Below are 72,089 nucleotides of genomic sequence, written 5' to 3' on the forward strand. Positions count from 1 at the left end.
GGATCATGTAATCACTTAGATGACTAGAGGGATGTCTATCTGAGTGGGAGTTCATAAGATGAACTTAATTATCCTGAACATAGTCAAAAAGGTCTTCGCAAATTATGTCGTGGCTCGCGCTTCAGTTCTACTATTTAGATATGTTCCTCGAGAAAATTTAGTTGAAACTTGATAGTAGCAATTATGCGGACTAGGTCCGTAAACTGAGGATTGTCCTCATTGCTTCATAGAAGGCTTGTGTCCTTAATGCACCGCTCAGTGTGCTGAACCTCGAACGTCGTCTGTGGATGTTGCGAACATCTGACATACACATTTTGATAACTACGTGATAGTTCAGTTAAATGGTTTAGAGTTGAGGCACCGAAGACGTTTTGAAACATCGCGAAACATATGAGATGTTTCGAGGGCTGAAATTGGGATTTCAGGCTCGTGCCCACGTCAAGAGGTATAAGACCTCCGACGATTTTCTTAGCCTGCAAACTAAGGGAGAAAAGCTCAATTGTTGAGCTTGTGCTCAGATTGTCTGAGTACAACAATCATTTGAATCGAGTGGGAGTTGATCTTCCAGATGAGATAGTGATGTTTCTCCGAACGCATTACCACCAAGCTGCCAGAGCTTCGTGATGAACTATAATATATCAGGGACATATATGATGATCCTTGAGATATTCGCGATGTTTGACACCACAAAAGTAGAAATCAAGAAGGAGCATCAATTGTTGATGGTTGGTGAAACCACTAGTTTCAAGAAGGGCAAGGGCAAGAAGGGATACTTCATGAAATGGCAAATCAGCTGCTGCTCTAGTGAAGAAACCCAAGGTTGAACCCAAACCCGAGACTAAGTGCTTCTGTAATAAGGGGAACAGCCACTGGAGCAGAATTACCCTAGATACTTGGTAGATGAGAAGGCTGGCAAGGTCGATAGAAGTATATTGGATATACATTGTGTTAATGTGTACTTTACTAGTAATCCTAGTAGCACCATGGTATTAGATACCGGTTCGGTTGCTAAGTGTTAGTAAACTCGAAATAAAAGGCTGCGGAGTAAACGGAGACTAGCTAAAGGTGAGCTGGCGATATGTGTTGGAAGTTTTTCCCAAGCTTGATGTGATCAAGCATCGCACGCTCCCTCTACCATCGAGATTGGTGTTTGCATTGAGCATAGACATGATTGGATTATGTCTATCGCAATACGGTTATTCATTTAAGGAGAATAATGGTTACTCTGTTTATTTGAATAATACCTTCAATGGTCTTGCACCTAAAACGAATGGTTTATTGAATCTCGATCGTAGTGATACACATGTTCATGCCAAAAGATATAAGATAGTAATGATAGTACCACCTACTTGTGGCACTGCCACGTAAGTCATATCGGTATAAAACGCATGAAGAAGCTCCATGTTGATGGATCTTTGGGCTCACTCATTTTTGAAAAGTTTGAGACATGCGAACCATGTCTATTGATGTATATGCATGAAGAAACTCCATGCAAATGGACCGTTTGGACTCACTTGATTTTGAATCACTTGAGACATGCAAATCATACCACATGGGCAAGATGACTGAAAGCCTCGTTTTCAGTAAAATGGAACTAGAAAGCAACTTGTTGGAAGTAATACATTTTGATGTGTGCAGTCCAATGAGTGCTGAGGCGTGTAGTGGATATCGTTATGTTCTTACTTCACAGATGATTTGAGTAGATGTTGAGTATATTTACTTGATGAATCACGAGTCTGAATTATTGAAAGGTTCAAGTAATTTCAGGGTGAAGGCGAGAGATCATCGTGACAAGAGGATAAAATATCTATGATATGATCATAGAGATGAATATCTGAATTACGAGTTTGGCACAGAATTAAGACATTGTGGAAATTGTTTCACAACTAATACAGCCTGAAACACCATAGTATGATGGTGTGTCCGAACATCATAACTGCACCCTATTGGATATGATGCATACCATGATGTCTCTTATCGAATTACCACGATAGTTTATGGGTTAGGCATTAGAGACAACCACATTCACTTTAAATAGGGCACCACGTAATTCCGATGAGATGACACCGTATGAACCATGGTTTAGAGAAACCTAAGCTGTCATTTGTTAAAAGGTTTGGGGCTGCGATGCTTATGTGAAAAGTTTCAGGCTGACAAGCTCGAACCCAAAGCGGATAAATGCATCTTCATAGGACACCCAAAAACAGTTGGGTGTACCTCCTGTCTCAGATCCGAAAGCAATAAGGGATTGTTTCTAGAATTGGGTCCTTTCCCGAGGAAAAGTTTCTCTCGAAAGAATTGAGTGGGAAGATGGTGGAGACTTGATGAGGTTATTGAACCGTCTCTTCAACTAGTGTGTGGCAGGGCACAGGGAGTTGTTCCTGCGGCACCTACACCAATTGAAGTGGAAGCTTATGATAGTGATCATGAAACTTCAGATCAAGTCACTACCAAACCTCGTGGGATGACAAGGATGCGTACTACTTCAGAATGGTACGTAATCCTGTCTTGGAAGTCATGTTGCTAGACAACAATGAACCTACGAGCTATGGAGAAGCGATGGTGGGCCTGGATTCCAAAATGGCTCGAGGCCATATAATCCGAGAGAGGATCCATATATGAAAACAAAGTGTAGACTTTGGAAGAACTACTTGATGGTCATAAGGCTGTTAGGTACATATGGATTTTAAAAGGAAGACGGACAATGATGGTATGTATCACCATTAAGAAAGCTCGACTTTTCGTTAAGATGTTTTCCGACAAGTTCAAGGAGTTGACTACGATGAGACTTTCTCACTCGTAGCGATGCTAAGAGTCTGTTGGAATTATATTAGCGATTACTGCATTATTTATGAAATCTTGCAGGTAGGATGTCAAAATATTGTTTCCTCGATGATTTTCTTGAGGAAAGGTTGTATGTGATACAACTGGAAGGTTTTGTTAATCATGAAAGATGCTAACAAGTATGCAAAGCTCCAGCAATCCTTCTAAGGACTGGAGTAAGCATCTCGGAGTTGGAATGTATGCTTTGATGAGATGATCAAAGTTTTTGGGTGTATACAAAGTTTATGAGAAACTTGTATTTCCAAAGAAGTGAGTGGGAGCACTATAGAATTTCTGATGAGTATATGTTGTTGACATATTGTTGATCAGAAGTGACGTAGAATTTCTGGAAAGCATATAGGGTTATTTGGAAAGTGTTTTTCAATGGAAAGCCTGGATTAAGCTACTTGAACATTGAGCATCAAGATCTATAAGGATAGATCAAAATGCTTAATGGTACTTTCAAATGAGCACATACCTTGACATGATCTTGAAGGTGTTCAAGATGGATCAGTCAAAGAAGGAGTTCTTGCCTGAGTTGTAAGGTATGAAGTTAAGACTTAAAGCTCAACCACGGCAGAAGAAAGAGGAAGGACGAAGGTCGTCCCCTATGCTTTTGTCATAGGCTCCATACGGTATGCCATGCTGAGTACCACACCTGATGTGTGCCTTGCCACATATTTGGCAAGAGGGTACAAAGGTGATCTAGGAGTAGATCACCAGATAGCAGTCTAAATTATCCTTAGAGGAATAAGGATATGTTTCTCGGTTATGGAGGTGATAAAGAGTTCGACGTAAAGAGTTACGCCGATGCAAGCTTAACACCTATCCGGATAGCTCTGAGTAGAGATACCGGATACGTATAATGGAGCAACAATTTAGAAAAGCTCCAAGTAGAGCAGTTATTTGAAATGGCTCCAAATGTAGCATAGTAGTTGCATCTACAAGATGACATAGAAATTTGCAAAGTACATACGGATCTGAATGCTGCAGACCCGTTGACTGAAACCTCTCTCACAAGCATAACATGATCAAACCCGGAACTCTTGGGTGTTAGTCACATGGGGATGTGACCTTGAGTGTTAATCACATATCGATGTGAACTGGATTATTGACTCTAGTGCAAGTGGGAGACTGTTGGAAATATGCCCTAGAGGCAATAATAAATTGGTTATTATTATATTTCCTTGTTCATGATAATCGTTTATTATCCATACTAGAATTGTATTGATAGGAAACTCAGATACATGTGTGGATACATAGACAACACAATGTCCCTAGTAAGCCTCTAGTTGACTAGCTCGTTGATCAATAGATGGTTATGGTTTCCTGACCATGGACATTGGATGTCGTTGATAACGGGATCACATCATTAGGAGAATGATGTGATGGACAAGACCCAATCCTAAGCCTAGCACAAGATCGTATAGTTCGTATGCTAAAGCTTTTCTAATGTCAAGTATCATTTCCTTAGACCATGAGATTGTGCAACTCCCGGATACCGTAGGAGTGCTTTGGGTGTGCCAAACGTCACAACGTAACTAGGTGGCTATAAAGGTACACTACAGGTATCTCCGAAAGTGTCTGTTGGGTTGGCACGAATCGAGACTGGGATTTGTCACTCCGTGTAAACGGAGAGGTATCTCTGGGCCCACTCGGTAGGACATCATCATAATGTGCACAATGTGATCAAGGAGTTGATCACGGGATGATGTGTTACGGAACGAGTAAAGAGACTTGCCGGTAACGAGATTGAACAAGGTATCGGGATACCGACGATCGAATCTCGGGCAAGTATCGTACCGCTAGACAAAGGGAATTGCATACGGGATTGATTGAATCCTCGACATCGTGGTTCATCCGATGAGATCATCGTGGAACATGTGGGAGCCAACATGGGTATCCAGATCCCGTTGTTGGTTATTGACCAGAGAGTTATCTCAGTCATGTCTGCATGGTTCCCGAACCCGTAGGGTCTACACACTTAAGGTTCGACGACGCTAGGGTTATAGGGAATAGATATACGTGGTTACCAATGTTGTTCGGAGTCCCGGATGAGATCCCGGACGTCACGAGGAGTTCCGGAATGGTCCGGAGGTAAAGATTTATATATGGGAAGTCCTGTTTTGGTCGCCGGAAAAGTTTCGGGTTTATCGGTAATGTACCGGGACCACCGGGCCCGGTGGTCCACCAAGTGGGGCCACCAGCCCCGGAGGGCTGCATGGGCCAAGTGTGGGAGGGGACCAGCCCCTGGTGGGCTGGTGCGCCCCCCCACCAAGGCCCAAGGCGCAAGGGAGAGTGGAAGGGGGCAAACCCTAGGCTCAGATGGGCCTAAGGCCCACCTAGTGGTGCGCCCCCCTCTCTCCCCCCTTGGCCACCCCCCTAGATGGGATCTAGGCTGGCCGCCACCCCTAGGGGTGGAAACCTAGGTGGGGGCGCAGCCCCTCCCCTCCCCCTATATATACTTGAGGTTTTGGGCTGCCATAGACACGATTCAATCTCCTTCTTGGCGCAGCCCTACCCCTCTCCCTCCTCGTCTCTTGCGGTGCTTGGCGAAGCCCTGCTGGAGTACCACGCTCCTCCACCACCATCACGCCATCGTGCTGCTACTGGATGGAGTCTTCCCCAACCTCTCCTTCTCCCCTTGCTGGATCAAGGCGTAGGAGACGTCACCGGGCTGTACGTGTGTTGAACACGGAGGTGCCGTCCGTTCGGCACTAGGATCATCGGTGATTTGGATCACGACGAGTACGAATCCATCAACCCCGTTCACTTGAACGCTTCCGCTTAGCGATCTACAAGGGTATGTAGATGCACTCTCCTTCCCCTCGTTGCTAGATTACTCCATAGATTGATCTTGGTGATGCGTAGAAAATTTTGAATTTCTGATACGTTCCCCAACACCAGTTACGTTGTGACGTTTGGTAGCACACAAAGTGTTCCTCCAGTAAACGGGAGTTGCATAATCTCATAGTCATAGGAACATGTATAAGTCATGAAAAAATGCAATAGCAACAAACTAAACGATCAAGTGCTATGCTAACGGAATGGGTCAAGTCAATCACATCATTCTCCTAATGATGTGATCCTGTTAATCAAATGACAACTCATGTCTATGGTTAGAAAACATAACCATCTTTGATCAACGAGCTAGTCAAGTAGAGGCATACCAGTGACACTCTGTTTGTCTATGTATTCACACATGTATTATGTTTCCGGTTAATACAATTCTAGCATGAATAATAAACATTTATCATGATATAAGGAAATAATAATAACTTTATTATTGCCTCTAGGGCATATTTCCTTCAAAGAGATGATGGCCTGCTGCTCCGCCTACAGATCCCCGTCGCCAGCATCCCTCACATCATCCTTCTCTGGCTCATCCTCATCCTCCTCCTCCTCGTCCTCGTCCTCCTCCACCTCCTTCGCCTCCTTCGCGGCCTCTTGCGCCTCCATCTCCCGCCGGCGACGGTGTCTTGCTTCCGTAGCCGACTCCGATCGGAGGGAATCGTGGATGGTCTGCTGCTCCGCCTGCAGATCCTCGTCGCCAGCGTCCCCCACATCCTCGTCCTTCTCCTTCGGCTCATCCTCGTCGTCGTCCTCCTCCTCCGGATCCTCGCGCTATCCTAGATCTGTTCAACGAGTTCGAGCCGGCGCTCTGGCGTCAGAAAGGGCTCACTCCTCACCCGACGTGGGGGACGGCTACTAGGCGGACGGGTGGAGTGGAAAGTGGCGGCGGCGGCGGACATGAGAAGGAAAATGTGGATGGATGATAGGGTTTCGGTGCCGCTGATCGACTTAAATAGACGGGCAATGCACTACGCGGTCCGCCGAAGCTACGCCACGCGGCGCCACCGGTGCGACGGAGGAGACGAGTTTCGGACCGCCGGGTTTGAGGGCGTTTCCGACCGAGACCCCTTCATCAGTCCGATGTGGTGGGCGTGCCCAGACGCCCTCATATCCATCCCATATTTGAGCTAGATATGGGGGTGCCGGCCAGCCCGGGCGTTTGAGGGGGCGTCTAGGTAAAAAAATCGTGACCGGCGCGGCCCACCCGAGTGTATGAGGCAGGTTTAAGGGGTCTAGTTGTAGATACTCTTATATTCCTTGAATTACCAAAATGTAAGATGCATCTTGTGCCGGTTAGAAAAACTTTTTTCAATACTGATGCTTTGTGTAAGTAGATAACACCCTGCGCGTTGCCGTGAAAATTTATGGCAACAAAATTGGCAAAAACAAACATAAAAATACGATAATAATGCTGCACCACATACTCGTCCTGTGAACGGTAACAACCTTTCAGGTAAGTGACGGGTGACATTGAAGTTCAATTATTTATTGCTAAAGAAATAAAAAAAAGTAAAAGATGATGATGTGGCATGTGCTTAATGATGTGGAATACTTGCAAAATGAAAGGTTACATGTACTTGATGATGTAGATGGATCCGGCTTGCCTGCTCCCATCCATGCTCCCACTTCATTCTACGGTTGTCCTTTTCCTTTTTTTCTTTCTAATCTAATCATATTCTTCCTGATTTTAAGGGGCTGGGGTCGGACCTTATTTTGTTCCAATCAAATCAAGCCATGTATGCGGGAGCATGAATGGGCACACACGTGAAAAACAGGCAAGTCTCGTCCGATGTAGATGGGTTACACATGCTTGCCCATTCTTTTTTGACAGAGTAAACTCGGGAGAGTTATGTCTCGCCCGTACGTTTTCTGTTATACAGTAATTTTTTTTAGTCTTATTATACAGTAATTGCTTACCGGCGGGCGACTATCGGGCCGGCCCATTAACGCAGGTCGCTCGCTGCAGCTTGTGTCAATGTAGGTTCGCTCTTCTTCAATTTTCTTCACTTTTTATCTTTATCTTTGTTGTTTTCTTTGGTTTTTCTTTATTATACTTTGGTTTTCTTTGTTGTTTCACTGGTTTTCTATGTTTTTTTTGTTATACTTTGATTTTTTTGGTTTTCTTTGTCTTCTTCGGTTTTCTTTGCTTTCTTTTGTTTATTTGTCCTTTTTTATCTTTAACACATGTCATTTTTTTCTCAGTACATAATGTACTTGACAGTGAATTGGAGCATGCAGAAAGTGGGGTGCCAAGGTTGACTTGACAGTGATTCAAAGCATGAAGGTTACCTGCCACCAAAGTAATAAGGTTTTCTTTTCTTTCTTGTTTAGGCGAGATGTGCGCGTAGAATACTTGCGATGTGGAATGTTTGGACACTAACTAGACTACTACGTACTATATCAAGTTTACACCCTCAAAAAAAAAATCAAGTTTACTAGTCAAGTTTGTTATGTGAGAGCAAGGACTATGGATCTTAATATGGACTTTAATACACATCCGACGTTAGACTTTTAGGTTAAGAATCTGACCCTCATGTACTTATTGTGTACTAGTACATGATTGGAGAAGGAAAAAAGGAAACATTGTGCATTGCATGGGCATCTTGGTGATAACGGAACAGGTCTGGCTTTGCTTCCATTTGGAGGGAGCAATTGGCTTGAGCTCCTGTTGCTTACCTCAGGGGTCAGTTTATCTGCCAAACCTACCACCTGCTCTCTCGTTTTTTTGCGAATTAACAACTTGCTTCTCTGACCTCACTCGTGTCTCTGTTCCACGCGTGTTCGTTCACTTCATCTCTTTTCTTTCTCCCTCTCCTCTTCTAAATTGCCTGCCTGCGACGACACGTCCGTGGATTGATTTCTTGACGTGACAAGATCAAGATCTGGAACGCCAAAAGGTCCTAGCCAGCCAAACACGCAAGAAAATGCATGGAAGAACCTCAGATTTGCCTGCGTGGCAGTATAAGTCCATGTCCTTATGGTTTTTTTTTTGGCTACACTACACTTGGATAGCTTGGCAAGTCAAGTAGTGATGACCACGAGGATGACCACCAAGGTTGGTCAGCAATCGCTAGAACATTGAAAATTGACAACATTCCTATGAACTCACGAGCATGCACTCACCCCTATAAACGCATGCACACACATCCAGCTCCTATGAGCACCTTCAAGATACTGAGTTGACACCAATTAATGTTTTGTTGAGTAGATAAACACCTTGTGTGTTCATGCGAAAATTTATAGCAATGAAATTAGCAAAAAATGGAATAGAGAATACGATAATAATACCGCACCACGTCCTGTCGTGTGAAAACAAGCTCTGAGGTAAGTGAAGGTGGACGCACATTATATTGAGGTATTACATAAATATATTTTTACATTGTATAAACATTTTTTAAAAAATTATGGAGATTTTTGGAAACACGTCAATATTTCTTCAAAATGGCTACATTTTAATGGAAATAAATCTTTTCTATTCCGCGTGCACATTTTCTTACATTGTATAAACATTTCTTTAAGTTACATCGACATTTTTTGAAACACGTTAACATTTCTTTACATTTTCACCTAATTTTTTAATGGAAATAAACATTTTTTTACATTGTATACACATTGCTAAAAGTTTTTGCATGCATTGTTTTTAAGTGCGGAAACCCTTTTTCCATTATCACGAACATATTTTTGAAAGTTATCAACATTTTCTAAAACTGCGCTAACAAATGTTCTATACTACATTAACATTTTTTCAAATTCACGAATCTAATTTTCTTAAGTAAATTTATGTTCATGAATTATATGTAAAAAAGGGGGGAAACGTAATTTGTGTGACGTCAGTTTGATGACCCACGTCTCTACTAGTTTGGCCCACCACCGGCTCCCGTAATATCCTCGCGATGATGCAAACATAGGTGCACCGAGTAAACTGTCAGTCATTTTTAAACTTATCTTTTGAGAAAAAAGGCAATAAAAAAAAGATCGACCGAGTGGCGAGTCGTCTGATCATGCAACAAGAGCTTTGTTCAGAAACATCAAGCATCACAACATAGACTATGTCGAAACACTAATGATGTTACAATCACGTGAGCTCGCAGACTCGCGCCTCTATAACATTAGTGATGTTTTAGAAAAATGCAACACCGGGATGGCTGCGACGACAGAGGTGGCCGGTGATGGTCAGGGACGGCGCGGAGGAGGTTGGCAGTGGGCATGCCGAGCTTGGGCGCTCCACGACGACACCATGGCAGTGGAGGCGACATAGGACCAAGGAGAGGGAGGAAGGGAGAAGGTAGGCCGGTGACCGAGGGAGGAGGGAGGAGGAGATGGGGGAGAACCGACGACCAAGGTGAGGGAGAAGGAGAGCTTGCTCACTAGCGGCGGCGACAGCGCATTTGGTGCCGGCGTCTCTCAGTCGCCCCTGTGGGATCTCAGATCTTGTAACAAAGCAGTTGTTGCGGTAGAAGAAGATTGCAACAACACACCAGTTGCAGACCTGGACTCTGGAGATCCGACAGTCACGAAGACGATCGGCGCATGCGGAGAGATCCGTCAGGTGAATGAAAGCGTTTTCCTTTTACTTTTTTTTTGAGAAACAAGCGTTTCCATTTACAAAAGCAGAGTAAATGGCGCAGCCACCGTGGATTTTATTGGGCTAAGACTGACTAACCACAAGTTTAAAAAAAAAGTCCGACTAACCAAAATCACTAATTAAGAAGTACTCGTTGTAAAGAATACTTCATTTTTTCAGGTCGTGACAAGTGGCGCATATGCAACACACCACTTGTCGCAACCTGGGAGTTTTCCCTTTTTTATAAATCCGTTTATACAAAACGTTTTATCTTCTAAACCGTGCATCCAAATCTCGAAGCGTTTTCACTATTGGATTCCTCGCGTCGAGATCTTTAAAACTAGATCCCATATTGATAGGTTTTGACGAACTTTTTTTTCACGAAAAAACCGGTCAAAAAAACCGGACGAAAAAACCGAGACAAGAAGAATGGTTTTTTCCTCTTTTCAAAAGAGGCACGCCCGTGCCTCTCGCAAAATCACACCTGTGCCTCTCGTGAAAGCAAACCCGTGACTTCCGTGGAAGGGAAAAAACAAAAAACACGTTTTTTTTTCGTTTCCGAGAGGCACGGACGTGACTCTCGCGAAAGCACGATCGTGCCTCCCGCGGAAGCAAAACCGTGACTCTCGTGGAAGGGAAAAAACAGAAAACACGTTTTTTTTCGTTTCCGAGAGACACGGACGTGACTCTCGCGAAAGCACGATCGTGCCTCTCGCGGAAGCAAAACCGTGACTCTCGCGAAAGAAACAAAAAATAGAAAACGCGTATTTTTTCTCTTTCTGAGAGGCACGGCCGTGACTCTCGTGAAAGCACAACCGCCCTCTCGCAAAAGCAAAACCGTGACTCTCGCGAAAGAACAAAACACAGAAAACGCGTTTTGTTTTTTCTTTTCCGAGAGGCACTTCCGTGCCTCTCGCGAAAGCACAACCGTGCCTCTCGCGGAAGCAAAACCGTGACTCTCGCGAAAGAAAAAAAACAGAAAACGCGTTTTTTTTTCGTTTCCGAAAGGCACGGCCGTGACTCTCGCTAAAGCACAACCGTGCCTCTCGCGGAAAAAACCATGACTTTCGCGAAAGAAAAAAAAGAAAAAATGTTTTTTTTGCCCAATTTTTTTTTCAAATTCCTTTTTGTTTGAAAAACTAAGAAAGGCCGGGGGAAAACCAAAACGTAAAAAAAACCCCGAAAAAAACCATTTAAAAAGCCAAAAATGTGTACAGAATTTTTTTTTGAAAAAAACGTCCAGAGCACGACACGTGGCGAATGGTTGAGAGTGCGTCAAGTGAAGCTGATTGTTACAAGGCTCCCGAAAGAGCGCTTGTTAACTAGTTGCTCCCCTAAGGGCATGTACAATGGTTGACAAGACAGTCTTATCTTAAGTCTTGCATGTAATTTAGAGATGACAAAAAAATATGTCTACAATGAATTATATCTTAGCCTTATCTTCAATAATTAGCAATTTCTTAAAACATGGTGAGACAAATTATGCTAAGAGATCATCTCTTGTCTTATCTTAAATAAAAGAAGACAAGCCTTTTCTTATAAGTTCTCTTCTCCACCTCATTATTTATTCTATATAGCACTTCTAAGATGGCACCATTGTACATACCTTGACTAACCACCAAACCCCATCAGTTTGAGCCCATGGGCTTGACGGGCACCAAGCGGAGACTTCCTTTCGGCCCTAGCGTTCCTCCTCCGACCCCACCTCCCGCACTCACAGGCCGGCAGTGGAGGCTCCCCTCCCCTCCCATGGCGCCACCGCCCCAACCCCTCCACGCCTCATTCCTCTGCTCCCTCGCGCTCGCGCTCCTCCGCGCCGGCCGCCTCTCCGCGGCCTCCCACGTCGCCTCCACCCTTCCGGCCGCATCCCCTCCCGCGGCGCTCCTCCGCCGCCTCATCCCGGCCCTCGCCTCCGCGGGCCTCGCCGCCGCCGCCGTCCGCTTCCGCCCCGTCCCCGGCGACCCGCTCTCCCTCAACTCCACCCTCCTCTCCCACTGCGCCCTCCGCTCGTTCCGCCCCGCGCTGGCCCTCCTCCGCTCCTCCGAGTCCGTGGACACCGTCAGCTATAACGTCCTCATCTCGGGCCTCGCCGAGCAGGGCCGCCACGGGGGCCTCGCCCCGGCCCTGCTCGCCGAGATGTGCAAGCGCGGCGTCCCGTTCGACGCCGTCACCGTCAACACGGCGCTCGTGGCGCTCTGCAGGGATGGCCAGGTGGAGGGAGCGGCGGCGTTGGCTGAGATGATGGTGAGGGGCGGGGGAATCCACAGGCTGGATGTGGTGGGTTGGAATGCCCTCATTGATGGGTACTGTAAGGCGGGAGACATGGAGGCGGCGCTGGCAGCGGCCCAGAGGATGAAGACACAGGGGGTGGGAGTTGATGTGGTGGGGTACAATACCTTGGTTGCTGGGCTCTGCCGTGCCGGCGAGTCTGATGCTGCAAGGAACATGCTGGAGACAATGAAGGGGGACGGCGTGGAGCCGAACGTGGTGACATACACGACATTCATCGCTGAGTGTTGTAGGACGAATGCGGTTGATGATGCCTTCAGTCTGTATGAAGAAATGGTGAGGATGGGTGTCCTGCCGGATGTGGTCACACTCAGCGCTCTTGTTGATGGGCTTTGCAGGGCCGGGCGGTTCTCAGAAGCGTATGCACTTTTCAGGGAGATGGAGAAGATTGGGGCTGCGCCGAACCATGTCACCTATTGTACACTGATTGATTCACTGTGGAAGGCACGGAGGGGCAATGAGTCGCACGGTCTATTGGCGGAGGTGGTCTCCAGAGGCGTGGTCATGGATTTGGTCATGTATACATCTTTAATGGACTGGTTGGGCAAGCAAGGGAAGATCGATGAAGTGAAGGACACGTTTCGTTGTGCTCTGTCGGATAATCATACTCCCAATGGTGTCACTTATACCGTACTAATCGATGCATTCTGCAGAGCTGGTAATGTTGATGAGGCAGAGCAGATGTTGATGGAAATGGAGGATAAATCTGTTCGTCCAAATGTAGTTACATTCTCATCAATCATCAATGGTCTTAGTAAACAAGGATTGCTTGATAAGGCAACTGATTACATGAGGAAGATGAAGGAAAGGGGCATTGATCCAAATGTTGTGACCTATGGAACAGTTATCGATGGCTTCTTCAAGTGCCAGGAGCAAGAATCAGCTCTTGACTTGTACCATGAAATGCTGTGTGAGGGTGTGGAAGTTAATAAATTTATTGTTGATTTGCTGGTGAATGGTCTGAGGAAAAATGGGAAAATGGAGGAAGCTGAAGCGCTGTTTAGAGATATGAATAAACGTGGTATGCTACTAGACCATGTAAACTACACCACTTTGATAGACGGGCTCTTTAAAATGGGTAACATGCCGGCTGCTTTCAAAGTTGGTCAGGAGTTGACGGAGAGAAACTTGTTGCCTGATGCTGTTGTCTATAATGTGTTTGTCAATTGCCTTTGTATGCTTGGGAAATCTAAGGAAGCAGAATCAATTTTGAAAGAGATGCAAACTACAGGTTTGAAACCTGACCAAGTGACATATAATACTATGATCACTGCACAGTGCAGGGAAGGGAAGACTGCCAAAGCTCTAAAACTCCTCCATGAAATGAAGAGGAGTTCCATAAACCCGAACCTCATCACATACAGTACACTTATTGCGGGTCTTTTTGAGGCTGGGTCTGTCGAGAAGGCGAAGTTTTTGTTAAATGAGATGGCTTCGTTTGGATTCTCTCCGACCTCTCTGACTCATCGAAAGGTGCTGCAAGCATGCTCTCAAAGCGGGAGACCAAACATGATTTTGGAAATTCATGAATGGATGGTGAATGCTGGGCTTTCTGCTGATATCACTGTCTATAATACACTTCTGCGTGTTTTGTGTTATCATGGAATGACAAGGAAAGCTACAGTTGTCTTGCAAGAGATGTCAGGAAGAGGAATTGCCCCAGACACCATCACATTCAATGCTCTAATTCTTGGTCATTTCAAGAGCACCCATGTAGACAATGCCTTTGGTACTTATGATGAGATGCTTCGCCATGGGGTCTCACCGAACATAGCTACATTCAACACGCTCTTGGGTGGGCTTGAGTCAGCTGGAAGAATTGGAGAAGCAGATAAGGTGCTGAATGAGATGAAGAGAAGGGGCATTGAGCCCAGCAATCTGACTTATGACATACTGGTCACAGGATATGGAAAACAAAGCAACAAAGTTGAAGCAATGCGGTTGTATTGTGAAATGGTGGCTAAAGGCTTTCTTCCAAAAGTAAGCACATACAATGCACTCATAAGCGACTTTGTTAAAGTTGGAATGATGAGTCAAGCTAAAGAGTTGCTCAACGAAATGAACAAGAGGGGTGTTCCACCCACATCCTGCACTTACGATATTCTTGTGTGTGGATGGGCAAAGCTTAGAAATGGTACAGAGGTGAGAAAATTGCTCAAAGATATGAAGGACAAAGGATTTAGTCCATCGAAGGGCACTCTTAATTCTATATGCAGAGCATTTTCAAAACCAGGGATGACCTGGGAAGCTCAGCGTTTACTTAAAAAGCTTTACAAGGTTTAGGAGTGTCAAGCATTGATTTCTCATCTACCAAGCAAACATCGATGATGGTCTGATTGAGACTGTTCTTAGTATGACCGCGTCTTGCGGCACGCCGTCAAACGTGACAAGAAGCTACTGGCAGAGATGATCGCCGAGTCACGTGTAAGTGTGTCTGGTTCTCTGTTCAGTTGGTGTGGTGTATCAAATTTAATCAGTTCAATGTAATGTTGTTGTGGTGGTGTTTTTGATCTATAAGTAGTTAACAGCTTTCTTAACACGCTCTGTGTGATGGTGCTGCTTCAGTAGCAAGTGTGGTGATGCTTATCTCGCAGAATTTACTTTTGCAGGATGACCCTTTGAATGAGCGGAAGATCATGAATTATGTGAAAAGATCCCCCACAAGCTCCAAAGGCATGTGATGTTGCCATTTTGTTTCCTTTTATTTGTATTGCTAGTTGCTAACATATTCCTTTGTGGTATGTGATTAATCGTTCCATGTTTCCCTGCTCTGCTTTCTTTCTAGATGGAGCTGCAATCTGTTCATGTGAACCTTGTCAAGATTATTATCAGCCTATCAGTGAAGAGCTACCCTTCATTCGTAAGGAGCAGATGTGAGTTTCTGAAATTATTGGCTACCGCTCGTGTTATCCTTGTGTCATGTTACGTTGTGAATCTGACAGCACAAGGCATGTTTTGCCAGCAGCCTGGTTCTGAAAAGCAAGCAGCAGATATCATTTACAACCAGGTGATTATTATGAAGTTAGATACACTTTGCTTTCTGAAAACTCATGTTCGTGGTTGTTTTGTGTTTTACTCTGTTCTGTCATCAAACTACTACTCTTGGAATTGCCGCCTGATCGATAGGATCATGGAACTGGATAAATCTCTTATGTGAAACTTTCATCCTCTCTGTTTGTGTAGGATCTAATGCAGCGAGGTTTCTGACGGAGAAAATCAGGAGGCTTCTTCTCATATACTCTGCCCAGCCGGAGCAAATGAGGAAAGCAGCCAGACGTGGCGGCGCACTGCTCTTGGGTTCTTCTACAGCGATTGTTCTTGTGGATGCCTCGGCTGGCGACCGGCTGCTGCAGTGCTGCTACTACACCTCCTGGTGCGTTTATATATGCTGTGTAGGTTTGCATTGGGCAGAAGTTCTTTGTCTGTAATTGTGGTTTGATTTGATACTAAATCGTTTGTAAGTGTGTCTGCAAGAGAAATCATCTTAAGCATGATAGAGATAAATAGTTTACATAAATCTAATGGTACTCCTCCGTTTAAAGCAGACATATATATATATATATAGTCAGGACTTGACATCAGGATCGATCACACCCGTATCCGTATCAAAAATTCCAAGATGGGATGTGATTTGATACGCTCTTGGTTTTTTTTGAGACACTGATACGCTCTCTGGTGGTGCCACCAATTAAAGCCCATGTGGCAGACCAGATCCATGAAATTCAAAATGTTTTGTGCAATGAGTTATTACTAAGGAGGATCGAAACTGTTTGGTGTGCGGCTGTTATATGATCCGGATCCATTATCCCGCATTGATGGTAAATGCCAAAGTTATCAAGTGGTTGTTGATTTTATTTAATAGTCGGTCAACTTTGCGAAGGCATGCTTGTGGACGTGGGTGATCAATCAATGTGAAAATTTTGAATTCGAAATACTAGTATCCACCTTAGGTAGGAGCACGGTTTTCACCGAGCATGAATTCCGTGGCCCCGAACAGATAATTGTACTGCCGAGAGGACTGTTTTTTCCCGTCACAAACATGTAATAACTGGTGGTAATTTTGTACTACACGTAGTGCTTCAGGAGGGCCTGTCTCAGTCTCTTCCTGTAGTAAAATAATGGTGGAAATCCGGCCTAGAACGTGCGTAGCCGTTGGGTTCGCACCATCCGAATTTTCAAACAGCAGCAGCAGGCAGCAGCCCCTGCCCTACCCTGTCGTACATACTACGGCCTTCTTTGATTCATAGGGTATTTTTTTTATAGGAATAGGAAAATCATAGAAAGTGAGATGACATACAAGTTAATTTCTATAAAGAAAGAGATGTCATTTGGTGTATAGGATATGATTTTTTTCATTGAATCTAGGCTAATGTTTTTTTTCCCTCCAAAACGTGAAAGATTGATTCCTATCCTACATAGGAATAGAAATCCATTCCTATAAACCAAAGGGCTTCAAAGAAACTTTTCCTTTGCAAATCCTATTCTATAGAATTTCTACAAAAATCCTACAAACCAAAACAAAGGAGGCCTACATGTTCCACGGAATCCCTGCATTAACAAAGATCCCCGCCCGGCCGCGCACATGGTGGTTTTAGCCACAAGCTCGAGCTGAAACGAGATTTAGCAAATTGTACATGTGCAATGCCGTAACGGGATCGAAGGACCGAACCGCGACTAAACCGAGTGTATGTAAAATACGCACATGACATGACCACACATAATTTGTACTCCCTTCGTTCTATAATTCTTGTCGTGATTTTAATTTTAAAATAAATATTTTTAGTAAAAAATATAAAATTTACCAACTGTAGTTCCTTTTTATCCTAGTTATTTTAGTGACATTTTTTAGAATTGGTAACATTTTTAATGAAAATATATGCGGGTATGGGCATGCACATTTAGGCAGGAAGATCGAGAAAATGAAAACCAAAAGGGAAAGTTGGATTATTAAGGGGTTTAGCTGCCTAATTATGTAAGACTCGTTGGGGGCCGGGGGGGGGGGGGGGGGGGGTTCATGAATCAGTGTTTCTTGGCTCCATCCTTGTCTTGGCATGTTCGACCTACTCCATTGAGCCGATATTCACCATCTCTTGCTTTCTGTCTCTTTTCTCGTTGATTCAGGAACTAATCATACCTTGTAAGAGCAACTCTAGCAGTCGGTTTGATCATCATAATAGCCGCTATCAGAGCAACTACACCGAATCGCCATATCGGTCTGATCGCCATAATAATTGCTATTATGGTGATTTTGACAAAAAATGACACTCTAGCAATTGTCATACTTGACAAGACAACCAAAGTATATGGAGTAGCCTCCCTATATGGCGACTCGGAGTTGCCTTTTGGAGGGCACTCCTTATGTCAGTTGCATGTAAATTCGTGTGGCGGGAGGAAAGTTCAGGTGCCCCCACCTCACGCAGGATGACGTACTAGGAGTTTGGGAAAAAGGAGATGTCTCATTGACTAATGGGTCCCACAATTATTGCGGCAACAAATAGGGGAACTCTCAATTTGCATGTCGGCTACCCAACATCCATATCCATATGAAGCGCGTGCTCCATATGGCTGATGGCGATCGCTGATACGGTGAATCTGCCATTGTTGCTCTAAGCCTACCATGTGTCAATAGCTTGTGAGAAACTACCACCTTTTCCGGAGTTGAGGAGTGTATGTCTACCAAGAAGAATGATTTAGAATATGTTCAAAAGTGGCTATGCCTTTATATTTGCGCAATTGCCGTGCACACGATCTTTCATGCAGGATCCGTGCCCAACACTTTTCTTAAGCCACACAGATTCAAAAAGGAGGAAATCCAGTGGTGTGCATGACTAGTAGTCTGTGGATAGTGTGTTGTTTCATCGTCTGCATAGCAGTGCTCATATGTGAAACATGCCGAAACCCATTAGATGACAAACTACACACATGTGTATTAATCTTGATTTTGTTTCAGGTTCGCTCGATAGCCATTGCCTCAATGTGATATCTCCAAAGACAAAGCGAGTCACCTTGATGTATGCTCTTCTCATGCCCCTCACGTCTCACGGTGCGGAGGTTTGTTTCTTTCCACGCATTCCGCACGATTTGCACTTCTTTGATGTGTGCTGTCAATGTTCCTCAATAGGCCACTTTGAATTTTTTTTTTCACAAGTACTATTATATGGACGAGGATGTTCGCGCGCATGGTCACCTGGAAAAAAAAGTTTGATACTACCAAGCCGGCAAGCCCACGTCAACATTTTCACCATTTTACCTGTTGATTGATGCGGATCCACGATCACGTATGACGGATGCCCTAATTAAGACCCCCTCGCGCATCAGCACTGTGGTAGGACCACTGAGAAAAAAGAACACGATCGCCATTTCGAGCCTCAAACGCGGCGGTCGCCCTCCACCGAAAAACGGTCTCCAAATTTCGAACCCTTCCAAGCGGGGGGAGGGGTCAGCCTCGCCCGTGATCCCATCGCAGCCGTCCATTTCGAAAGGATTCTCCCCGACCCGCATCCCGTTACCCTACCCTACCCCACCCCACCCACACTTCCTCGGCCACCTCGCAGTCGCACAAACCCAAATCCTTCCTCCCCCTCCCCCCCGCCTCGAGTTTGTGTTTGTGAGAGAGGGGGTCTAGAACCTTCTAGAACGGAGAGCACTAGGCCCAGCTCGCCGGTCCGGCGGCTCGCCGCGCAACCCTAGGTAGGTCCGGTCCTCGCGCTCCCCCGCCAGGCGATTCGGAGGGGGCGGCGACGCGATCTGCGACCTGCGCCGGAGCGACGTCGACTGTTTCGATTCTTGTTTTTCTCCCCCCAATTTTCGAAATCTCCCGCCCGCCGCGGGCGACCCTGGATCTCCCCCGCGGAAGAGGGCTCTAGAGGCTGCGGCGGCGGCACTGCATTACACCATTCGCCGCCTCGCGCTGCTCCTCGCCACCGCCGCCGCCACATCCGCGTCCGCCTCCTCCGGGCTCAGGTGCGTCCAGCTTCTTCTCCGGGAAGGCTTCGGCCCGTTCGGGCTTTGTGTTTTCTGGTCCGGGGGTTTGAGCCAGGCCCGTGGCATCCGTGCAGAATGGTGCGGGATCTCGGCGCCGCCCGCCGCACCCCGGCGAGGGCCTCCGCCTCGGAGGCCGGCAACGACGAGAACGCGCAGGGCGACGGCTCGGCCCCAGCGCTCGTCGGTGGCTCTGCGGAGTCCGACGCGGGGGCGTCCCGACCCCCTCTCCTCGCCATCCAGCCGCAGGCGTCGGGGCTGAAGCGGAAGCCGGAGTCGCCGGCGCCCACGCCCTCCAAGCTCCCGTTCCGGACCCCCGAGAAGGCCGCCGCGCGGAGCCGGTTCGGGTGGGCCCCGCCCCGCGCCGAGGAGCTGCCGCCGCGGATGGGCGCGACCACGATGACCACTCCCCGTGCGCATCGCGGTAAGGCCGTGCCGGCGGCCTCCTCCGAGGGCGGGTCCACGCACAGCACGCCCACGAAGAGCGTGTCAAAGCCGGCTTACAGTGTGGGGCTGAGCGGGCCGAGGCCGGTGACGAGCGGTGGTGCCCGGGGCCCAGGATCGGGGTTGGGGTGCTCAATGGCAGCCAGGGGTGCGCCCGTGTCGTCTGGGCCAGCCACGGTGGTGAGTTCTGTGGAGGTGCCCCAGTTCGAACTACGGGAAGATCCCTCCTTCTGGATGGACAATAACGTGCAGGTATGCACTCTGATTTTTGTTGGTGCCTAGTGAAACCATTGATTAATTGCTTGGAAATAACATTGTGTCTACTCATCATTTAGCTCAAGTAGTACACTGTGGCTAGTGATTGATAATTACAGAATTTCATTTGGTAGTCTGAATCTCAACGTATGAACTGGGGAAAAAGGAGCTACTCTTTTGCTAATTTTCTTCCGACTTAGGTAATCGTAAAACTAGAAATGTTCCTCAGTTAATAATTATGTAGATTGCCGTAAGATTCTTTCTCTTTTCACTTTTGGGAGGAATTATCCGTTTGCATTTAAGACAAGGAATGATGCATGTGAGCTTTAAATTGTGAATCAGTACATGTGTTGGAGAGTCAGCTTCACCATCCACATGATTCCAAATACAGAAAAAACCCACCCTACACCTTATTTACATTTGTGGTTTATTCTCCAGGTTGTTATCCGTGTCCGCCCTCTAAATAACTCGGAGAAAACTGTGCATGGTTATAATCGGTGTTTGAAACAAGAAAGTGCCCAGACTATCACATGGATTGGTCAGCCAGAAACCCGTTTTACATTTGACCATGTTGCCTGTGAAGGAGTGAACCAGGTCAGCTTGAAAACGATTTGATTTCATGCTTTGATTCTACTTCTCAGATTGTGGTTAACGGATGAATTTGAAATTGCCAGGAAGTACTTTTCCGTGTTGCTGGCTTACCAATGGTTGAGAACTGTATGGCTGGATACAACAGCTGTGTCTTTGCATATGGGCAGGTAGTTCGTAATGTCGTTGTTTTATTTGTTGACCATGAGGATTGCGTTCATGCTCTTAAACCTTTTAACTGTTTGCAGACTGGAAGTGGAAAGACATACACGATGCTTGGCGAAATTAGTGATCTGGAAGTGAGGCCTAGTCCAGAACGTGGAATGACACCACGCATTTTCGAGTTCCTGTTTGCGAGAATTAGAGCGGTAACAGACTCCCCATGCATAACATATTCGTTAGTGTCTACTGCATGAGCAAGTATCTCATCATGCTGCTAATCTTGAACCCGTTATGTGTGCAACCGAAAACTGTAGGAGGAAGAGAGCAGGAGGGACGAAAAGCTCAAGTACAACTGCAAGTGTTCTTTTCTTGAGATTTACAATGAACAAATTACAGATCTTCTTGACCCTTCGTCCACAAATCTTGCAGTATGCTTTCACGCTATTGTTGAAGTGAATACGACATATTAGTGCAACACCATTTTTTGTGATTTTACTAAGCATGAAACCTAATGTGCAGCTCCGAGAAGATATAAGGAATGGAGTATACGTAGAAAATCTGACTGAACTTGAAGTTGGCTGTGTCAATGATATCATTAAACTTTTGATGCAGGTAATATAGTTATTCTTGATTTATTTTTTCTTGTGAATATCTCATGGCAATACTGCCCATGAATTTGAAGTAATCAGGCTTTCCTGAAACCTATTTCAGGGCTCCATGAATAGGAAAGTGGCTGCTACAAATATGAACCGTGAGAGTAGCCGCTCCCACAGTGTGTTCACGTGTATTATCGAGAGTACGTGGGAGAAAGATTCTACAACTAACTTACGGTTTGCAAGACTGAACCTAGTTGATCTTGCTGGGTCAGAAAGGTAGGTAGACAATATTCTCTCTTGTGCCACAGTTTATTGTGCTAAGTGAAATATCAGTTCCTTAATATATCTACCTGAAACAGGCAGAGAACATCCGGTGCTGAAGGTGAGCGGCTGAAGGAAGCTGCTAATATTAACAAATCGTTATCAACACTGGGGTTCGTATCTAACACTCAGACTTTTAGTTGAAAAATTATCTGAACATGGTGTTGCTATTACTCATCCATGTGTCCTTAACTGAACTGTGAATTGCAGTCTTGTGATAATGAGTCTAGTTGATCTTACAAACGGGAAGCAAAGGCATGTTCCTTATAGAGACTCAAGATTAACGTTTCTTCTCCAGGTAGCAATCTTGAGATAACATATTATTGTTTTCATAATTGTTGTTCCTTGCAGTGTAGTAATTATTCTACTTCCACTTTCACATATAGGATTCTCTTGGTGGAAACTCCAAGACCATGATCATCGCAAATGTCAGCCCTTCATTGTGGTAATGAATTTTGGATTTAGATCCGACCTAACTTGGATAGAGCTTGAGATGCATTTTCGTATCCTCATATTTTTCTGTGTGTGTTTAAATAGTTCTGGCAATGAAACACTCAGTACCCTCAAGTTTGCTCAGCGTGCAAGGCTCATTCAAAACAATGTAATTATCTGCCCTTTAAGTCAATTTTCATTTCCAAAATATCTTTGGTGACTAACCATTTGTAATTCTCACCTCTTCAAATTTGAAGGCTGTTGTGAATGAAGACGCTTCAGGAGATGTTCTAGCTTTGCAGCATCAAATTCGTCTCCTAAAGGTAATGTCTGCAGAATTTGAATCCCACTTCCAGTTCAATATAACATCACCCTAAACTAAAAGATGGTCCTTGTTTCAGGAGGAGCTAGCTGTCCTCAAGCGTCACCATGTCACTAGATCTTTACCATTCAGTACTGATATTTGCGGAAGATCTGGAGGTGATGTTGATGATGGCAGTGATCACATGAGTGTGGATGAGGAAAATAACAGTGTCGCCCAAAGCATAAAGTCTTTGGAAGATTTAAAAATTTCAAATAAGCAGGTAATCTGCCTTTGTCTGGATTCCCTTAAATTCTGTCTGTGTGTGCACTTCTATGTCTCTCTGTGTGAAAATTGTTCATAAATAAATTACCTTGCAGATGAGATCACTGGAAGAAACACTAGCAGGAGCTTTGAGAAGAGAATCAATGGCAGAGTCCACTATAAAGCAACTTGAAGCTGAAATTGAGCAGTTGAACCGATTGGTAACCTTTTAGCAACAACGAACAAGTGTTGTAAAACCTATCTATACATTTATTAAGGGGACATCCTGTAATGATTCTCGGTACATCTTAGGTTTCTCAACGAGAGGAGGATACAAGGTGTGCTAAGATGACGTTGAAATTTCGAGAAGATAAGATTAACAGGATGGAGGCTCTTGTTCATAACAAATTGCCAGCAGAATCATATCTACTTGAAGACAACAAAACTTTGTCACGAGAAATAGAGTTGCTTCGTGCAAAAGTGGATAAAAATCCAGAAGTAACCCGTTTTGCACTAGAAAATATCCGTTTATCAAGCCAACTCAAGAGGTATATATATTCTATACCAACATGCACCCATATTTGTTGTACTGTACTAAAACGTTTTATTATGTATCTGTAGGTATCAGCAGTTCTGTAACGAAGGGGAGAGGGAGGTTCTGTTGGATGAAGTTTCCAACATTCGTAATCAGGTCTATATTAACCTTCAGTTCGTAATTCTTACCAGTGCTGTAGTGGGTTTCTTTAATCAGCATTCCTTGTCCTTACAGGTCGTGCAAATGCTTGAGGGGAGGATGTTAACTGAGCAGCAAAATAAACTTTCATCCAAGTTTGAGGTTTAATCCCTGATTAGCTTTTCTCCCCACAGAGATTTTTTTTCAACAAATTAGCTCATACTTCCATCTTTATTCATATGTTCAGGACACAGAACATCGCTCTAGTTTAGCAAGTGAGCCCGGAACTTTGCCTAAGGAGGTACCCATCCCCCTCTAGACAATAATTTTATCCTTTGCTTATGGTTATGTTGATTGAAACTGCAACGGCCAAGCACACCATATGTTAATGTTCTCGATCCCTTTTCAGTTGAAAAGAGCTTGTCAAGAACTGGAAACCTGCAGGAGTGAGCTACAAGGTTGCTTGGAATCAAATAAAAAACTAACTAGGTAATTGTGCAGTCAATAAGAGCTAGCATGCGTTTTCCTTGCTGTAATTTCTGTTTTTGAGCAGTTAAATTGCTTCACAGGGAAATAGCTGATCTGCAAAAAGAATTGAGTACCATCAAAATGACAAAGAGGGAGGAATGCCTTTTTGAGGTATGAACAATAGCTTCTCTGAAGTATCTGATCCATGCTCTCATATTCTACAGAAATCATGCTATCCGTTATGTTGATTGAGAAAATAAGAAAACCTGACATGATGTTTTTTTTATTCTATGGACACACCAGTATTGTTCCAATGCACGTGCAAAAATGGAAGATTGTTGTGATGAGGCTTTCATGGACAACACAGAAGATATATTAAACCTGCAGCTGGAGTTGGACATACTTAAAACAATTCTTGCAGAAGAGAGGACAGTCCGTGGAGAGGTCGAGGAAAGAACTAATACCTTAAGTGATGAGCTGAAAGAAGCAAATTTACGTATCCTTCAAGCTTACAAGCAGAGTGATGCCATAGAAAGCGAACTGAATGATGCAAGATCTGTTATTGAAGCTCTTGAGTCACAGCAGATTTTGTTGATAAATGAACTAGATGAGTTGAAAAAGAATAATCAGAAAAGCTTTGAGATTCTAAAAAAGAGAGGCAGAGAAATCTCAAGATTAAATACTGAGATTGACAACCACCGTAGACAGGGCCTGGTGATTAGTGGAGAGCCCAAAATGCAACTTTTGAAGTGTATTGAAAATGAAGATTCACCTCTGCAGAGAAAGCTGAAAAGGATGCAAGCTTCACTTGAGAAGGCAAATGACTTAAATACAAGGTACCAAAGAGATCAGGCGTCTGATAGTTCTGCGGAGCAAGAAATGGATGAAGTCCGTAGACAGGTTGAAGTTGAAACAACTGAGGTGATTATGTGCTTACAAGAAGAGCTTATGTCGCTCCAACAACAGTTAGATGCTAGTAACAAAAATGAATTGTTGGCCAAACAAAGCCTAGATGAGCTTCAACTGGAAAGGAAAGAGTTGAATGACAGGCTATTTGAGGTGATGAAAGAGAATGAAAGCCTTTCTGAACTAACTAAGGAAAAAGAAAAGAAAATTCAGCTTTTGACCAGTGGCTGGGAGAGCTTACAAGAAGATCTCATAGCGCTCCAACAACAGTTGGATGCTAGTAACAAAAATGAGTTGTTGGCCAAACAAAGCTTAGCCGAGCTCCAACTGGAAAGGAAGCAGTTGAATGATAGGCTACTTGAGGTGATGGAAGAAAATGAAAGATTTGCTGAACTAATTGAGGGAAAAGAAAAGAAAATTCAGCTGTTGACCAATGACTGGGAGAGCTTACGTGAAGAGCTTTCATCTCTCCAACAACAGCTAGATGCTAGTAACAAATATGAGTTATCGGCCAAACAAAGCCTGGATGAGCTTCAACTGGAAAGGAAAGAGTTGAATGACAGGCTACTTGAGGTGATGAAAGAGAATGGAAGCTTTTCTCAACTAATTGAGGAAAAAGAAAATAAAATTCAGCTTTTGACCAATGACTGGGAGAGCTTACAAGAAGAGTTTCTATCGCTCCAACAACAGTTCGATGCTAGTAACAAGAATGAGTTGTTGGCCAACCAAAGCTTAGATGAGCTTCAACAGGAAAGGAAACAGTTGAATGATAGGCTACTTCAGGTGATGAAAGAGAATGAAAGTTTTTCTGCACTAACTGAGGAAAAAGAAAAGGAAATTCAGCTCCTGACCCATGACTGGGACAGATTAGCTGCTGACATTGGAAGCTTTCTTGTTGAGGGAAATGCTTCTCTTGATGAAGCTTCTGACCAGGTTGCCTTTATTTCGGAGTCCTTTTCTCAAAGAAGATGGGTTGAGGATCAAGTCCAGAAGATGTGTCAGGGTATATCTGACAGAGAGAAGTTACTCGAAGAGCTCCAAAGCCGGTTGAAAGAGGCAGATGATATAAAATGCGACTTGGACCTGAAGTTAAGGTCCTTAAGAGGAGCAATGGAGGCAATAAATGAGATGCATCAACATGAAAGGAATGATCAAGAAAAAGCTATTGCTCTTTTAAGATCTCAAGTATCTGAACAAGGACAGGTGAACCAGAAACTAGAGCTTTTGTTGGATGAATCCATTAGAACATTTGTGCAGAAGGAGGTTCTTGAACAAAGCTATGAATCATCACTGAGGGGGATGGTAGAAGAGATTCATCAGCTCAAGACTCAATTAGACCAGTCAAAGATACACATAGCTCATTCGTTGAGTCAGATCAAGGACAAGGAGCAGACATTTGAGAAGCTAAAAAATGAAGAAAATACCATTCTGTTAAGAATGTTATCAGATGTTCTGAAGGCAAAGGGTATTATACATGAGTTTGGTGTTGGATTCAATACATTGGAGTCAAGCTTTTCTGTGGACCCTGAAGAAGTTGTTTGTCAAAATTCAGACTTGAATTTGGAGGATCGGGTAAGATAATGCTCTTGTTATTTGGTATCAAGGTGAACCAAACAATCTACTATTTATGTCAGTAAGTTCCTACTGTTAATCGATCTGTATCCATTAAGAGTGTCGGTCTTTATAAATTCATGGCATGACCTTATTTTACTCCATGCTTTAGGATGAACTTAAAACATTCGGAGCCCTTGAAGCTGGAGAGCAGTGCAATGCTGACGCCCTTTGCCAACTTAGTAAGGAGATGGAGTCTGCAGTTTATAAATTACAGACGCTGCAGTCTCAGATGGCCAAGCTTCTGCAAGAAAAGGAAAATGTGAAAGGATGCCTTCTCCAGAGTCGAAGAACTGTCCAAGATCTAAATTCTGAGGTCCTTCAATTGAAGTCACAGATGATTGATCAACAGACGCGCTATGAAGCGAGAGTGGAAGAACTGGAAATAAAGATGCAGGGAAAGGACAATGACGCTGCAACATCACTTGTTTCATGGCATAAAGAGATAGAGGTACCACTTTTAAATACCCAACATCGTTAAAGGCCATTAGGCATCCATTGAAAACCTTTTTCTGTATATCTTCTGTTGGTTTTCAGAAAAGCAGACTAGGCTTCAATTGGGTTTGTAAAATAATATGAGCATTGGCAGTAGACTTGTTTCTACCTCCTCGCCAGGAGATAAATAATACAGTAGACCTGTTTATGTTTCCAGTAACAAGGCTCTTACCCAAAATGTACATGCAGGGGGTATTAATTTGCAAGAAGTAATAGTCATGTGGATTCTTTTTGAGAAATTTCAAAAGTTTTGCATCTCAATGCATCGGTAGATAGAAAAATCTTTTACCGAGTGATGAAATGTGGATTATGTGAAGGTGCATCTGCTTGAGTCAATGCACCACTATACTTCTGCCCTGCAAAGGCATGATGGGTTTTGTTATTTATTTTTTATGTAGAAGCAGCTGAGTTACATTTAATTTCTTGAGTTGGTTAACCTTGATCCCTTGTTTTCAACTATGATCATTCTTTCAGGCACTTGAAGCTGAGCTCTCAGAGACCAAAGTTCTTGCACAGCAGAAATCATTTGAGGCTTTTACTCTTATAGCCAAGTTTCAAGATGCGCAGGCAACTATAGCTGATGCAGACTCTACAGTCAAGGCACTGGTGGAAGCGAATGAAAATGCAAAACTCCAAGCAGAGAAGTACAAACAAAAGGAATCTTCTTATATTGTTGAAAAGAATGACTTGCTAAACAAGGTCAGTAGTTTGAAGATGATGCTGGATGTGAAGGGACAATATTACCTGGATATGGAAAAGAAATTCGAATCAAGCCTGCTTGAAGCAAATGAGGTAGCTCTTGAACTGGAAGATGGCATCAGATGTCTGAAGAATTTGCTATCGGAGAACCTTGAGTTTGTTTCTTCAGATGTTAAATGGATGAAGTCAAAACTTTGGCAGTTCACAGAGTTGGCAAGAACTTGGTTGGAGGAGAACTGGTTAGAGATAATTGGAAAAGATTGTGCTGTGTCTGTGTTGCACCTCTGCCATATGGGGATTTTGTTGGAGAGAATTACTGGGCTGCATGCAGAAAATGGTTTCCTTCAGCGCGGGATCTGCGAATCTAATTCTTTGATATCTACTCTGAGACAGCACAATGATAAAGCAAAAAATGAACTGGAGATGTGTAGTGTTCTCAAAGGAAAATTACTACTTGACATCAACCACAGTTTTGGTCGTGTTGCAAAGAAGGAACAAGAAGCAACTGAACTGAGCTCAAGACTGGATTCTTTCGGGAAGAAAATTCTGCATTTGCAAGCACAAGAAGAAGCAATGTTGGCACGGTCAGATTTCATTTATAACGAGCTATCTGTGTTGACTAAAGAGATTGATGCTACCAACAGGAGTTCTTTGGCAGCTGAATCCAAAGAAAAGGAAGAGCTGCACAACCAACTGGATGAGGCTTTGTTTCTCAATGGAATGTTGAAGGACACAATGCTTGAGGTTCTGAGTCTGCCTGAAGTGAACAGTGCTATACCTGCAAAGGATATGAAAGGATGTAATGAATATGAGTTGTGCAGTTGGTTTGTAAACTGCCACCATGATTCGATCATGATCAATGCAATTGCAAGTGATATTGAATTTATTGTTTTGGCTTCAGAAGTGGAGCAAGAAAAAATACAACTGCAAACACAAAATCTTATGTTTACCGAAGTACTTGAAGGATTGAAGACAGAAGCAACTCTGTGGAAAGTTGACCAGGATTTGGGTAGTCTTGCAATTTATGCTTTACACGAGGAGAACAGTAATACAAGGATTGATTTGGAGAACCTAAAGCGGAACAAGGATGAAGTTATGGAAAGCCTACTTGCAACGCGTGAGGAAAATTCAAAACTTCGATATGTAGTTGATTCCTTGGAGTCCAACATCAAATCCTTGCAAACAGATCTAGATGGGAAAGCCAAAGCTCTGATGGAGTTGCAATGCTCCCATGCATCCTTATGTAAAGAGCTTGAGTTGAAAGCTGAGGTCACTGAACTTGGAATTTCAAGAGAAAATGCTTTGAGGTCCGAGAATGATTTACTGAAACATGAAAAGCTGGATATTCTGTGCAAGGACCAGAGGATGTTTCATTTGGTTTCTAATATTGATATGGAGAAGTTATCATTCTCCTTCCAAGCATATTTGGATCAAATTAACACAGAAGTGCAAAAACACATTGATGAGCAATTGACCACAGTGATGAAGTTCTCCAATGACTTAAACTTGGTTCAATTGTCTGTTGAGGAGTTGAGCACCCATAATTCCTTTCTACAGTCTGAATTAGCAAGGAAAGATGAATTGGCAAAGGGCTTATCATTTGATCTTAGCCTATTACAGGAGTCAGCGTCGGTTGCAAAAGATCAAGCAGATCAACTTATTGAGTTGACTGAAGCAATCACCTCATTAGAACATGAGGTTGCTTCTAAATCACATGATCTTGATAATCTTGTTTCTGGAAGCCAACTACTAGAAGCTCAAGTCATGAAGAGTAATGAAAAGATTTTGGTGCTAGAGGAGCAGCTAGCAAGTACAGTTGGTGAACTAAATGCAGTTTCTATGGAAAACACTGAGTTGAGATCTCAGCTCAATCATATTGAACAGATCGGTTACTCTATGAAAGAGGAGTTAGCCCATAAAAGTAATGCCACTGAAAGAATGGAAGAAGAGTTGATTGAGCTGAGAAATTTACTTGATGAAAGGAACAGCTTCCTTCAAAATTTACAAAATAACTTCTCCAAGCTCTCGGATGAGAAGCAATACTGTGACTCTCAGGTGCTTCTCTTGAGAGAGAAGCTGGAGATGGCTCAGGCAGTGGCAGAAGAAAGTGAAGCAATTGCTACGGAGGCCCGACAGGTTCAGCTACCTACTTGATTATTGTTTTTCTCTCTTAATATTGCTTGTGTTATTCTTCTTGTATAACCCTTCTGTTGTACTTCTACAGATAGCAGATGAAAGGAAGACATATGCTGAAGAGAAGGATGAAGAAGTCAAGCTATTGGAGAGGTCAATTGAGGAGCTCGAGAGTACCATATTTGCTCTGGAGAACCAGGTGAGCTGTCTACTTCTATTTCAGTGTTGATTCTTACTTACTGCAGTAACTTCTTGTAACAATAGCACTGGTTATTTCTCTTAAGGTGGGCAACATCAAGGATGAAGCGGAACGACAGAGAATACAGAGAGAAGAATTAGAAGTGGAGCTGCAGAGAGTCAGGCACCAAATGTCGTCTGTACCATCATCTGGGAAACTAAAGAGCTTTGGGGAAGATGGAATGGTTGATTCAACTGACTCATTCAGGTTTGCAAGATTACTATTTTTTACCAGTCACAAATTTTGCAGTTGTTAGTTCATTTGTTAGGTGTTTGAGCCTACTGTCTTGTTTCACATTCGTTTCCCTGTTTTTTTTTTCTTGATGAAAAGCAGAGCTCCTGCCATGGTTCTTAGAAAAAGATAACACTTGGCTTAACTTTCTCCTGCAGGCACTCAAGAGAGATACATACCGAGCTACTAAGTGCTCAGGAGAGTATCAAAATGCTTCAAAAGGAGGTTGCTGAAAAGGAATCAGAGGTAATAATATATTCTCTAATCATTTTAGAAATATTTTAGTTGTTCAGACTTCAGACTATGGTCATCTGCTATCATCCAGGTGTTATCGAAATATTGATGGGTTTGCTATGTGCTCTCTTATTCTTATAGATTGCTCAATGCAAGTCACACATATCTGAGCTAAACTTACATGCTGAGGCAGCAGCACGTGAATATAAGCAGAAGGTAAGCAGTCTCATTTGTCTGATTTAGTTTCATGAAGTGAAATTAGCAACAATTTCAAGGATGCTAATGAAAAATGATCTGGTTAGTTCATAGAGCTAGAGGCTATGGCACATCAGGTTAATACTGACAACCCATCAACAAATGCTTGCTCCATGAGACCGGAGAAGATTAGCTTGAAACCTCGAGGTTCAGGCTCCCCATTTAAATGTATTGGATTGGGCTTTGTACAACAAGTGAATTCTGAGAAAGATGAAGAACTTACTGCTGCAAAGCAACGTATTGTGGAACTCGAGGGCATAGCAGCTAGTCGACAAAGGGAGGTGAGATTTCTCTTAAAGAACACTTTATTCTGTCGATTCTGTTTTGTAGTTTTACTAACTTACCTTTTTTCTATGTAGATATTCATGTTGAATGCGAAATTAGCTACAACAGAAAGTATGACACATGATGTGATTCGTGATATGTTGGGGGTTAAGATGAACATGACAACTTGGGCGGTAGGAATGCATATTCGCTTAGTTCTAAATTTATATATTCCAATGTATGCATCTAAACCACTTATGTTTTGTAAACATGTTCCTATTGTATTGTAGACACTAGTTGACAAACAGCAAAAGATGAGCACAAAAGAGTCAGTTGCTTATCAAACTGAAGAATCTAAAGAGGTAACTGCCACAGTACCTAAAATTTTCTTGCAACTTGTCTTATCTCTTGAACTGTGTTTAAAACTAAGTATTTATCAGTCCAATGAGCTGATGAAGTTGAAGCAGCAGCTTGATGAATTCATTGAAGAGAGACAGAGGTAGATACTTTTCCATCTACTATGACCTCCTTATAATCTCAATAATAGGTTATATGATATACATGTGAATGTTTTTGCAACAGTTGGATTGATGAAATTAACCAAAGACAATCAGAACTTGGAGCTGCCCGTATTACTGTAGAGCAATTACGGCAAAAGGAACATTTTATGGTAGCTGAAGTTGACTTGCTGAAGGTATGACAATTAAGGTTTCCACTAGAAAGGAAAACACATATTTCTTTCTCTGTTGCTATGGTAAATGTTTGTTTGTTATATTAATAGGCTGGTATATTGTAGGCTGAGAATGCAAACTACAAAACGATCATTTTTAATCTTGAAGATGAAGTAAAGAAGCTTACCAGACAACAGAATCTCCAGCTGCGAATTAATCACCATGTCAAAACTAAGGTATCCAGTACTTCTACATCTTGTTTGTTATTTCTGAACATTGCTGTTTCAGCGTCTGATCATCTTCCGTGCATTTTTTACTTCTCGATAGGAAGAGAATATCCTTCTGAAAAAGCAGAATGAAGAACTAAGTGCAAAGCTGCAGCAGCTAGGGGCCATTGTTACCCGCACAAAAGAAAAGCTTGCCCACTACATGGTCTCGGATGGAAAAGATCCACATCAGCAGATTGAAGAGGAAGAGCTTTTGAGGAAGAAACTAGAGGTGCGTGTACTTTGTTTCCATCTGTAAAGCATTATGGTGTGTACAAGGGCACTGATATTCTGCTTGTTTACATGTCAACAGGAAAGTGAACAAGATAGAAGCAAACTCGCAGAAAATCTATCGAGTTTGTGTACCAGTGTTCTGAAGGTATGGGTATTTCTGCTAAGAGGAAAAGCAGCGTCCTCATGTGGTTGATGTGAGCTTGCCACATTACATGACCAAACATGAACCTTACTGTTGCTACAGGTAGCTGGAGTTAGAAACCATGAATCTGAAACGAGTCTTCTGAAAGCAATGGAAGCCCTAAATCAACTCCAGTGCTGCATTTCTTCCTTGGAGAGTGAGGTTGAAGATCTTCGAATAAAGGTGCGATGGTGCGAAAACCATTTTCGAAACGACCTAATTAAATCTTGTTATTTACTGACAACGAAAAAAAAAATCACCTTCTGCAGTGCAAACTACTGCGTGAAAAAGCTCGACTAAACAGTCTCCGGAGCGACTCGTCCTCTATGAGCTCGGGGGCGAACGAGAGCTCCAGATCGCCAAGCTTGTGCAGATCTCCGAGCATTTCGTCTTTCCGATGAGGCAAAACAAGTGTACATAATACGTAGTTTGTTAGTACTGGTTAGTCATCAGCTAACACCTATCTGTAGGCCTTACGCATCTCCTAGTACAGTTGAAGGGAGGATGGGAATCTAGCAATCTCCATTGCCGATGTTGTACCTGTTCATCTGCAGCTGAACGATGTACATTCCATTAATGAAATCCACTGCAACCATTCTTTATGTGTCATATCGTCTGTGAGCTTATATTTTGTCTGTGTTTGGCTCTATGCTGCTGCGGGCAAGCTCACGATTTTGACTCACGCGTACATTTTGGATTTTGGAGCTCCTAAGAGTCGGAGCTCTCATGGTTGATTGAGGCCCTGTTTGTTTCATAAGTCCTAGAATTTTTTTAAGTCCCAATTTATAAGTCTTGAGTCCCTACCTGTTTGTTTACAGGGACTTATCATGGGCTAGAGGTTATTAAATAACATGCTGAAAGACCATGTTACCCCTAGTAATAAAACACTTATTCATAACCCTTGTTCATACAATCGAATTACAGAATAGTGACAACCGAAATAACACTTGTTCATACAAATGAATTAACACTTGTTCGTGCCAACACTTGTTCATAACAACCGAAATAAGAGAGATTACATAACAATCGAGATAACAGAGATTACATAAGCAAAGAACACTTGTTCATATCATTGTTGTTTCAAGGACCACAGCCCATCAGCGACCCAAGCTCTGAATTGATTCATAGCAGCACTGTCCATCTCATTTGTTGTAGTCGTTGGCATAGACAATGGTACATAGTTTTCATCTTGATCACACAAGTCGAAATCTATATCGGCTAGTTGACTTTGTCTAATAAAATTGTGCAGTGCAATGCAAGCCACAATGATTTTGCTTTGTTTCTGTTGTGGATAACTAGGCAAGTGAAACAAAATCCTCCACTTGTTCTTCAGGACTCCAAAACACCTCTCGATGACATTTCTAAGTGAAGAATGGGTGAAATTGAAGTGTTCCTTTTTTCCTCTAGGCATTGTGCCATCACGGTACTCCTGGAAATGATAGGTTAAACCCTTGCATGGTGCAAGATAACCCGGTCTATTTGGGTACCCTGAGTCCACAAGATAGAACTTATTAGGTGGTGGTTTTGAAAACTTGTCACCAAATCTGGATCAGGCATCATTGAAGACCCTCATGTCATGCACTGATCCTGGCCATCTAGCTAGGACAAATGTGAATCTCATATCAAAGATTCCTGGCCAATCATGCAGGCCATCTGCATTATTCTTCTCTTCCTTTTTTGGTGCATGAACAACATCAGTGTTTCATCATCACTGCTGCTCACATCATCACTGCTGATTCCATCAACACTGCTGTCATCATCCTGAAACATGCAAATATTAGTACAACTTCTTCATCATGCATCACCTCTTCAAATTGAAAACATTAGTACATGCAAACATTATGAAACACACTAACATGCAATGATCATTTAACAAGGTCACACAGTACAGGTCCATTACATATATTAGAAAAAGGACAAACAAGATCACTAGTACACTAGTACAACTTCTTCATCATGCACCACCTCTTCAACCAAGCCAGTCTAGCCTCATTACTTGAAATGTTCTCAAATATGACTCTGTTTGCCTCATCTGCAAACAGTTGAGTTGCCATGAAGTACTCAACACTTGTTTCTTCTGCACCACATTGAACTGCCAACAGTTGACAATGAGTAATGGATTCCTTAGTGTTGTTTGATTTCTTCTCTTTTGCCTTGTCCTTTGCTTCCTGGCTTTTGTTTGCATATTCAGTGATCATGCCAGAAGTGTTCTCACTATTCATAGTATTTATGAGCCCTGTCATTAGTTTCACCATTGGGCTCTTGTGTTTCTTGCCTGGGCTTGAAGCTGATTGTTCACCGCCGCTGCTTCCCCTCTTCCTGCTGGTGGTGCTCATTGGACTCTGCTCATTTCCATCATCGGCAACATCATATTCTTCTTCATCTTCATCTATGGGCACATAAGCTGATGATCCATCAACTGCGACACCTTGAAATAGCTCTATTAGCATATCCAAATACTCAGGATTGCCACCCTTGAGTTTTCTGACATCTGGTCTCTCCTGCAACATTAGTTAGGTAATTAGGACAAGGCTAAATAATGTAACCAAGTGTGAGCAATTCAGATGTAATTTACAGAATAATGTATGTACCTTAATTATTTTTTCCCACCACTCATTTGATGCGGTTATAGCTCCATCTCCAGTTCGGCCACAACCAGTTTGCTGCCCCAACCACACCCAAGCAGTATAGTAGCTCTCGAGTCTAGTTGTGCAATTTTTGAATTGCTTGGTAGTATGGAGGAGGCCAGCACGCTAATAAATTTTTTTCTTCATGTTATTGTAGGCTCTACTTGTCCAAACACCATTCACACAGTGCCCATCCATAGCTTCCTCACAGGCGATGTTACGAAATACAGTAATATGCTCATCTGTCCAATCAGCCTTGGCAATGTTTTTCTAAACAAAAAAATAACAAGTACACAATTCAAACAAAAGTAGAATCAAGCTGGTTCAAATTCTACACCAAGGTATACCATTGTACACACAATTAGCTAGCACAAAAAGAAGATGAATTTGCACCCTGTGACAGAAAGCTAACTATGTATACCAATCAGAAATTTACCTCTCCAAAAGCATTGTTGTCATCTTCATCTTCAAAGCCTTCATTCTCATCAACGGGGGTAGGCCTTGGGTTAGTAGGCCAGCGTGACGTCTCCTCCTTCTTGATCCAGCAAGGGGGAAGGAGAGGTTGAGGAAGATGGCTCCAGCAGCAGCACGACGGCGTGGTGGTGATGGAGCTGCAGTACTCCGGCAGGGCTTCGCCAAGCACTATGGAGGAGGATGTGTTGGAGAGGGAGAGGGAGGCACCAAAGGCGTGGGGTGAGAGGCCCTCCTTCCCCCCACTATATATAGGGAGCCTAGGGGGGGGGGCGCTGGCCCTAGGAGATCCAATCTCCTAGGGGGGCGGCGGCCAAGGGAGGAATCCCTCCTCCCCAAGGCACCTAGGAGGTGCCTTCCCCCTTTGGGACTCTTCCCTTCCTTATCTCTTGGCCCATGGGCCTTTTGGGGCTGGTGCCCTTGGCCCATACAGGCCAAGGCGCACCCCCTACAGCCCATGTGGCCCCCGGGGCAGGTGGCCCCACCCGGTGGACCCCCGGGACCCTTCCGGTGGTCCCGGTACAATACCGGTGACCCCGAAACTTGTCCCGATGCCCGAAATAGCACTTCCTATATATAATTCTTTACCTCCGGACCATTCCGGAACTCCTCGTGACGTCCGGGATCTCATCCGGGACTTCGAACAACATTCGGGTTACTGCATATACATATCCCTACAACCCTAGCGTCACCGAACCTTAAGTGTGTAGACCCTACGGGTTCGAGAGACATGTAGACATGACCGAGATCGCTCTCCGGTAAATAACCAACAGCGGGATCTGGATACCCATGTTGGCTCCCACATGCTCCTCGATGATCTCATCGGATGAACCACGATGTCGAGGATTCAAGCAACCCCGTATACGATTCCCTTCGTCAATCGGTATGTTACTTGCCCGAGATTCGATCGTCGGTATCCCAATACCTCGTTCAATCTCGTTACCGGCAAGTCACTTTACTCGTACCGTAATGCATGATCCCGTGACCAGACACTTGGTCACTTTGAGCTCATTATGATGATGCATTACCGAGTGGGCCCAGTGATACCTCTCCGTCATACGGAGTGACAAATCCCAATCTTGATCCGTGTCAACCCAACAGTCACTTTCGGAGATACCCGTAGTATACCTTTATAGTCACCCAGTTATGTTGTGACGTTTGGTACACCCAAAGCACTCCTACGGTATCCGGGAGTTATACGATCTCATGGTCTAAGGAAAAGATACTTGACATTGGAAAAACTCTAGCAAACGAACTATACGATCTTATGCTATGTTTAGGATTGGGTCTTGTCCATCACATCATTCTCCTAATGATGTGATCTCGTTATCAATGACATCTAATGTCCATAGTCAGGAAACCATGACTATCTGTTGATCAACGAGCTAGTCAACTAGAGGCTTACCAGGGACATGTTGGTGTCTATTATTCACACATGTATTACGATTTCCGGATAACACAATTATAGCATGAATAAAGACAATTATCATGAACAAGGAAATATAATAATAATGCTTTTATTATTGCCTCTAGGGCATATTTCGAACACATTGCATACATGATAGAACCTATGGATGAAGCATAGGGAATGACTTTCATTTTCTCTGTATCTTCCGCCGTGGTCGGGCATCGAGTCTGACTCAACTTCACACCTTGTAACATAGGCAAGAACCCTTTCTTTGCTTGATCCATTTTGAACTTCTTCAAAACTTTATCAAGGTATGTGCTTTGTGAAAGTCCAGTTAAGCGTCTTAATCTATCTCTATAGATCTTGATGCCTAATATATAAGCAGCTTCACCGAGGTCTTTCATTGAAAAATTCTTATTCAAGTATCCTTTTATGCTATTCAAAAATTTAGTATCATTTTCGATCAACAATATGTCATCCACATATAATATCAGAAATGCTACAAAGCTCCCACTCACTTTCTTGTAAATACAGACTTCTCCAAAAGTCTGTATAAAACCATATGCTTTGATCACACTATCAAAGTGTATATTCCAACTCCGAGAGGCTTGCACTAGTCCATAAATGGATCGCTGGAGCTTGCACACTATGTTAGCACCTTTTGGATCGACAAAACCTTTCGATTGCATCATATACAACTCTTCTTTAAGATATCCATTAAGGAATGCAATTTTGACATCCATTTGCCAAATTTCATAATCATAAAATGCGGCAATTGCTAACATGATTCGAACGGACTTAAGCATTGCTACAGGAAAGAAGGTCTCATCGTAGACAACTCCTTGAACTTGTCAAAAACCTTTCGCAACAAGTCGAGCTTTGTAGACTGTAATATTACAGTCAACATCAGTCTTCTTCTTGAAGATCCATTTATTCTCTATGGCTTGCCGATCAACGAGCAAGTCAACCAAATTCTACACTTTGTTCTCATACATGGATCCCATCTCAAATTTCATGGCCTCAAGCCATTTTGCGGAATCTGGGCTCATCATTGCTTCGTCATAGTTTGTAGGTTCGTCATGGTCAAGTAACATGACCTCCAGAACAGGATTACCGTACCACTCTGGTGCGGATCTTACTCTGGTTGACCTACGAGGCTTGATAGTAACTTGATCAGAAGTTTCATGATCATCATCATTAGCTTCCTCACTTACTGGTGTAGGAATCACTAGAACTGATTTCTGTGATGAACTACTTGTTGGGGAACGTAGTAATTTCAAAAAAATTCCTACGCACACACAAGATCACGGTGATGCATAGCAACAAGAGGGGAAGAGTGTTGTCCATGTACCCCAGTAGACCGTAAGCGGAAGCATTATGACAACGCGGTTGATGTAGTCGTACGTCTTCATGATCGACCAATCCTAGTACCGAAAGTACGACACCTCCGCGATCTGCACACGTTCGGCTCGGTGACGTCCCACTAACTCTTGATCCAGCTGAGTGTCGAGGGAGAGCTTTGTCATCACGACGGCGTGATGACAGTGATGATGATGCTACCGTCGCAGGGCTTCGCCTAAGCACTACGATGATATGACCGAGGTGGATTATGGTGGAGGGGGGAACCGCACACGGCTAAGGGATCAATGATCAACTTGTGTGTCTATGGGGTGCCCCCTGGCCACGTATATAAAGGATGGAGGGAGGAGGAGGCCGGCCCTCATAGGGCGCGCTACTAGGACTCCCTAGTCCTAGTAGGATTCCACATCCCACATGGAATAGGAAAAATGGAAGGGAGAAGGAAAAGGAAGGAAGGGCCCCCCTTTCCCTAGTCCAATTCGGACCAGTCCATGGGAAAGGGGCGCGACCACCCTTGAGGCCTTTCTCTCCTTTCCCGTATGGCCCATTAAGGCCCAATACAAATTCCCGTAACTCTCCGGTACTCCGAAAAATACCCGAATCACTCGGAACCTTTCCGATGTCCGGATATAGCCTTCCAATATATCGATCTTTACGTCTCGACCATTTTGAGACTCCTCGTCATGTCCTCGATCTCATCTGGGACTCCGAACAAACTTCGGTCATCAAATCACATAACTCATAATACAAATCGTCATAGAACGTTAAGCGTGCGGACCCTACGGGTTCGATAACTATGTAGACATGACCGAGACTCATCTCCGGCCAATAACCAATAGCGGAACCTGGATGCTCATATTGGCTCCTACATATTCTACGAAGATCTTTACCGGTCAAACCGCATAACAACATACGTTGTTCCCTTTGTCATCGGTATGTTACTTGCCCGAGATTCGATCGTCGGTATCTCAATACCTAGTTCAATATCGTTACCGGCAAGTCTCTTTACTCGTTCCATAATGCATCATCCCGCAACTAACTCATTAGTCACATTGCTTGCAAGGCTTATAGTGATGTGCATTACCGAGAGGGCCTAGAGATACCTCTCCGATAGATGGAGTGACAAATCCTAATCTTGATCTATACCAACTCAACAAACACCATTGGAGACACCCGTAGAGCGTCTTTATAATCACTCAGTTACGTTGTGATGTTTGATAGCACACAAGGTGCTCCTCTGGTATTCGGGAGTTGCATAATCTCATAGTCAGAGGAACATGTATAAGTCATGAAGAAAGCAGTAGCAATGAAACTGAAACGATCATAATGCTAAGCTAACGAATGGGTCTTGTCCATCACATCATTCTCTAATGATGTGATCATGTTCGTCAAATGACAACACATGTCTATGGCTAGGAAACTTAACCATCTTTGATTAACGAGCTAGTCAAGTAGAGGCATACTAGGGACACTCTGTCTGTCTATGTATTCACACATGTACTAAGTTTCCGGTTAATATAATTCTAGTATGAATAATAAACATTTATCATGAAATAAGGAAATAAACAATAACTTTATTATTTCCTGTAGGGCATATTTCCCACTTGCACTAGAGTCAATAATCTAGTTCACATCATCATGTGATTTAACACCAATAGTTCACATCCTTATGTGATTAGTTCACATCTCCATGTGACTAATACCCAAAGAGTTTACTAGAGTCAATAATCTAGTTCACATCTCTATGTGAGTAACACCCAAAGAGTGATCATGTTTTGCTTGTGCGAGAAGTTTAGTCTACGGGTCTGCAACATTCAGATCCGTATGTATTTTGCAAATTTCTATGTCTACAATACTCTCCATGGAGCTACTCTAGCTAATTGCTCCCACTTTCAATATGTATCTAGATCGAGACTTAGAATCATCTAGATCGATGTAAAAAGCTTGCATCGACGTAACTCTTTACGACGAACTCTTTTATCACCTCCATAACCAAGAAATATTTCCTTCGTCCTCTAAGGATAATTTTGACTACTGTCCGGTGATCTACTCCTAGATCACTATTGTACTCCCTTGCCAGAATCATGCTAAGGTATACACTAGGACTGGTACACAGCATAGCATACTTTATAGAACCTATGACTGAGGCATAGGGAATGACTTTTCATTCTCTTTCTATTTTCTGTTGTGGTTGGGTTTTGAGTCTTTAATCAACTTCACACCTTGCAACACAGGCAAGAACTCCTTCTTTGACTGTTCCATTTTGAACTACTTCAAAATCTTGTCAAGGTATGTACTCATTGAAAAATCTTATCAAGCGTCTTGATCTATCTCTATAGATCTTCATGCTCAATGTGTAAGCAGCTTCACCGAGGTCTTTCTTTGAAAAATTCTTATTCAAGTATCCTTTTATGCTATCCAGAAATTCAGTATCATTTCCAATCAACAATATGTCATCCAAAAATAATATCAGAAATGCTACAGAGCTCTCACTCACTTTCTTGTAAATACAGGCTTCTCCAAAAGTCTGCATAAAACTATATGCTTTGATCAACTCATCAAAGCATATATTCCAACTCCGAGATGCTTGCACCAGTCCATAGATGGATCACTGGAGCTTGCACACTTTGTTAGCACCTTTAGGATTGACAAAACTTTCTTGTTGTATCATATACAACTCTTCTTTAAGAAATCCATTAAGGAATGCAGTTTTGACATCCATTTGTCAGATTTCATAAAATGTGGCAATTGCTAACATGATTTAGACAGACTTAAGCATCGCTACGAGTGAGAAAATCTCATTGTAGTCAATACCTTGAACTTGTCGAAAACCTTTTTGCGACAATTTGAGCTTTGTAGATAGTAACACTACTATCAGCGTCCGTCTTCCTCTTGAAGATCCATTTATTCTCAATGGCTCGCCGATCATTGGGCAAGTCAATCAAAGTCCATACTTTGTTCTTTATACATGGATCCCATCTCAGATTTCATGGCCTTAAGCCATTTCGTGGAATCTGGGCTCATCATCGCTTCCTCATAGTTCGTAGGTTTGTCATGGTCTAGTAACATGACTTCCAGAAAGGATTACCGTACCACTCTGGTGCGGACCATACTCTGGTTGTCCTCCGAGGTTTGGTAGTAACTTGATCTGAAGTTTCATGATCATCATCATTAGCTTCCTCACTAATTGGCGTAGAAATCACTAGAACCGGTTTCTGTGATGAACTACTTTCCAATTCGGGAGAAGGTACAATTACCTCATCAAGTTCTACATTCATCCCACTCACTTCTTTCGAGAGAAACTTCTTCTCTAGAAAGGATCCACTCTTAGCAACAAAGATCTTGCCTTTCGGATCTGTGATAGAAGGTGTACCCAACAATTTCTTTTGGGTATCCTATGAAGACGCACTTTTCCGATTTGGGTTCGAGCTTATTAGTTTGAAACTTTTTCACATAAGCATCGCAACCCCAAACTTTAAGAAACGACTACTTTGGTTTCTTGCCAAACCATAGTTCATACGGTGTCATCTCAACGGATTTAGATGGTGCCCTATTTAACGTGAATGCAGCTGTCTCTAATGCATAACCCCAAAATGATAGTGGTAAATTGGTAAGAGACATCATAGATCGCACCATATCCAATAAAGTACGATTACAACATTCGGAAACACCATTATGCTGTGGTGTTCCAGGTGGCGTGAGTTGCGAAACTATTCCACATTGTTTCAAATGAAGACCAAACTCGTAACTCAAATATTCGCCTCCGCGATCAGATCGTAGAAACTTTATTTTCTTGTTACGATAATTTTCCACTTGAATCTGAAATTCTTTGAACTTTTTAAATGTTTCGGATTTATGTTTCATTAAGTAGATATACCGATATCTGCTCAAATCATCTGTGAAGGTCAGAAAATAACGATACCCGCCGCGAGCCTCAACACTTATCGGATCGCATACATCAGTATATATTATTTCCAATAAGTGAGTTGCTCGCTCCATTGTTCCGGAGAACGGAGTCTTAGTCATCTTGCCCATGAGGCATGGTTCGCAAGCATCAAGTGATTCATAACCAAGTGATTCCAAAAGTCCATCAACATGGAGTTTCTTCATGCGATTTACACCAATATGACCTAAACGACAGTGCCACATATAAGTTGCATTATCATTATTAACTTTGCATCTTTTGGCTTCAATATTATGAATATGTGTATTACTACGATCGAGATTCAATAAACCATTTGTATTGAGTGTATGACCATAGAGGGTTTTATTCATGTAAATAGAACAACAATTATTCTTTGACTTAAATGAATAACCGTATTGCAATAAACATGATCCAATCATATTTATGCTCAACGCAAACACCAAATAACATTTATTTTAGGTTCAACACTAATCCCGAAGGTAAAGGAAGTGTGCAATGGTGATCTTATCAACCTTGGAATCACTTCCAACTTACATCATCACCTCACCCTTAACTAGTCTCTGTTTATTTTGCAACTCCCATTTCGAGTTACTACTCTTAGCAACTAAACCAGTATCACATACTGAGGGGTTGCTATAAACACTACTAAAGTACAAGTCGGTGTCAAAACCGGCGGATCTCGGGTAGGGGGTCCCGAACTGTGCGTCTAGGCCGGATGGTAACAGGAGGAAAGGGACACGAAGTTTTACCCAGGTTCGGGCCCTCTCGATGGAGGTAAAACCCTACGTCCTGCTTGATTAATATTGATGATATGGGTAGTGCAAGAGTAGATCTACCGCGAGATCAGAGAGGCTAAACCCTAGAAGCTAGCCTATGGTATGATTGTTGATGTGTATGTTGTCCTACGGACTAAAACCCCCCGGTTTATATAGACACCGGAGAGGGTTAGGGTTACATAGAGTCGGTTACAATGGTAGGAGATCTGAACACCCGTATCGCCAAGCTTGCCTTCCACGCCAAGGAAAGTCCCTTCCGGACACGGGATGGAGTCTTCAATCTTGCATCTTCATAGTCCAGGAGTTCGGCTGAAGGTATAGTTCGGCTATCCGAACACCCCCTAATCCAGGACTCCCTCAGTAGCCCCTGAACCAGGCTTCAATGACGACGAGTCCAGCGCGCAGTTTGTCTTCGGCATTGCAAGGCAGGTTCCTCCTCCAAGTACTTCATAGAAGATTTTGAACACAAAGATAGTGTCCAGCTCTGCAAAATAAGTTTCCACATATTTCCATAGAGAGAATAATATTTACACAAATCTAATCTGCTGACGTATTCCGTAGCGTGACACACCACGGCCAAGCCTTTATCCGAGTCGTTTCAGTATCCCACCTCAGCGCGTTATGTGAGGCGGTTTCCTTGGCACGTCTTGTCAAAGCAGAGATCGTGTCCCCTTATTCCGGGATTCTCATCAATACGGGCATGGGTAACCCAACCGCTTCTAGGACTCCTAGATCATAGGCAAGTCCAAACGGACACGGAGAGGACGCTCGATATCCACCCTCTTTATAAAGGGACGAGGCATTTTATTTTTCCCTCCCATGCTCAATCGAATCCTTCCCCCACCTCAAGCTCAAACGCCCAAAGTTCAGGTCAGGTGCTCCGAACCTTCAGTTATGTCCGGATCTAGCCTTCAAGGCCGATGGGTGCCTTCCCCCGTCATGGAAGAAGACGTCAAAAAGTTGAGGGAGGCCAGATATCTGACCGCCGAGATTCCGCATCGGCTGCCTCCCCGGGGGCAGGCCGTCCCCTCCCCGAACCCAACGAGAGCGGCGTGTTTGTCTCCCACTTCCTCCGAGGTCTAGGCCTTGCATTGGATCCTTTTGTCAGGGGCTTGATGTTTTACTACGGGCTAGATTTCCATGATCTAGCTCCGGACTCCTTTCTCCATATCATGACGTTTATTGTTGTGTGCGAGGCCTTCCTCCGGGTTACCCTTCACTTTGGCCTATGGCTCAAGACTTTTGAAGTAAAGCCAAACATGATCGAGGGGCAACATGCGGCGTGTGGAGGTGCCTCAATACGCAAGATGACAGGAGCTGCATGGCCCAAAGGTTCCATTCCAGAGGTGTCTGAATTGTGGCAACAGGAGTGGTTCTACATCACGGCTCCTAGAAGTGCCAAGTGGGCGGCCGCCCCCGTTTTCCGCCCGGGCCCTCCTCCACAACTGATGTCATGGATTAGCAGAGGATTAAGCTGGGGTCCGGCCAAGGACGTGCCTATACTGCAAAGCCGCATTCAAGATCTTTTTAATGGTGATTTCAGTTTGGTCGCGGTAACACAAGTTATGCTGGTTCGTCAAGTCCAGCCTTGCAAACGCCGGCCTCTTCACTTGTGGGAGTTCAATCCCGAGGGACCGCGCGCCATTCAGAATTTCCTCGGCCTGACGCACGAGGAGATGTACAAGTCGTTCTTCGGACCTCAAGTGGAGTGTTCAGAAATCACCGAGGACACGGGCCTGAGTAGCAACCGCGCCGCCGAGCAGGTAAGGCGTCTTCCGACCGAGCGTACTACCTCTCCTTTGATGCTAAGTTATTTCTGAGAGTTCACTTTTTGACCAGGACTAGCTAACGAAGGCGAAGTTGATTCGGTGCTCGGCCCCCCTCCCTGAGGGTTTGGAAAATCCGATATTGGAAAAGATGCTCCAGACCGCACCTTGCCCGGAGCCCTTGAAGGAAAATGCGGGCGGTCGTGGGCCCCCAACGCTGGCCGCTCTAGCCGAGGGAGCGAGCGTCTCCATGAAGGAAGATGATCATAAGAGGAAAAGGATTGCGTCTGGGGATTCGGAAGCCGAAGCTTCCAAACGGGAGAAGAAGTCTCCCACAGAGGGTCCTACCCCCGGGGGTGCGGTTGCCGCACAAAGTCCGCGGGGGGATCAATTCTCCCACGAGTCGTAAGTGACCCAAAATAACTTGATAGTACAGATATGTCGTCTTTTCTTCTGAGAAGGTAACCACTGCATGTATCTTTGCAGTTCGGGCCTTAGCCCCTCTCAAATGAGCTCGTCTTCGGGGGATCTTCTTCCAGAGATGATGGAGAGCGAAACGCCTCCTCCGGACTCCTCCACTCCGGAAGCGGGCGACCCTGAAGTGTCGTCGCGGAGGGCCTCTCCGAGTCCGGCGAGGCTAGAAGATAATCCCGTCGACCTCCAAAGTTCCTAGTGTCCGGCTCCCGAAGAAAGCAGACAAGCGAGTCCGGCACCGTCTAGTGTGCGGTCGGATGTTCTGAGGGAGTTGCTGGGGCGAGCGGCCATCTCAGATGAACACCGTGTGCTGATGAATACGGTGATGGAGAGAATCTCGTCCGCCGAAAGTGGATTGCATAAAGCTTTTATGAGTCTACTGACAGGTTTTGAGGTACGTAAAATAATGTATGAGTCCCGCACATGCTAAGTGTGCCCTGTGTAGATAATAGCCCCTGAGACTCTGGTTGTCGTTGAGAATGACGACGATCAGAGGATCATAATCCCAGGTAGTAACCATACTGCTTTTATGAGCAGGTGATGGAAGCTCCGGTGGCTAGCCGGACTAGCGAGTTTGCCCATTTAAAACGACAGTTGGATGCGGCAGATGCCGACATCGAGCTTGTTAACAAAAGGCTTGACGAGGCGCAGGGTAGGTGTTATTATCTGGTAAACGCCGCATAGTAAGAGCAGCATGAAGCCAGTATATTTAACATGTTATTACTGCAGATGGAGCTGCCACTGTTGAAGCCTTGCGGGCGGAACTTGCCCGAGCCAAGGAACAAGCGAGATTGGGTAATGCGGCTGCTTTGAAGGCGGCCGAAGAGTTGCGAGCCGAGAAGGCCGCGCATGGCGAGAGCCAGGATAAGATGGCCAATATGGCCGTAGAATTGAAAGCCGCCGTCGACCGTTGCCGGGCTCTTGAAAAGGAAAACCAGGCGAAGGCATCGGACCTTGAGAAGGCTGCTGCAACGGGAAAAGACCTCCGCTCTGCTATGAGGGCAAAGAAGGAGGAGCTGCGGGAAGCCGGGGATATTGTAGCCAGGAAATCCTTTATGCTGCAGAGGAAGTTCGAAGATCCACGGTATGCCCCTCTGGATCGGCTGTGGAGTTCGGGGGATGTGTATATGGATTTGGCGGCGAGCGCTGCCGATGCGGCCAAATACTTCCAGAGTCAGACGGACCGTGAAGTAGACCAGCTGTTTTGGAAACAATTCCTTTCTCCCGAGCGTCCGCTTTCATTGACGGACCAATTAGCCGAATGGGCCGAACTAAATAGGTTGTCCGGACTCTCCATGAGGTCTGTTGTGGATCAGCTATGGCCGGGAAGGTCGAAACCGAGCAGCTATTTCGGCTTGGTGCAGCAGTTCCTTGACGTGGTGCCGCGCATAAATGCGATGAAGAGGTCGGCATGCATAGAAGGCGCACGAATGGCCTTTGCCCGTGCTAAAGCATACCGGGCAGAGATGGATGCTACCACGGTTGCAGCGCAGGATTTGGCCATAGGTCGAAGGGCTGCTGAGCACTACTTTGAGGAAGTTCTTGAGGGTGCTCGTTTGATAGAGACCCAGTGCTCAAAAAATATTATGTTTGAGTGACATGTAATCTCATTGTAAGCGAAATGCTTTTATAAATTTTCATAAGGCTACTTTTATACTTTTGCCTGAAAGTAATGTGATGCCTCCTGGGCGGCCGTTTATGTATACATGTGTATAACCTGAAAGATTGCAGTCGTCGGCTTCAACCCCCACGCATATAATGCGGAGGTGTTCGCAGAAACACGCGTTCACACTTAACCCAACGTCTTGGTCCTATTAAGGAGGTAATAGAGGAGCGAGCGAGGCAACCGGACTATAATGCTTTAACACTTTCACTTAGCCATAGGAGTTTGACAGTGGGGCTACTAGATAGCCCCTGGTGGCTCCGCACTCTCCCGATCCCGGGGTGCGTATATGCCTGACCGGAAAGCGGCCCTTCATTAAGGCGGAGGAATTCTAACATTCCCATGGGTCATCGAGTGGTTGACCAGTCTCGCGCTAGATCATGACAGTCAGTTTTCGGCTTTCTCTACTGAGGTGCTCGTCCGGATGAACCAGGGCACAATCGCAGTAGTTCTCCTGGTGCTACCTTAGCCGGTAAAGCGGAACGTAAGGCACCAAAACACAGGAGCCGGGAAAACCCAACATTTGACCAAAGACAATGATTCGGAGCTGATGCATATAGGGCCAAACTCGCGACGCCGAACACTCCCTAAGGTATTCGGTCTTTGTGGTATAAACCGGGCCTAAATAATGGCCTTCGTAAGAAGCCCCTTATGTCCAGGTATGTGCATTGGTCTGGCGTGGCCACATGCCAAGACGTCAGCATCCTTCTCAACGGTGGATATGTATCAACAAGAGACAGTAAAAAAAGGTTTACGCAGGGTCTTAATCTGAAAAGAATCCTTGGAGCGGGTCCCTGCTGCATGTCTGCGCCTGTGTCTTTGTTGTTCCGTATCCTGGACGGGTGTGGCACGATGATCGTCTGCAAAAGAGAGGAATTTAGGTGAAAAAGGTTGTCGTGCAAAAAGATAATTAAAAAACTATGCATAATTCAAGATGAGGAGGAATGGCCACATGTCTGCGCACGTTGAGCCCCTTATAATAGGGGTGTGACCATTTATTCGGTATAAGTAGCGGCGCCGGACTCGATTAGTTGTGTCTGAGGTCTTGATGACCTATAGGGCGCTTTGGCTAGTCCGGGCGCCTTTAGTGTGTGGCTGCCAAGGCAGCCTCACTCTCTTCGGCGCGCAGAGATCGCTTGATATTTCCGTGCACTGAGATGATGCCGCGTGGACTGGGCATCTTGAGTGTGAGGGAGGCGTAGTGTGGTATTGCATTAAAGCGAGCGAAAGCTTCACGCCCGAGCAGTGCTTGATAGCCACTTTGAAACGGAGCGATGTGGAAGGTTAAATGCTCGCTACGGAAGTTATCGGGGGAGCCGAATATAACTTGTAGTAGGAGGGAGCCCGTACAACGAGCCCCTGGGCCTGGCGTTACTCCTTTGAAGGTAGTATTGCTATGGCGAATTTGTGTTGGGTCTAACCCCATCCCGCGGATTGTATCCTGGTATATTAGGTTTAGGCTGCTGCCGCCGTCCATCAAGACTCGTGTGAAGTGATATCCGCCAATTACTGGGTCTAATACCAAGGCAACCCATCCCGCGTGTCGGATACTTGATGAGTAATCGCGATGGTCGAAAATGATCGGTTGAGACGACCATTGGCAGGACTTCGCGGTGACAGGCACTTGGGTATATTTTCCTGGGGGTGCCGCATTGTTTTTTCCCTTGATCATGTGTAGTACGTTTACTGTTTTGACTTCTGGTGGGAATTTCTTTTGTTCCCCAGTGTCTTGCTTGGGAGGCTCATCCTCGTCTTCACTTGGTGTATCCTCCACCTTGTGTATGGCGTTGAGCTTGCCGGACTGCTTGAAGACCCAACATTCTCTGTGGGTATGATTAGCGGGTGTGCTAGGGGTACTATGTATCTGACATACCTGGTCCAGAATTCTGTTGAGGCTGGACGGTTCATCCCTGGTGCCTTTAGTGGGCGGCTTTTGGCCTGGCCGAGAGCTTTTGAATCCGGCATTTACTGCTGTGCCCTTCGTGCTGTCTCCTTTATGCTGGCGTTTGCTATTGCTATTGCACCATGATTTCCCGTTTCCATCTCTAACTTCAGATGTACTGGGGTCACTGGTGCTGCATCTGGCTAGCCAGCTGTCCTCACCCGCGCAAAAGCGGGTCATGAGGTTTGTCAATGCGGCCATCGTTCTTGGCTTATTTTGGCCGAGGTGTCTGGCGAGCCATTCGTCACGGACGCTATGCTTGAAAGCTGCCAAGGCTTCGGCGTCCGGACAGTCGACAATCTAGTTCTTTTTAGTGAGAAACCTGTTCCAAAGCTTTCGGGCTGACTCTCCGGGCTGTTGGGTTATATGACTCAAATCGTCCGCATCCGGAGGTCGGACATAAGTTCCTTGAAAATTTGCCCGAAAGGCGTCTTCGAGCTCTTCCCAACTTCCAATGGAGCTTTCGGGGAGGCCTTTGAGCCAGTGACGAGCTGGCCCTTTGAGCTTGAGGGGTAAGTATTTGATGGCGTGGAGATCATCTCCTCGAGCCATATGGATATGAAGGATATAGTCCTCAATCCAAACCCCAGGGTCTGTTGTCCCATCGTATGCCTCTATGTTTACGGGCTTGAATCCCTCTGGAAATTCATGGTCCAGCACCTCATCGGTGAAACATAGCGGGTGTGTGGCACCCCTGTAACTGGGTGTACCACGTTGTTCTGATGCTTGTTGTGTTGCATTGTATGCTGGGGCGCGCTTGCGTGGTCCATAGATGGATCTTGTTGCGCTGTCCTTTGGGTGCGAGCCCTTGTCGCGTGGGTCGCGTGTTGTATTGTGAGCGGCATTGTATGCCGTTCTGTGTTGATAGAGGGGTCATCTATCCGACCGAGTGGTTGCTTTGATATTTGGTTGTGGGGGGCTGGAGGCCTCCTCATCGAATTCGGGTAGCAGCTTCCGCTTTGGGTAGCTCTTTGAGGGGCGATCGTGGCCGTACATTGCTGCTGTATTAAGTATTTTACTCCATCTGAATTGGAGTTTGTTTTGCGCGGCCTTGAGCCTTCACTTCTGCTTTTTAAGTCTCTTTGCGGTGACAATGAGCCTTTCGCGGGCATTCTGATGCTCCGGGTGCCTGTCCGGCGTTATGTCGTCCGGACCATTATCCCTGATAGGATTTGTTTGTTCGGTTTGAATATCCGGATTGTCGTTGTCCGGCAGCGGTTCGCCCTGCTCCAGCGCTGGGTCTGTGTGATCGCTATTTCTGTCGAGGCGGGATTTGGGGCGGCGCTTGCGTCGCCGTTTTGACTGCTTTTCGAGGGAACAGGCCTTCGGTGCGTCCTTCCGCTCCTCGTCGTCATCTTTTGGTGCGTCCACCGTGTATACATCATATGACGAGGTGGCGTTCCAGGGCCCAACAGGCGCTGGTTCTTCATTGTCTCCTTCATCGGCGTCCATACCGTCGATGTCTTCGGAGTCAAAGTCGAGCATGTCGGTTAAATCGTCAACAGTGGCTACAAAGTGGGTGGTGGGTGGGCTTTGAATTTATTCATCGTCACTCCAACCTTGCTGACCGTAGTCCGGCCAGGGCTCTCCTGATAAAGAGAGAGACTTCAGTGACTTTAGGATATCGCCGAAAGGCGAGTGCTGAAAGATGTCTACGGCAGTGAACTCCATGATCGGCACCCAATTGGATTCGAGCAGCAGGGGCGCGGAGGGTTCGGAGTCCGGAGAAGAATCCGGCTCCATGGAGTCACGAGTCTCGCAGAGTACGGGGCTAGTGTTTGGCTCAACCGCCGTTGGGATCACAGCCCCCGAGGTGGCTGCCAACCGCCCATCCTCGATCGGCGCGGCTGGCTCCGAACTAAGGGTCGGTGCCGATGTGGGTGCGGCCGCCAGGGCACTGTTCGGCGGCAGAGCTAGATCATGCTCGTCGTGACAATGCGGCGCGCTCGGCGGTGGTTCGAGTCCGTCGAAGATCAAGTCCCCGCGGATGTCAGCCGTGTAGTTTAAATTTCCGAATCTGACCTGACGGCCAAGGGCGTAGCTTTCGATCTGCTCTAGATGGCCAAGTGAATTGGCCCGCAGTGCGAAGCCGCCAAAGACGAAGATCTGTCCGGGGAGGAAGGTCTCACCCTGGACTGCATCGCCATTGATGATCGTAGGAGCCATCGGGCCTGACGGCGATGGCACAGAGGAACTCTCAATGAAAGCACCAAAGTCGGTGTCAAAACCGGCGGACCTCGGGTAGGGGGTCCCGAACTGTGCGTCTAGGCCGGATGGTAACAGGAGGCAAGGGACACGAAGTTTTACCCAGGTTCGGGCCCTCTCGATGGAGGTAAAACCCTACGTCCTGCTTGATTAATATTGATGATATGGGTAGTACAAGAGTAGATCTACCGCGAGATCAGAGAGGCTAAACCCTAGAAGCTAGCCTATGGTATGATTGTTGATGTGTATGTTATCCTACGGACTAAAACCCCCCGGTTTATATAGACACCGGAGAGGGTTAGGGTTACATAGAGTCGGTTACAATGGTAGGAGATCTGAACACCCGTATCGCTAAGCTTGCCTTCCACGCCAAGGAAAGTCCCTTCCGGACACGGGACGGAGTCTTCAATCTTGCATCTTCATAGTCCAGGAGTCCGGCTGAAGGTATAGTTCGGCTATCCGAACACCCCCTAATCCAGGACTCCCTCAGTACACATCAATAACATGTATATCAAATATACTTTTGTTCACTTTGCCATCCTTCTTATCTACCAAGTACCTAGGGCAGTTGCACTTCCAGTGACCATTTACTTTGCAGTAGAAGCACTCAGTTCCAAGCTTGGGTCTAGCTTTGGGCTTCTTCATGGGAGTGGCAACTTGCTTGCCATTCTTCTTGAAGTTCCCTTTCTTTCCCTTACCCTTTTACTTGAAACTAGTGGTCTTGTCAACCATCAACATTTGATGCTTTTCTTGATTTCTACCTTCGTCGATTTCAGCATCACGAAGAGCTCAGGAATCGTTTTCGTCATCCCTTGCATATTATAGTTCATCACGAAGTTCCAGTAACTTGGTGATAGTGACTAGAGAACTCCGTCAATCACTATTTTATCTGGAAGATTAACTCCCAATTGATTCAAGTGATTGTAGTACTCAGGCAATCTGAGTACATGCTCACTGCTTGAGCTATTCTCCTCCATCTTGTAGGCAAAGTACTTGTCAGAAGTCCCATACCTCTTGACTCGGGCATGAGTCTGAAATACAAATTTCAGCTCTTGGAACATCTTATATGTTCCGTGGCATTCAAAACGGTTTTGAAGTCCCGGTTCTAAGCCGTAAATCATGGTGCACTAAACTATCAAGTAGTCATCATACCGAGCTTTGTCAGACGTTCATAACGTCTGCATTTGCTCCTGCAATAATTATGTCACCTAGCGGTGCATCAAGGACATAATTATTCTGTGCAACAGCGAGGATAATCCTCAGATCACGGATCCAATCTGCATCATTGCTACTATCATCTTTCAACATATTTTTCTCTAGGAACATATCAAAATAAACGGGGAGCTACATCGCGAGCTATTGATCTACAACATAGTTATGCAAATACTACCATGACTAAGTTCATGATAAATTAAAGTTCAATTAATCATATTACTTTAGAACTCTCACTTAGATAGACATCCCTCTAATAATCTAAGTGATCACGTGATCCATATCAACTAAACCATGTCCGATCATCACGTGAGATGGAGTAGTTTTCAATGGTGAACATCTCTATGTTGATCATATCTTCTATATGATTCACGCTCGACCTTTCGGTCTCCAGTGTTCCGAGGCCATATCTGCATATGCTAGGATCATCAAGTTTAACCCAAGTATTCTGCGTGTGCAACACTGGCTTGCACCCGTTGTATGTGAACGTAGAGCTTATCACACCCGATCATCACGTGGTGTCTCGGCACGACGAACTGTTGCAACGGTACATACTCAGGGAGAACACTTATACCTTGAAATTTAGTGAGAGATCATCTTATAATCCTACCGCCGAACTAAGCAAAATAAGATGCATAAAGGATAAACATCATATGCATTTAAAATATGTGACATGATATGGCCATGATCATCTTGCGCCTTTGATCTCCATCTCCAGAGTACCGTCATGATCTCTATTGTCACCGGCTTGACACCATGATCTCCATCATCTTGATCTCTATCAACATGTTGTCACATGGTCGTCTCGCCAACTATTGCTCTTGCAACTATTGCTATCGCATAGCGATAAAGTAAAGCAATTATTTGGCGCTTGCATCTTATGCAATAAAGAGACAACCATGAGGCTTCTGCCAGTTGCCGATAACTTCAACAAAACATGATCATCTCATACAACAACTTATATCTCATCACGTCTTGACCATATCACATCACAACAAGCCCTGCAAAAACAAGTTAGACGTCCTCTACTTTGTTGTTGCAAGTTTTACGTGGCTGCTACGGGCTTAGCAAGAACCGTTCTTACCTACACATCAAAAACCACAACGCGGTATAGTGATTGCCTTTTGATCTTCAAAAAGAACCATGTTCATTGAATCCAATTCAGCTAAAGTTGGAGAAACAGACACCCACTAGGCACCTTTGTGCAAAGCACGTCGGTAGAACCAGTCTCGCGTAAGCGTATGCGTAATGTCGGTCCGACCCGCTTCATCCAACAATACCGTTGAATCAAGAATCAACTAGGCAATATGTATATACTCACGCCCACAACTCCTTTGTATTCTACTCGTGCATATAACATCTACGCATAGACCTGGCTCGGATGCCACTGTTCGGGAACGCAGTAATTTTGAAAAAATTCCTATGCACACACAAGATCATGGTGATGCATAGCAACGAGAGGGGAAGAGTGTTGTCCACGTACCCTCGTAGACCGTAAGCGGAAGCGTTATGACAATGTGGTTGATGCAGTCGTACGTCTTCACGATCGACCAATCCTAGTACCAAAAGTACGACACCTCCGCTATCTGCACACGTTCGGCTCGATGACGTCCCAGGAACTGTCGATCCAGCTGAGTGTCGAGGGAGAGCTTTGTCAGCACGACGGCGTGATGATGGTGATGATGATGCTACCGTCACAGGGCTTCGCCTAAGCACTACGATGATATGACCGAGGTGGATTATGGTGGAGGGGGGCACCGCACACGGCTAAGGGATCAATGATCAACTTGTGTGTCTATGGGGTGCCCCCTGGCCACGTATATAAAGGATGGAGGGAGGAGGAGGCCGGCCCTCATAGGGCGTGCCCAAAGTGTGGAGTCCTACTAGGACTCCTTAGTCCTAGTAGGATTCCACCTCCCACATGGAATAGGAAAAAGGGAAGGGAGAAGGAGAAGGAAGGAAGGGGGCGCCCCCTTTCCCTAGTCCAATTCGGACCAGTCCATGGGGAAGGGGCGTGATACGTCTCCAACGTATCTATAATTTTTGATTGCTCCATGCTATTATATTATGTATTTTGATGTTAATGGGCTTTATTTTACACTTTTATATCATTTTTGGGACTAACCTACTAACCGGAGGCCCAACCCAAATTGCTATTTTTTTGCCTATTTTAGGGTTTCAAAGAAAAGGAATATCAAACGGAGTCCAAACGGAATGAAACCTTCGGGAACATGATTTTCTCAACAAACGTGATCCAGGAGACTTGGAGTGGGCGTCAAGAAATGATCGAGGAGGGCACGAGGCAGGGGGGCGCGCCCTCCACCCTTGTTGGCCCCTCGTTGCTCCACCGACGTACTTCTTCCTCCTATATATATCCACGTATCCCCAAACATCCAGGAGCACCATGAAAACCTAATTCCACCGTCGCAACCTTCTGTACCCGAGAGATCCCATCTCGGGGCCTTTTCCGGAGCTCCGCCGGAGGGGGCATTGATCACAGAGGGCCTCTACATCAACTCCATGGCCTCTCCGGTGATGTGTGAGTAGTTTACTTCAGACCTTCGGGTCCATAGTTATTAGCTAGATGGCTTCTTCTCTCTCTTTGGATCTCAATACAAAGTTCTCCTCGATCTTCTTGGAGATCTATTCGATGTAATCTTCTTTTGCGGTGTGTTTGTCTAGATCCGATGAATTGTGGGTTTATGATCAAGTTTATCTATGAACAATATTTGAATCTCCTCTGAATTCTTTTATGTATGATTGGTTTATCTTTGCAAGTCTCTTCGAATTATCAGTTTGGTTTGGCCTACTAGATTGATCTTTCTTGCAATGGGAGAAGTGCTTAGCTTTGGATTCAATCTTGCGATGTCCTTTCCCAGTGACAGCAGGGGCAGCAATGCACGTATTGTATTGTTGCCATCGAGGATAAAAAGATGGGGTTTATATCATATTGCATGAGTTTATCCCTCTACATCATGCCATCTTCCTTAAAGCATTACTTTGTTCTTATGAACTTAATACTCTAGATGCATACTGGATAGCGGTCGATGTGTGGAGTAATAGTAGTAGATGTAGGCAGGAGTCGGTCTACTTGTCTCGGACGTGATGCCTATATACATGATCATACCTAGATATTCTCATAACTATGCTCAATTCTATCAATTGCTCGAAAGTAATTCGTTTACCCACCGTAATACTTATGCTCTTGAGAGAAGCCACTGGTGAAACCTATGGCCCCGGGTCTATCTTCCATCATATTAATCTTCCAACACTTAGTTATTTCTATTGCCGTTATTTTACTTTGAGTCTTTATTCCTCTTTATCATAAAAATACCAAAAATATTATCTTATCATATCTATCAGATCTCACTGTCGTAAGTGACCGTGAAGGGATTGACAACCCCTTTATCGCGTTGGTTGCGAGGTTCTTATTTGTTTGTGTAGGTGCGTGGGACTCGAGCGTGACTCCTACTGGATAGATACCTTGGTTTTCAAAAACTGAGGGAAATACTTACGCTACTTTGCTGCATCACCCTTTCCTCTTCAAGGGAAAACAAACGCAGTGCTCAAGAGGTAGTAGGGCGCGACCACCCTTGAGGCCTTTCTCTCCTTTCCCGTATGGCCCATTAAGGCCCAATACGAATTCCCGTAACTCTCCGGTACTCGAAAAATACCCGAATCACTTGGAACCTTTCCGACGTCCGAATATAGCCTTCCAATATATCGATCCTTATGTCTCGACCATTTTGAGACTCCTCGTCATGTCCCCGATCTCATCTGGGAGTCCGAACAAACTTCGGTCATCAAATCTCATAACTCATAATACAAATTGTCATAGAACGTTAAGCGTGCGGACCCTACGGGTTCGAGAACTATGTAGACATGACCGAGACTCATCTCCGGTCAATAACCAATAGCGGAACCTTGATGCTCATATTGGTCCCTACATATTCTACGAAGATCTTTATCGGTCAAACCGCATAACAACATACGTTGTTCCCTTTGTCATCGGTATGTTACTTGCCCGAGATTCGATCATCGGTATCTCAATACCTAGTTCAATCTCATTACCGGCAAGTCTCTTTACTCGTTCCGTAATGCATCATCTCGCAACTAACTCATTAGTCACATTGCTTGCAAGGCTTATAGTGATGTGCATTACCGAGAGGGCCCAGAGACACCTCTCCGATAGACTGAGTGACAAATCCTAATCTCGATCTATGCCAACTCAACAAACACCATTGGAGACACCTGTAGAGCATCTTTATAATCACTCAGTTATGTTGTGACGTTTGATAGCACACAAGGTGCTCCTCTGGTATTCGGGAGTTGCATAATCTCATAGTCAGAGGAACATGTATAAGTCATGAAGAAAGCAGTAGCAATGAAACTGAAACGATCATAATGCTAAGCTAACGAATGGGTCTTGTCCATCACATAATTCTCTAATGATGTGACCCCATTCATCAAATGACAACACATGTCTATGGCTAGGGAACTTAACTATCTTTGATTAACGAGCTAGTCAAGTAGAGGCATACTAGGGACACTATGCTTGTCTATGTATTCACACATGTACTAAGTTTCCGGTTAATACAATTCTAGCATGAATAATAAACATTTATCATGAAATAAGGAAATAAATAATAACTTTATTATTGCCTCTAGGGCATATTTCCTTCACTACTTTCCAATAAGGGAGTAGGTACAATTACCTCATCAAGTTCTACTTTCCTCCCACTCACTTCTTTCGAGAGAAACTCCTTCTCTAGAAAGGATCCATTCTTAGCAACGAATATCTTGCCTTCGTATATGTGATAGAAGGTGTACCCAACAGTCTCCTTTGGGTATCCTATGAAGACACATTTCTCCGATTTGGGTTCGAGCTTATTAGGTTGAAGCTTTTTCACATATTCATCGCAGCCCCAAACTTTAAGAAAGGACAACTTGGGTTTCTTGCCAAACCACAGTTCATATGGTGTCGTCTCAATGTATTTAGATGGTGCCCTATTTAACGTGAATGCAGCTGTCTCTAAAGCATAACCCCAAAACGATAGCGGTAAATCTATAACAGACATCATAGATCGCACCATATCTAATAAAGTATGATTACAACGTTTGGACACACCATTACGCTGTGGTGTTCCGGGTGGCGTGAGTTGCGAAATTATTCCGCATTGTTTCAAATGAAGACCAAACTCATAACTCAAATATTCTCCTCCACGATCAGATCACAGAAACTTTATTTTCTTGTTACGATGATTTTCCACTTCACTCTGAAATTCTTTGAACTTTTCAAATGTTTCAGACTTATGTTTCATCAAGTAGATATACCCATGTCTGCTCAAATCATCTGTGAAGGTAAGAAAATAACGATACCCGCCGCGAGCATCAACACTCATCGGACCGCATACATCAGTATGTATTATTTCCAACAAGTCTGTTCCTCGCTCCATTGTTCCAGAGAACGGAGTTTTAGTCATCTTGCCCATGAGGCATGGTTCACAAGCATCAAGTGATTCATAATCAAGTGATTCCAAAATCCCATCAGTATGGAGTTTCTTCATGCGCTTTACACCAATATGACCTAAACGGCAGTGCCACAAATAAGTTGCACTATCATTATTAAACTTATATCTTTTGGCTTCAATACTATGAACATGTGTATCACTACTATCAAGATTTAGTAAAAATAGACCACTCATCAAGGGTGCATGACCATAAAAGATATTATTCATATAAATAGAACAACCATTATTCTCTGATTTAAATGAATAACCGTCTTGCATCAAACAAGATCCAGATATAATGTTCATGCTTAACGCTGGCACCAAATAATAATTATTCAGGTCTAAAACTAATCCCGAAGGTAGATGTAGAGGTAGCATGCCGACGGCGATCACATCGACTTTGGAACCATTTCCCACGCGCATCGTCACCTCGTCCTTAGCCAATCTCCGCTTAATCCATAGCCCCTGTTTCGAGTTGCAAATATTAGCAACAGAACCAGTATCAAATACCCAGGTGCTACTGCGAGCATTAGTAAGGTACACATCAATGACATGTATATCAAATATACCTTTCACTTTGCCATCCTTCTTCTCTGCCAAATACTTGGGGCATTTCCGCTTCCAGTGACTAGTCCCTTTGGAGTAGAAGCACTCAGTCTCAGGCTTGAGTCCAGACTTAGGCTTCTTCACTTGAGCAGCAACTTGCTTGCCGTTCTTTTTGAAGTTCCCCTTCTTCCCTTTGCCCTTCTTCTTGAAACTGGTGGTCTTGTTGACCATCAACACTTGATGCTCCTTCTTGATTTCTACCTCCGCAGCTTTTAGCAGTGCGAAGAGCTCGGGAATTGTCTTATCCATCCCTTGCGTATTATAGTTCATCACGAAGCTTTTGTAGCTTGGTGGCAGTGATTGAAGAAGTCTGTCAATGACACTATCAACCGGAAGATTAACTCCCAATTGAGTCAAGTGATTGTGGTACCCAGACATTCTGAGTATGTGTTCACTGACAGAACTATTCTCCTTCATTTTGTAGCTATAGAACTTATTGGAGACTTCATATCTCTCAATCCAGGCATTTGCTTGAAATATTAACTTCAACTCCTGGAACATCTCATATGCTCCATGATGTTCAAAACGTCGTTGAAGTCCCGGTTCTAAGCTGTAAAGCATGGCACACTAAACTATCGAGTAGTCATCAACTTTGCTCTGCTAGGTGTTCATAACATCTGGAGTTGGTCCTGCAGCGGGTTTGTCACCTAAGGGTGCTTCCAAGACGTAATTCTTTATGCAACAATGAGGATAATCCTCAAGTTACGGACCCAGACCGTGTAGTTGCTACCATCATCTTTCAACTTAGCTTTCTCTAGGAACGCATTAAAATTAAACGGAACAGCAGCACGGGCCATTTATCTACAACAACATACACATGCAAAATACTATCAGGTACTAAGTTCATGATAAATTAAGGTTCATTTAATCATATTACTTAAGAACTCCCACTTAGATAGACATCCCTCTAATCATCTAAGTGATCACATGATCCATATCAACTAAACCATGTCCGGTCATCACATGATATGGAGTAGTTTTCAATGGTGAACATCACTATGTTGATCATATCTACTATATGCTTCACGCTCGACCTTTCGGTCTCAGTGTTCCGAGGCCATATATGCATATCCTAGGCTCGTCAAGTTTAACCCGAGTATTCTGCTTGTGCAAAACTGGCTTGCACCCATTGTATGTGAACGTAGAGCTTATCACACCCGATCATCACGTTGTCGGCATCCTGGGAACAGGGGTCCCCAGACTTGCCTGCCTGCGGCCCATGGCGTGGCTCCATCAGCGGCCCTGTACGGCCTACCTTCACCAGCAAACACTCAAGACCCTCGCGAGGGGCTAAGCCTCACGAGGCGGACGATGCAAGACCTCCTCAGGAGCGTCCTCACCAGGCTGGCTCACGAGGGGCGGAGAGATCAAGGAAAGGGACACCTCGCGAGGTTTGTGTGACGCAAGCCATGACGGCTGGGGTCAGGCGGGCACCAGGCGGGCGCCAGCGTGCGCAGTGTCCTTGTTTCCTCTTTGGTGCTAAAGAGGCAAGCGCAGGCGAGGAGTCCCGAGGCATCAGGCAAAGGTTTCCATATCAGTGCAACGAGACCAAGACCAGCAGGACAATAGGACGGAGGTCACCATGGAGCCCAAGATGGCGTCATCACCAGAGCCTTTGGCAGGCGAAGACTACTTTTGTCAGGATAGCTTGTACTAGATGCCCCCCTTCAAACTGGCCGTTGTGGGATCCCTTCCCGCCTAATATTTGGGAAGAGGACCCATGCCTCTATATATAGGACTAGCCACCACCATTGAGGGGGAATGAGATCATATCACCAGAGAGGCTCATCTAGAGAGAGAGAGAGAGACCATCGACAACCACACAAGTTCACCAAGCACAAGAACACCTCTCCTCAGGAGGTTGTTCTTCCCTTGTAACTGTTCATCCTCAGCCCAAGAGGCAATCCACCGCACCACACTAGAGTAGGGTATTACACCACATCGGTGGCCCGAACCAGTATAAAATCTTGTGTCTGTTGTTCTTTGGGTTCGTCGAGCTAGGTCGTGAGATCATAGTGTGCGCAAGCTTGAGAGAGGGAGAGATCTTCGTGCGCACCCCAGTGTTCGAACCTTAAGGGTTTTACCGGAACCCGAAATCCGACATTTGGCGCGCCAGGTAGGGGTGTGCCGAAGCTTTGCCCTCCCGACGGCCTTGCCTCTCTGATAACCCACAAGTATAGGGGATCAATTATAGCCTCTTTCGATAAGTAAGAGTGTCGAACCCAACAAGGAGCTAAAGGTAGAACAAATATTCCCTCAAGTTCTATCGGCCACCGATACAACTCTACGCACGCTTAACGTTTGCTTTACCTAGAACAAGTATGAAACTAGAAGTACATTGTAGGTGTTGTTGGATAGGTTTGCAAGATAATAAAGAGCGCTAAATAAAAAGTAGGGGCTGTTTAGATAAAGACACAACTAAGTTAGTTTTAGTAGAGAGCTTGTTATCACACAAGAAAGTTATTTGTCCCTAGGCAATCGATAACTAGACCGGTAATCATTATTGCAATTTTATTTGAGGGAGAGGCATATGCTAACATACTTTCTCTTCTTGGATCATATGCACTTATGATTGGAACTCTAGCAAGCATCCGCAACTACTAAAGATCATTAAGGTAAAACCCAACCATAGAATTATAAGGCATCAAGTCCTCTTTATTCCCACACGCAAACTACCTACTTACTCGGGTCTGTGTTTCTATCACTCATGCCACCCACCATAAGCAAATCATGAACACATTGCAAAGCCTACATCGGGGATCCCTCACGCTTGCGCGACATGGAGAGCACCATAGGAAAGCACCAATAATAAAACATGCAACTCAAACCAATCACGATCATCAATTAACCCATAGGACAAAATGGATCTACTCAAACATCATAGGATAGTCATACATCATTGGGAAATAATATATAGCATTGAGCACCATGTTTAAGTAGAGATTACATCAGGTAAAATAGGGGTGACACTGCTGCATAGAGGGGGGAAGAGTTGGTGATGATGGCAGTGAAGTTGTTGGTGTAGATTGCGGTGATGATGATGGCCCCGGCGGCGTTCCAGCGCCACCGGAAGAGAGGAGGAGAGAGCCCCACTTCTTCTTCTTCTTCTTCTTCTTCCTTGACCTTCTCCCTAGATGGGAGAAGGGTTTCCCCTCTGGTCCATGGCCTCCATGGCATGGGAGGGGCGAGAGCCCCTCCGAGATTGGATCTCTCTCTCTCTGTTTCTGCGTTCCAGATTCTGCCCTTTCACCGTTTCTTATATTCCCGGAGATCCGTTACTCCGATCGGACTGAATTTTGGGCACGATTTTTATCCAGATATTAGCTTTCTTGCGGCGAAAGAAGGGCACCAACCGCCTTATGGGGTGGCCACGAGGGTTAGGGGCGCGCCTGCCCCCTGCCTCATGGGTCCTCGAGCATTGTCTCGCGTTGATTTCACTTCCCAAAATTCACATATATTCCAAAAAAAATCTCTGTCAGTTTTTATCCCGTTTGGACTCCGTTTGATATGGATTTTCTGCGAAACAAAAAACATGCAACAAACAGGAACTGGCACTGGGCACTGGATCAATACGTTAGTCTCAAAAATAGTATAAAAAGTTGCCAAAAGTATATGAAAGTTGTATAATATTGGCATGGAACAATCAAAAATTATAGATACAACGGAGACGTATCACTCTCCGACCGGCTCTCATGGACGCCGCCGCTTCTTCGACTGGATCGACGGGCGCCCTCCACAGCGCCGTGGGGCTACGGGCCTTCACCCCCGCCTTGCGGCGGGTGCGGTGGCCGCACAAGTTCAAGCCGGAGATGCCGCCCCGTTACGATGGTGGGACGGATCCGGCGGACTTCCTGCTAGCGTACGAAGAGGCCGTCCTGGAGGCCGGGGGCGACAGTAAGGTCATGTCCAACTGGCTCCCAATGGCTCTCGCTAGCGTGCCGCGCACTTGGCTCCTCCATTTGCCGGAATCTTCTGTGGCCTCCTGGGAGGAGCTGCGCGACCTCTTCATCGCGCACTTCGGGGGACTAGCACCCCCCGTCGTCACTGCTCTCCTCGGTGGATCGCGGGCGCCGCCCTCGGACCGTCACACCAAGCCGTTCTTTCGCCGGATCGATGCCGCTTCCACGCGGCAGGGGGCTCCCTCGGGTTGGGCGGCGCCCAAGGCCGACCTGACCTTCGACTCGGGGGATCACCCGGTCACCACCGTCGGTTCCGGCATGCTCCCGATGCTTTGCATGTCCACCATCTGCAGCGTAGCTGTTACCAAAACCCTCATCGACGGCAGCGCAGGCCTCAACGTGCTCTCCGTGGAGGCTTTTAGCCTCCTTCATGTACTGCTTGAGCGGCTCCGCCCCAGCAAGCCCTTCTCCGGGGTCGGCGGCGGCTCCACCAACCCCTTGGGGCAGATCCGTCTCCCCTTGACCTTTGTCACACGCGACAACTACCACACCGAGCTAATCGACTTTGACATCGCCCACATCGACTTACCATACAACGCCATCCTCGGGTACCCGGCGCTGGCCTAATTCATGGCGGCTACTCATACTTCCTACAACCTCATGAAGATGTCAGGGAGCAAGGGCGTCCTCACATGGCCGGAGACACCAAGGAAGCCTTGGTGTCCCTCAAACTCGCTTTCAGGGCCACAACGGTAGCTTGTCCGGCCGCCAAGGCCGTGCCCAGGACCAAGGGGGCTGCGCCGACCAAGAAACAGTAGTTATTCACTCAAGGTCAAGCCAAGACGAAGCAGATACCGGTCGACGCGGACGGGGCCTCTGGCGCCACCTTTACTATAGGCGCCGACCTCGCCCCAGATCAAGAAAGGGAGTTGGTGGGCTTCTTGCGGGCGAACAAGGAAGTATTTGCCTGGGAACCCAAGCAGCTGGTTGGGGTTCCGAGAGGAGTGATCGAGCATCATCTGAGGGTATGCCCCAACGTGCGCTCTGTGAAGCAGAAGGCGAGGCGATAGTCGACGGAGAAGCAGTCCTTCATCGTTCAGGAAACCCGCAAGCTGGCGGCAGCAGGTGTCATTCGCAAGGTCCGGTACCCAAAGTGGCTGGCGAACCCGGTCATCGTGCCAAAGAAAGGAGGGAAGGAGCGCATCTGTGTCGACTTCACCAACCTCAACAAGGCTTGCCATCAAGACCCATTCCCGCTGTTGCGCGTCGATCAGATTGTCGACTCCACCGCTGAGTGTGATCTGCTATGTTTCCTGGATGCGTTCTCAGGCTACCACCAGATCAAGATGGCAGTGGAAGATGTGGATAAAACGACTTTCTTGACCCCGTGCGGGGTATACTTCTACACTTGCATGCCATTCGGACTGCGCAACACAGGAGCGACCTTCCAGCGACTGATGCACATCGCCTTGGGGTGGCAGCTCGGGAGAAACGCTGAGGCCTGATGACCCACAAGTATAGGGGATCTATCATAGTCCTTTCGATAAGTAAGAGTGTCGAACCCAACGAGGAGCAGAAGGAAATAATAAGCGGTTTCCAGCAAGGTATTCTCTGCAAGTACTGAAATAAGTGGTAACATATAGTTTTGTGATAGGATAATTTGTGACAAGCAACAAGTAACAAAAGTAAATAAAGTGCAGCAAGGTGGCCCAATCCTTTTTGTAGCAAAGGACAAGCCTGGACAAACTCTTATATAGAGAAAAGCGCTCCCGAGGACACATAGGAATATCGTCAAGCTAGTTTTCAGCACGTTCATATGATTCGCGTTCGGTACTTTGATAATTTGGTATGTGGGTGGACCGGTGCTTGGGTACTGTCCTTACTTGGACAAGCATCCCACGTATGATTAACCTATATTGCAAGCATCCACAACTACAACAAAAGTATTAAGGTAAACCAAACCATAGCATGAAACATATGGATCCAAATCAGCCCCTTACGAAGCAACGCATAAACTAGGGTTTAAGCTTCTGTCACTCTAGCAACCCATCATCTACTTATTACTTCCCAATGCCTTCCTCTAGGCCCAAATAATGGTGAAGTGTTATGTAGTCGACATTCACATAACACCACTAGAGGAGAGACAACATACATCTCATCAAAATATCGAACGAATACCAAATTCACATGACTACTAATAGCAAGACTTCTCCCATGTCCTCAGGAACAAACGTAACTACTCACAAAGCATAATCATGTTCATAATCAGAGGGGTATTAATATGCATATAGGATCTGAACATATGATCTTCCACCAAATAAACCAACTAGCATCAACTACAAGGAGTAATTAACACTACTAGCAACCTACTAGTACCAATCCCGGACTTGGGGACAAGAATTGGATACAAGAGATGAACTAGGGTTTTGAGAGGAGATGGTGCTGGTGAAGATGTTGATGGACATTGCCCTCTCCCGATGAGAGGAGCGTTGGTGATGATGGTGACGATGATTTCCCCCTCCCGGAGGGAAGTTTCCCCGGCAGAACAGCTCTGCCAAAGCCCTAGATTGGTTTCGCCAAGGTTCCGCCTCGTGGCGGCGGAGTTTCGTCCGAGGAGACGGCTTATGATTTTTTCCTCATCAAAAGACTCCATATAGCAGAATATGGCCACCGGAGGGCCACTAGGGGGCCCACGAGGTAGGGGGAGCGCCGGGGGGTAGGGCGCGCCCCCACCCTCGTGGGCAGGGGTGTGGCCCCCCTGGTGAACTTCTTGCACTCAGAATTTTTTATATATTCTGAAAACGTCTTCCGTGAAGTTTCGGGACTTTTGGAGCTGTGCAGAATAGGTCTATAATATTTGCTCCTTTTCCAGCCCAGAATCCCAGCTGCCGGCATTCTCCCTCTTTATGTAAACCTTATAAAATAAGAGAGAATAGGCATAAGTATTGTGACATAATGTGTAATAACAACCCATAATGCAATAAATATCGATATAAAAGCATGATGCAAAATGGACGTATCAACTCCCCCAAGCTTAGACCTCGCTTGTCCTCAAGCGAAAGTCGAAATCGAAAAATATGTCCACATGTTTGGAGATAGAGGTGTCGATAAAAGTAAAATACGGACATGAGGGCATCATGATCATTCTTAGAACAACAACTTACATAATCCTTGTCATATGATTTCTTATGCTAGAGTATTAATTCAATCACAATTTCATGTATGAATCGTAAACTTCATTGAAAAGTAATAAACTATAATCTTAGTCATTGGAGCAATTGCAATTTATCATAACATAGGAAAGAGTCAATATATAAGAGCCTTTCAGCAAGTCCACATACTCAACTATCATATAGTCTTTCACAATTGCTGACACACACACAATACTTATGTGTATGGAGTTTTAATCGGACACAGAGAAAGATAGGGGCTTATAGTTTTGCCTCCCAACGTTTTACCTCAAGGGTAATGTCAACAATAATAGTTCATGAAAACTCACATCCAATTAGCCATATATACCAGGATCTTTCCAACATACTATGCTTGCCAAAGGATAAAATGTAAAAAGGAAGGGTGAAGATCACCATGACTCTTATGCAAGGTAGGAGATAAAAATAAAAGATAGGCCCTTCGCAGAGGGAAGCAGAGGTTGTCATGCGCTTTTATGGTTGAATGCACAAAATCTTAATGCGAAATAACGTCACTTTATATTGCCACTTGTGATATGGACCTTTATTATGTAGTCTGTCGCTTTTATTTCTTCCATATCACACGATCGTATAAAGCTTATTTTCTCCCACACTAATAAGTCATACATATTTATAGAGCAATTTTTATTGCTTGCACCGATGACAACTTACTTGGAGGATCTTACTCAATCCATAGGTAGGTATGGTGGACTCTCATGGCAAAACTGATTTAAGGGTATTTGGAAGCACAAGTAGTATCTCTACTTGGTGCGATGAATTTGGCTAGCATGAGGGGGAAAGACAAGCTCAACCATGTTGGATGATCCATGACAATATAATTTATCTCAGATGTAAGAAAACATAACCCATTATGTTGTCTTCCTTGTCCAACGTCAACTCTTTAGCATGTCATATTTTAATGAGTGCTCACAATCATAAAAGATGTCCAAGATAGTATATTTATATGTGAAGACCTCTCTTTCTTTATTACTTCCTATTAATTGCAACGATGACCAAAACTACGTTTGTCAACTCTCAACAACTTTTATTCATCATACTTTTTCTATGTGAGCTCATTACTCTTCATAAGATCCATAAGATCTCTTTGTTTCCCTTTTTTATTCTTTCTCTTTTCTTTTATTCACTTAGGATGATGGCAAAATAATCAAGCCCTTGACTCAACACTAATCTTTATTATATAAAGCTCACGGACTCGATTACATCGAGGGATCATAAAGCAAAACTCAAAACTAGATCATGCCATAAAATTTATTCTACTATATCAAGATATTACCAAAAGGATCGAACTAAGAAAAACGGTAAGATAAAAGTGATGGTGATACGATATCGGGGCACTCCCCCAAGCTTGGCAGTTGCCAAGGGGAGTGCCCATACCCATGTGATTATGTCTCCTTTGTTGGTGAAGAAGGTGGAGTTGTTGATGATGGATAGTCGCACATCGAGCGTAGGAGGTATTCTAACTTGCGGATAATGCCTTTGAGTGCGATGATATGCTCCTTCAACAAAATATTTTCACGTGTGAGATACTTATTTTGTATACGAGCTAACTCAATCATCTTGAATGCTTCGATCTCAGTTGGGGTAAGAAGATTGTGATCAAGTTGAAGGATGTCTTCTGTTGCCGGAGCTTGGTCCTCCGTGGCCTTCTTGATCCCTTCATCCTTGTTGATCTCCATGGGTTCTTCTCTCTTCAGTTGTATCTTCATTAGCCAAGCATTGTTGCCCTCATTGTTAGAGGAGGAGGGAGACGACATGATGCTTAGCTTTGACAACCCTGGCAAAAAACAGCTCGAAACAAGAACAAGAGATTTTTGCGTGATACGGTGGCCAAAACCTTCGGGAGTTTATATAATGAATTTTTACCGACCAAAATACGTGTCGTGTAAGAAAACGGAGTCCGGAAAGCGCACGAGGTGCCCACGAGGTAGGGGGCGTGCCCAGTAGGGTAGGGCGCGCCCTCCACCCTCGTGGATCCCTCGTTTCCTTCCCGTACTGCTTCTTATTTTTCTATTTCTCTAAAAATTCCAAAACAGAGAAATATTGCCTTAAAAACTATTTTGGAGTCGGTTTACTTACCGTACCACATACCTATTCCTTTTCGGAGTCTAGAACGTTTCGGAAAGTGTCCCTTATGTATTCCTCCGGGGTTACGGTTTCAATAACATTGGTTTCAACATTTATGGGATTACCTGAGATATAATGTTTGATTCTTTGACCGTTTACCACCTTCAGATTTGTGCCTTCGAAGTTGTTGATTTTTATGGCATCGGAATGATAGACCTCCTCGATAACGTAAGGACCTTCCCATTTAGAAAGAAGTTTTCCTGCAAAAAATCTTAAACAAGAGTTGTATAGCAATACATAATCACCTACATTAAACTCACGCTTTTGTATCCTTTTATCATGCCATCTTTTATCTTTTTCTTTAAACAACTTGGCATTTTCGTAGGCTTGGGTTCTCCATTCATCGAGTGAGCTAATATCAAATAACCTCTTCTCACCGGCAAGTTTATAATCATAATTAAGCTCTTTAATAGCCCAATATGCCTTGTGTTCTAGTTCGAGAGGTAAGTGACATGCTTTTCCATAAACCATTTTATACGGCGACATACCCATAGGATTTTTATATGCATTTCTATAGGCCCATAATGCATCATCAAGTTTCTTGGACCAATTCTTTCTGGACCTATTGACAGTCTTTTGCAAAATTAATTTGAGCTCTCTACTACTCAATTCTACTTGACCACTAGACTGAGGGTGATAAGGGGATGCAATTCTATTATTAACATCATACTTAGCAAGCATTTTACGGAAAGCACCATGAATAAAATGTGAACCACCATCAGTCATTAAATATCTAGGGACTCCAAATCTTGGAAAAATAACTTCTTTAAGCATTTTAATAGAAGTGTTATGATCATCACTACAAGTTGGAATAGCTTCTACCCGCTTAGTAACGTAATCAACAACAACTAAAATATGTGTATATCCATTAGAGGCAGGAAAAGGTCCCATATAGTCAAAGCCCCAAACATCAAATGGTTCGATAACGAGTGAATAGTTCATAGGCATGTCTTGACGTCTACTAATATTACCTATTCTTTGACATTCATCACATGATAAGACAAACTTACGGGCATCCTTGAAGAGAGTAGGCCAATAAAAACCAGATTGCAATACCTTATGTGCAGTCCTATCTCCAGCATGGTGTCCTCCATAAGCTTTGGAGTGACACTTGCGTAGGATTTGTTCCTGTTCATGCTCAGGTACACAACGTCTAATAACACCATCTACTCCTTTATAAAGATGTGGGTCATCCCAAAAGTAATGCCTCAAATCATAGAAGAACTTTTTCTTTTGCTGGTATGTGAAACTAGGTGGTATAAACTTAGCAACAATGTAATTAGCATAATCAGCATACCATGGAGCAGTATGAGAAGAATTTATGACATTTAATTGCTCATCAGGAAAGCTATCATCAATAGGTAGTGGGTCATCAAGCACATTTTCTAACCTAGACAAGTTGTCTGCAACGGGGTTCTCAGCTCCCTTTCTATCAACAATATGTAAGTCAAATTCTTGTAGCAACAGAACCCATCTAATAAGTCTAGGTTTAGCATCTTTCTTTTCCATAAGATATTTAATAGCGGCATGATTAGTGTGAATAGTTACTTTAGAATCAACAATATAAGGTCTGAACTTATCACAAGCAAATACAACTGCTAAGAATTCTTTTTAGTAGTAGCATAATTTCCTTGAGCATTGTCTAGGGTTTTACTAGCATATTGAATAACGTTTAATTTCTTATCAACTCTTTGCCCTAGAACAACACCTACAACATAATCACGAGCATCACACATAATTTCAAAGGGTAAATTCCAATCAGGTGGCTAAACAATAGGTGTAGAGATCAAAGCTTTCTTAAGTATTTCAAATGCTTCTACACAATCATCATCAAAGACAAATGGTATATCTTTTTGTAATAAATTAGTCAGAGGCTGAGAAATTTTTGAGAAGTCCTTAATGAACCTCCTATAAAATCCGGTGTGACCAAGGAAACTTCTTATACCTTTGATGTCCTTGGGGCATGGCATCTTTTCAATAGCATCAACCTTGGCTTTATCAACTTCAATACCTCTTTCAGAAACTTTATGCCCCAAGACAATACCTTCATTAACCATGAAGTGGCACTTTTCCCAATTCAAGACAAGATTAGTTTCTTCACATCTCTGCAAAACTCGATCAAGGTTGCTCAAGCAATCATCAAAAGAAGATCCATAGACGAAGAAATCGTCCATGAAAACCTCACAAATCTTTTCACAAAAGTCAGATAATATAGCCATCATGCATCTTTGAAAGGTAGCAGGTGCATTACATAAACCAAAAGGCATACGTCTATAAGCAAAAGTACCAAAAGGGCAAGTAAAAGTAGTCTTTGATTGATCCTTGGCTGACACAGGTATTTGAGAGAAACCAGAATAACCATCTAGAAAGCAAAAATGTGTATGTTTGGATAATCATTCTAGAATTTGATCAATAATAGGTAAGGGGTAATGATCCTTTTTAGTGGCCTTATTTAATTTGCGGAAATCAATTACCATCCTGTAACCTGTAATAATTCTTTGAGGAATCAATTCATCTTTATCATTAGGAACGACAGTAATACCTCCCTTCTTAGGGACACAATGGATAGGACTTACCCACTGACTATCAGCAACGGGATAGATTATACCTGCCTCAAGGAGCTTTAGTATTTCCTTTCTTACCACTTCTTTCATTTTAGGATTCAGCTGTCGTTGATGATCACGAACTGGTTTAGCATCTTCTTCCAAATTTATTTTATGTTGACATAGAGTGGGACTAATGCCCTCAAGATCATCAAGAGTATACCCAATAGCAGCACGGTGCTTCTTCAGAGTTTTCAATAATCTCTCTTCCTCATGCTGTGAAAGGTTAGCACTAATAATAACAGGATATATCTTTTTCTCATCAAGATAAGCATATTTAAGAGTATCAGGCAACAGTTTAAGCTCAAACATGGGGTCACCCTTGGGTGGAGGAGGATCCCCTAGGATTTCAACAGGTAAATTGTGTTTCAGAATAGGTTCCTGTTTAAAGAATACTTCATCTATTTCCCTTCTTTCGTTCATAAACATATCATTTTCATGGTCTAGCAAATATTGTTCTAAAGGGTCACTAGGAGGTATGGCAATAGAAGCAAGACCAATAATTTCATCCTTACTAGGTAATTCTTCTTCACGGTGTTGTCTACTAAATTTAGAGAAATTAAATTCATGAGACATATCATCTAAACTTATAGTAACAACATCCTTTTTGCAATCTATCTTAGCATTAACAGTGTTCAAGAATGGTCTACCAAATATAATGGGAAAAAAGCTATCTTGTGGGGAACCAAGAACAAGAAAATCAGCAGGATATTTAGTTTTCGCACATAAGACTTCAACATCTCTAACAATTCCCATTGGTGAAATAGTATCTCTATTGGCAAGTTTAATTGTGACATTAATATCTTCTATCTCAGCAGGTGCAATATCATGCATAATTTCTTTGTATAAGTCGTAAGGTATTGCACTAGCACTAGCACAGAAATAACAGGCATGCCTCCCACATGTTTGTTTTTATCTTTTGCACAGGGTTTAGCAATTCTAGTAGTCTCATCAAGGAAATGAATAACATGCCCATCAATATTATCAGATAAGAGATCTTTAACAATAGTAATATCAGGTTCAACTTTAATTTGCTTAGGAGGTGTATAAGTTTTAATATTGCTTTTACGAACCGCATTTGAAGCTTTAGCATGATCCTTTATCCTGATAGGGAAAGGTGGTTTCTCAACATAAGAAGTAGGAACAATAGGATCATTATAAGTGATAGTCTTTTCTTCAACTTTAATAGGTGCAGCTAATTTTACTTCTATGGGAGGATGATATTTAAACCACTTCTCCCTAGGGAGGTCAACATGAGTAGCAAAAGATTCACAGAAAGAAGCTACTATTTCAGAGTCAAGTCCATATTTAGTGCTAAATTTACAGAAAACATCAGTATCCATAAAAGATTTAACACAATCAAACCTAGGTGTCATACCTGACTCCTTACCTTTGTCGAGGTCCCAATCTTCAGAGTTGTGTTTAATTCTTTCCAATAAATCTCATTTGAATTCAATAGTCTTCATCATAAAAGAGCCAGCACAAGAAGTATCAAGCATGGTGCGATTGCTATCAGAAAGCCGAGCATAAATTTTTTGAATAATCATTTCTCTTGAGAGATCATGATTGGGGCATGAATATAACATTGATTTAAGCCTCCCCCAAGCTTGAGCGATACTTTCTCCTTCCGCAAGGCCAAAAATTATATATATAATTGCGATCACGATGAACAAGATGCATAGGATAAAACTTCTAATGAAATTCCAATTTCAATCGTTTGTAGTTCCATGACCCCGTATCATCACATAGCCTATACCATGTCAATGCATCTTCCTTCAAAGATAAAGGGAAGACCTTCTTCTTAACAACATCTACGGATACACCTGCAAGCTTAAATAATCCACAAACTTCATCCACATATATTAGGTGCTCATCAGG

General features: G+C 44.3%; 2 protein-coding genes across 5 annotated transcripts; both read left to right on the plus strand.

Moving 5' to 3' along the window:
• The first annotated feature begins 11,914 nt into the window (after positions 1–11,914).
• Positions 11,915–16,051, plus strand: LOC125506801 (uncharacterized). Of its 4 annotated transcripts, none has more exons than XM_087525570.1 (5): positions 11,915–14,953; positions 15,139–15,202; positions 15,315–15,402; positions 15,472–15,536; positions 15,713–16,051. In XM_087525570.1, the coding sequence occupies exon 1, from the start codon at positions 11,990–11,992 to the stop codon at positions 14,810–14,812; it is 2,823 nt and encodes a 940-aa protein (XP_087381696.1). In that variant the 5' UTR covers positions 11,915–11,989; the 3' UTR covers positions 14,813–14,953; positions 15,139–15,202; positions 15,315–15,402; positions 15,472–15,536; positions 15,713–16,051. The 4 variants fall into 4 exon arrangements, with proteins under 4 accessions (XP_087381696.1, XP_087381694.1, XP_087381695.1 ...); XM_087525568.1 differs by having other exon boundaries at positions 15,492–15,536; XM_087525569.1 differs by having other exon boundaries at positions 15,495–15,536.
• A 2,705-nt stretch (positions 16,052–18,756) lies between these two features.
• On the plus strand, positions 18,757–33,041 carry POK2 (phragmoplast orienting kinesin 2). Its single transcript, XM_048672508.2, has 38 exons — positions 18,757–19,492; positions 19,588–20,206; positions 20,648–20,803; positions 20,884–20,967; positions 21,046–21,165; positions 21,274–21,387; positions 21,479–21,571; positions 21,671–21,831; positions 21,915–21,989; positions 22,087–22,174; positions 22,263–22,321; positions 22,414–22,477; positions 22,566–22,631; positions 22,710–22,892; positions 22,990–23,094; positions 23,186–23,421; positions 23,495–23,564; positions 23,643–23,708; positions 23,794–23,847; positions 23,956–24,035; positions 24,116–24,185; positions 24,318–26,492; positions 26,644–26,982; positions 27,501–29,861; positions 29,950–30,057; positions 30,143–30,303; positions 30,486–30,573; positions 30,703–30,777; positions 30,864–31,097; positions 31,176–31,274; positions 31,371–31,442; positions 31,521–31,579; positions 31,663–31,774; positions 31,877–31,987; positions 32,079–32,249; positions 32,331–32,396; positions 32,496–32,615; positions 32,702–33,041. Exons 2-38 carry the CDS (start codon positions 19,589–19,591, stop codon positions 32,831–32,833), a joined length of 9,045 nt encoding a protein of 3,014 aa, XP_048528465.2. The 5' UTR covers positions 18,757–19,492; position 19,588; the 3' UTR covers positions 32,834–33,041.
• The last annotated feature ends 39,048 nt before the right edge of the window (positions 33,042–72,089 follow it).

This window comes from Triticum urartu, chromosome 5A, assembly GCF_056163025.1.
Source record: "Triticum urartu cultivar PI428250 chromosome 5A, HENAU_Tu73, whole genome shotgun sequence".
Lineage (NCBI taxonomy): Eukaryota > Viridiplantae > Streptophyta > Magnoliopsida > Poales > Poaceae > Triticum > Triticum urartu.

Excerpts from the sequence above, each read along its gene's own strand:
- POK2 (XM_048672508.2), top strand. The coding sequence starts at position 19,589 with ATGGTGCGGGATCTCGGCGCCGCCCGCCGCACCCCGGCGAGGGCCTCC. Across the intron at positions 23,848-23,955 it reads CCGGAACTTTGCCTAAGGAG|TTGAAAAGAGCTTGTCAAGA; the intron begins GTACCCATCCCC and ends ATCCCTTTTCAG. Across the intron at positions 24,186-24,317 it reads GGGAGGAATGCCTTTTTGAG|TATTGTTCCAATGCACGTGC; the intron begins GTATGAACAATA and ends TGGACACACCAG.
- LOC125506801 (XM_048671508.2), top strand. The coding sequence starts at position 11,990 with ATGGCGCCACCGCCCCAACCCCTCCACGCCTCATTCCTCTGCTCCCTC.